The sequence below is a fragment of the Pongo pygmaeus genome, chromosome 5, assembly GCF_028885625.2.
Source record: "Pongo pygmaeus isolate AG05252 chromosome 5, NHGRI_mPonPyg2-v2.0_pri, whole genome shotgun sequence".
Taxonomy (NCBI): domain Eukaryota; kingdom Metazoa; phylum Chordata; class Mammalia; order Primates; family Hominidae; genus Pongo; species Pongo pygmaeus.
Window position 1 is genome coordinate 50,149,651 of NC_072378.2, and position 72,089 is coordinate 50,221,739.

General features: G+C 36.2%; 2 protein-coding genes across 4 annotated transcripts; both read right to left on the bottom strand.

The window, feature by feature from the left end:
- Positions 1–6,218: 6,218 nt before the first annotated feature.
- Positions 6,219–23,712, bottom strand: CRISP3 (cysteine rich secretory protein 3). 3 transcript variants are annotated; one of them, XM_054490922.2, is made up of 8 exons: positions 23,655–23,712; positions 16,183–16,286; positions 15,258–15,374; positions 14,370–14,457; positions 12,549–12,694; positions 12,041–12,138; positions 10,005–10,093; positions 6,219–7,706 (listed from the first exon to the last, which is right to left on the bottom strand). In XM_054490922.2, the coding sequence occupies exons 1-8, from the start codon at positions 23,689–23,691 to the stop codon at positions 7,579–7,581; spliced, it is 807 nt and encodes a 268-aa protein (XP_054346897.2). In that variant the 5' UTR covers positions 23,692–23,712; the 3' UTR covers positions 6,219–7,578. The 3 variants fall into 3 exon arrangements, with proteins under 3 accessions (XP_054346897.2, XP_054346898.2, XP_054346899.2); XM_054490923.2 differs by having other exon boundaries at positions 6,252–7,706; positions 16,183–16,270; positions 23,655–23,694; XM_054490924.2 differs by lacking the exon at positions 16,183–16,286 and having other exon boundaries at positions 6,252–7,706; positions 23,655–23,678.
- A 44,112-nt stretch (positions 23,713–67,824) lies between these two features.
- On the bottom strand, positions 67,825–69,492 carry PGK2 (phosphoglycerate kinase 2). Its single transcript, XM_054490921.2, has one exon. It carries the CDS (start codon positions 69,353–69,355, stop codon positions 68,102–68,104), a length of 1,254 nt encoding a protein of 417 aa, XP_054346896.2. The 5' UTR covers positions 69,356–69,492; the 3' UTR covers positions 67,825–68,101.
- Positions 69,493–72,089: the final 2,597 nt, after the last annotated feature.

Here is a 72,089-nt window from a genome sequence, read left to right on the forward strand (position 1 = left end):
AAGTACTGCCACAAGGTTGCAAGGTGACACTCCCAAGGACATACAAGACAAGACAGAAACCTCATCCAGGTTTTTGTTTTTTTTTTCAGGGACTTGCAGCAAAGTTTGTAACTGACCAGTTTGCTGGGTCATCTTGAACAGTGGGCTTATGGGAGTACTAAGCCCACATTCTATCCTAAGGTACCACTCTTTTATGACAGAACAATACAAAAAGACACACAAAGCACACCGTATTTATTATAGTTTAAGACTAGTCTCACAAATCCTTTTTCCCATTAATCAAAACTTTAAAGAGAAAATAAACACTGATTTTTACCATTCATTCAACAGGTTTGCACAGAGAGAGAAAGTAAGGGGAAGGGAGAAAAGCATTGCTTACAGCAGAATGGGGAAGTGAGGTGCTCAGAGAGGCCAGAGAAAGACCCACCCATTGCAGCTGGCACTGAATCAAAAGTTCAGGTGGCTGCTTGTCAGTCAAGAAGGGATCTTTTCCAGTACTCCCTTTGGCAATCAAGTTTCACCTTTTATGGAGGAAAAATTTCCCCATGTCCCATGATCCTTTACATGCCTAATTCTGTCACCCACAGCTGTCACCAAAGAGTGCAAGGCAGATTAATACAAAGAGAATAGTGGTTAACATTCCATAGTGCCAAACCTGTTTTTAGCCAAAAGGGATTTTACCGACAGTGGCCTCTAACCCCTTACATCTTAGGAAGGACTCTAACCTTCCTAAGTTGGGCCTTGAACCCAAGTTCAGTCAAGCATCCTTACTTTTATTAAGAGGAGCCTTTTAACCTACTCTGTCTTAGGAGAGACTCTAACTCCCCTAAGTGGGCCTCTAACCCTATCCCATTCTTTACTCAGGTATATGTGCCCCACTTACCTAAAGTCAGCCAATCAGTGCTGCAGTCTATTTCCTTTGGGTTGGGAGTCTCCTCAGTATTATCTCTTCATGGTTACTGGAAAGATGTTACAGGAAAGGGGTCCTGATCCAGACCACAAGAGAGGGTTCTTGGATCTCAGAGAAGAAAGAATTCAGGGTGAGTCTATAGAGTAAGTGAAAGCAAGTTTATTAGGAAAGTAAAGGAATAAAGAATGGCTACTCCACAGGCAGTGCAGCCATGAGGGCTGCTGGTTGCCTGTTCTATGGTCATTTCTTGATTATATGCTAACCAAAGGGTCAATTATTCATGCCTCCTCTTTTTAGACCATATAGGGTAACTTCCTGATGTTGCCATGGCATTTGTAAACTGTCATGGTGCTGGTGGGAGTGTAGCAGTGAGGACAACCAGAGGTCACTCTTGTCACCGTCTTGGTTTTGGTGGCTTTTAGCTGACTTCTTTACTGCAACCTGTTTTATGAGCAAGATCTTTATGATCTGTATCTTGTGCCAACCTCCTATCACATCCTGTGACTTAGAATGCCTTAACTATCTGGGAATGCAGCCTGGTAAATCTCAGCCTCATTTTACATAGCCCCTATTTAAGATGGAGTTGCTCTGGTTCACACACCTCTGACAAAACCATGCACTTGATCTCTCAAGTTGCCTGCTTGGCCTTCTTCCAAGTGTACTTTAATTCCTTTCATTCCTGCTTTAAAGATTTTGAGTAAACTTTCATTCCTGCTCTAAAACTTGCCTTGGTCTCTCTGCCTTATGCTCCATTGGTCAAATTATTTCTTCTGAGGAGGCAAGAATTGAGGTTGCTGCAGACCTGTATGGATTCACTGCTAGAACAATACCAGATATATTTTATGCATGTGGAAAGATATATACTCTTATTTTGATGAATATTGTTTCCTGTGCATTGAAAGCTATTTGGATCAGAAGGCTCTTACTGAGATAATGCCCACGTATGTAGCACAAGGCTTCTTTGAAATCATTATTTTCTCATGTTTAGTTTCAGCTGTACAATACCATCGTTGTAGAACTTATCAACAAAAGTGATGAGTGAAGTTTGGCTCTTGATATAGAATAAGAGAGTTAAAGACACAGAGTCCTGTCATGTTCTGTGTCACAAATCTCTAAATCAGTTCCGATCTGTATTTGTTGCCACCTCCCCTGGCATACAGCAGTAAAAACTGTGATCCTCTTTATCATTATCTTGGTTTTTTCTTTTGCTTGCATGGCTTGCATGGTTTCTAATGAGAATTCCACTGTAATTATTATTCTGTTCCTCTATCAGTAAGATACCCTCCCTCCTTTTAATCATGTGACCTTGCTAAACTTACTAGTTCTAGTAGCTTTTTTGTTGATTTCTTCAGATTTTCTACAAGATCATTTTAATTTTCAAATCAAGGCAGTTTCTGCCTTTTAAATCTCTATACCTTTAATTTTTTTCCTTTACTTATTGCATTGGCTATAATTTAAATAGTGAACTGTAAACCAGTAGTAAAATTCAAAGGTTCCCCATAATCATCTGAATCACTCTTTCCTTGGCTAGGGCACCCTGAAGTTTTACCTGAATGACTGTATCAGGCCATGGTGGGAAGTGGGGGTCGGACATGCCTCATTGTACCTCTCTAGCATTAACATCAACACAGGCCTCAAGCCTGATAAGAAACATTTACAGTCTATTCTCTCCAAAGCCTGCTACTTGGAGGCTTCATCTGCATGATAAGCCTAGGTCCCCACAATGCCCTAATGTAACCCAGACATTGCTTTCTACTGATAATAAGTCTTTCAACTAATTGCCAATCAAAATATGTTAAAATCTACATATGACCTGGAAGCCCTCCTGCTTCGAGTTGTCCTGCCCTTCCAGATTGAACCAATGTAAATCTTACATATGCTGATTGATGTATTATATCTCCCTACAATGTATAAAAGCAAGCTGTAGCCCTACCACCTTGGGCATATGTCGTCAGGACCTCCTGAGGCTGTGTCACAGGCGCATCCTTAACCTTGGTAAAATAAACTTTCTAAATTGATTGACACTTGTTTCAGATACTTTTTGGTTTACAGAACAAAAATGGTACAAACTAACATATTTGCCTTATTCCTGATTACAGATTCCAGATAAAAAATGATGCAATCATCTTTTCAATGATAAGTAATAAAAAGAAAAAAACATTAAAGACTTAAACGTTAGACCTAAAACCATAAAAACCCTAGAAGAAAACCTAGGCAATACCATTCAGGACATAGGCATGGGCAAGGACTTCATGTCTAAAACACCAAAAGCAATGGCAACAAAAGCCAAAATTGACAAATGGGATCTAATTAAACTAAAGAGCTTCTGCACAGCAAAAGAAACTACCATCAGAGTGAACAGGCAACCTACAGAATGGGAGAAAATTTTTGGAATCTACTCATCTGACAAAGGGCTAATATCCAGAATCTACAATGAACTCAAATTTACAAGAAAAAAACAAACAACCCCATCAAAAAGTGGGCAAAGGATATGAACAGACACTTCTCAAAAGAAGACATTTATGCAGCCAAAAGACACATGAAAAAATGTTCATCATCACTGGCCATCAGAGAAATCCAAATCAAAACCACAATGAGATACCATCTCACACCAGTTAGAATGGCGATCATTAAAAAGTCAGGAAACAACAGGTGCTGGAGAGGATGTGGAGAAATAGGAACACTTTTACACTGTTGGTGGGACTGTAAACTAGTTCAACCATTGTGGACGTCGGTGTGGCGATTCCTCAGGGATCTAGGACTAGAATTACCATTTGACCCAGCCATCCCATTACTGGGTATATACCCAAAGGATTATAAATCATACTGCTATAAAGACACATGCACACGTATGTTTATCGTGGCACTATGCACAATAGCAAAGACTTGGAACCAATCCAAATGTCCAACAATGATAGACTGGATTAAGAAAATGTGGCATATATACACCATGGAATACTATGCAGCCATAAAAAAGGATGAGTTCATGTCCTTTGTAGGGACATGGATGAAGCTGGAAACCATCATTCTCAGCAAACTATCGCAAGGACAAAAAACCAAACACCGCATGTTCTCACTCATAGGTGAGAATTGAACAATGGGAACACATGGACACAGGATGGGGAACATCACACACCAGGGCCTGTCGTGGGGTGGGGGGAGTGGGGAGGGATAGCATTAGGAGATATACCTAATGCTAAATGACGAGTTAATGGGTGCAGCACACCAACATGGCACATGTATACATATGTAACAAACCTGCACATTGTGCACATCTACCCTAAAATTTAAAATATAATCAAAAAAAAAGAAAAAAAAGAAAAAACATTCGGTCATTCACTATTAAGTATAAGGTTAGCTCAGGGATTGATTTTGCAGATGCTCTGTATTAGAATAAGAAAGTTACTTTCTATTCATAGTTTTCTGAAAATTGTTTTCATTAAATGCTGTTAAATCTTGTTAAGTGCATTGATTTGCATTTTTTCAGATGATCATATTATGTCTTTATTTTATTAGTATGGTATATAATATATATATATATACACATACACACATATATTTATAATTTAGTACAATTTAAGTTAATTTCTTTTTTAGGGAATAGTTTCTTTTTTTTTTTTTTCTTTTTTTCTTTCTTTTTTTTTTTGAGACAGAGTCTTGCTCTGTAGCCCAGGCTGGAGTGCAGTGGCGCCATCTAAGCTCACTGCAAGCTCTGCCTCCCAGGTTCACACCATTCTCCTGCCTCAGCCTCCCGAGTAGCTGGGACTACTCCAGACCTCCCGACCTCGTGATCCGCCCGCCTGGGCTTCTCAAAGTGCTGGGATAACAGGCGTAAGCCACCGCGCCCGGCTGGTAATAGCTTCTTAACTGATGTCTTGCTTCCATTCTTGTCCTCTCACAATATTAGATCTAATAATATCACTCTTCAATATACTCTGATGATTTGCCACCTTAATTATAATAATATCCCAATTCTTTACCTACCCTAGAGGGCACCATATAACGAGATTCCTGCCTAAGTTTCTTACCTCTTTTTAATATTTTCTTTACCATGCTCCCTCTACTCCAGCTATTATGGACTTCTTGCCTTTAATCAAATATGCCAAGTTTATTCCTACCTCAGTAACATTTTACTCACTATTCTTGCCTGAAAGTCTTCTCCATCAAATTATCTATTGGTGGTTCTCTCACTTGTATTGTGTTCTTGTTCCATAAAACACAATTCAGATTTTGTGACTCTTCTGTTTAAAATCTTACAATTGGTTGTTCATTACTAAAAGGATAAATTCAAAGCTCCAAATAGCACTTTAGAGATGATTTACATGATAATCTTATTTAAATTAACATTTCTCCCTCTCAGCCTATCCTCATTATGCTCTATCCTCTTCCCAAGTTTAGTTCATAGCGTTTGTCATTTCCTGACATTGTATTAAGTATTTATTTGCAAGGTAGTTTTCTTGCTCTTTCCTCTGCTACAGTGTGAACTTCATGAAATTTGGAATTTGGTCTGTCTTGCTAATTGTTCTATTTCAAAGTGCCTAATTGAATACTCGACCCACAAGTGTCTTTAATAAATATTTGTTAAGCACAGGAATGAATTATTACACACTGTGATGATTACTATAAGAAGAAATATAGGGAGCTCTGAGAGAAAATGGGGGGAGCTTCCCTAGATTATGTGCTCAAAAGAATCTGTTGATGAAATAATGTTTAATGTGAAGTAGCAATTCTAGCAAATAATACAGTGATCACTGTTCCAAACAGAGCAATAGCAAACACAAACACCATAAGGTAAAAATAATCTTGAGGAATTTGAGATAATTTAACGGGCTCATCCTACTGGAGCAAAGGAAATGAGGGAGGGGGGAATGAAGTGATACTGGAGAGGGAAATATAAAAAAGATTATTCAGCTTCTTGCAGATCAGTTTAAGATCGTGAATATTATACTAGTTACTTCTGAAGCCTATTGAAAGGTTTTGAATGGAGACTAATTAGGAAATTTATTGCTTAAGAGATTAAGAGATGCATCCAAAAATAGCATCTAGGACCTGCATTGGCGGTCTTGCACCTTCCTGTTTTCCTTTGCCTCATGATTACTTAGATCCTTGAAATTTTTACTGAAGTTTGATACTGGATAAGCATGTCTATCTGATATGACAACCCGATCATTGATATTACCTGAAAGGACAAAATCAAACATATAGCAGTGGGATAAAGGAGCTGAAGGTTAAAAGTCTAGGAAAGAATAACTAGATAATCTGAAGAAAAGCTTTGATGTGACATGGAGTCAAGAAAAGAATTCTTGTATTTTTTTCAAGATACTTTTTATTTTGCATTGCTTTCTTAGACTTACTGAAAATTTGGTAAGATAATACAGAGAATTCCCAGATAGCCCTCACCCAGTTTCAGTTTCTCTAATGTTAACATCTTACATTACCCTGCTATATTTGTCAAGATTAAGAAATCAACACTACTGTTAAAAATACTCCAGATTCTATTCAGACTTCATCAGTTTTTTCATTACTGATCTTTTTCTGTTCCAGGATCTGATTCAAGAAGCACATTGCATTTGGCTCACACGTCTCCTTAGTTTCATGTGGTCTGTGATTGTTTCTCAGGATTTCCTTATTTTCCATGATTTTTACAGTTTTGAGGAATACTCTAAAATACCCCAGAGATATTCTGTAGAATGTCCTTCAACTTGAGTTTGCTGGATGTTTTAGCTCATAATTAGATTGGGATTATGAATTTTTGGAAAGATTACCTAGAACAAATCCACATGACTTATCACTGGTGACGTTAATGTTGATCACTTGGTGAAGACAGCATTTGTCGTTTTTCTCCCCTGTAAAGTTACTATGTTTCCCTTTCCATACTCCACTCTTTGGAAGTGAGTCACTGCTTTTAGTGAAGACTCACAAGGGAGGGGACTGAGTTCTACCTCCTTGAGTGGAGGGTATTTACCTATATTATCTTGGATTCTTTTTTAAGGAAGGTTTGTCAAAGAGAAGAGAGGTTTACAAATGAAGATGTGATCATATGATCATATTCTACTGTAAAATTTATGCAGATAAAAAAATCAAAGGATTGTATTGATTTTGGCAAAATAAAAGTCAGGGTTGTTTTAGGAGGAACAGCTTCAACTCAATTGTGAGGATGCCAGCGAGATGATTGGGAAGAAGGGTGAATGAGTGAGAGGAATTAAGACAGCATATGGGAGCACGTCTTTGAAGATGCTTAGCCTTAGAGTGGAGCTAGGAAAGGCAACTACAGCCAAGGGTTCATGTGAAAATTATATTGTTCTTTTTGTACATTTTGTTGTAGGAACATAATTCTCACTTTCAATCCAGGGTTTTAGTGAACTTAGTCATATGAGAATACAACTTTCAAAATTTTCACCCTAATTAAATTCAGTAAATTTAAGTCACAAAGTTTATATATAAAAATCCAAAGTTGTTGTTATAGATTTTGTTTCTTTTTAACCATTTGTATGAAAAAGATTTTTGTAAAATAAAAAGCAGATCAGAAGAAAAACATTTGAAATCAAATGTGTATCAAACATGCCTACAATTTCTCAGCTAGTATATGTTAAATCTAAGTAGATGCCAAATCTAAGTAGATAATCTGACTCCTCTCTACATAGCCCTACTCAGTGTGTAATGCGTATTTAATAAATGCTGTTTGAACAATTGCAGGAGGCCTTGCAACTGTCCCTGACCAACCGATGTTTACAGGTTAATGTGAGCTTCAAACTTTTACAGTTACTATAGAGATCTTCATACTTGCAACCATTGGCTGGAATAAAAACAAAGAAATTAGTCACTTCATTATCATTTTCTTTCATAACAGCAACACAAACAATACATTCTATATGAACGGAGAGTAAGGAAGTGAGTAAACAAGTTGAGATTATTACACTAAGATGGCCATTTTATATCCTGAGGGACACATAAGGTCACTTAGGTAAACACACTGATTCTTTTTTAAATTCGAGCTTTTGGAAATGTTTCTAAGATGAACTGATGTATTTTCCTCACTCAACAAGTGAGCAGAGTAAAATTAATTTAAATGAATTTCTCTAGAACTGCAATATCCAAAATGGTAGATATTTGTCATGTGGTTGTTTAAACTTAAATTAATTAAAATTAAATAAAATTAAAACTAAATAAAATTAAAATTTCAGGTCTTTCCTCAACAACACCAGTTATATCAAGTGCTCAGTAGCCATGTGTCTAAGGGCTGCTTTATAGGAATATTGAACATCTTCATCCCTGTAGAAAGTTACATTGGATACAGTTGTTCTAGACTCTAATGCCGCCAGTCTTTCTCTCAGGTCTAAGTAATTATTATAGGCAGATGTAAATGTATAATGTAAAAGGTGGAGAGAATGCCATTATGATTATTGGACATTTCTACTTGGATGTCCTTCAGTGGCCACAAACTCAATAAATCTCAAACTAAATTCATCATCCTATCTACAAGCTTGACATTTCCTTATTATTTCCCAACAACTGTTCACTTGGTTCACCCAGTTTCAGAGAAATGGCACTCCCAACTATTAAACAATTCAAAACAGGAGCCAGGAATCAACTGGAACTTGTTTCTATTTTTTTTTTTTTTTTGTAATCAATACTCAAAAATGCCAGGTAACAACTGACTATTCTACTTTATTCGTATTTTTCATACCTATTTTTTTCATTCATTTTGCCCTAATGCAGTAAAGATACCCATTTGTTTTTGAGTGGGGGTTTTTCCAACAGTCTCCTAGCTGACTTTCATCCAATTGCTTCTTCCTGCTACTGTCGGGAGCTCTTTAGAAAACACAGTTCAGATCTTATCATTTTTCTGCTTAAAATCTTTCAGTTGGCTGATTATTACTAATAAGATAAATTTCAAGCTTCTTAGAAAACAGCATTTGGCAGTGCTGGAAATATTTGGATTTTCCTTCTTTAGTTGATTTATAGCTTTGGTATTATCAGTATTCTGAATTATAGCTATACAATTCAGTCAGAAAAAAAATGTTACAATTCAGTCAGGTGAATGCATTTGAAAGGTAAAAATCTCAACGAATGGGTCAACTGCATTGTCAGTAATAATTTTAGTAACATATCCTAGTTAAACAAAAATATCAACTCTTTGTACTTTTATTTATAAAAGTACAAAATGAAATTGTATGAGATATATATTTATTTACTCCTTTTTGCTAAAATATTTTTGAGGCTTCTGCAAGCTAATACTACATACAGATTTGATTTTGACTTTAAAAATATATACAAAATTATTAGCAAGGAGAAGTGCAAGTGATTATTATATTAAACTTGATGACTGTAACTACACTATGGCAAAAATGAGGAAGTTAGTATGATAAATTCATTAGCATATGAGGAATTGAAGTATTTGGAGTCCCTGTCTGGACGGAGCCATATTCTGTGGTCTCATACTCTTAGATGTATATTTGTTTTCCTTTTTTAAAAAAATGCTGTATTTCGTATAATGATATAAACTTTGATGAGAATAAACTTCCTATTTAATTACAATATGTTATTTCCACAGACACATTTTCGTATATGCCAATATATAACATGGATGGTAAGTGTTTCAACAGGTTACTTATGATAACAGGCCAAATTTTAGATTGCAAATAATACATAGATACTGAACAGTGTAAAATTTTCACTTAAAAACACTCTGTAAGGCTGGGTGTGATGGCTCACACCTGTAATCCCAGCACTTAGGGTGGCTGAGGTGGGCAGATCGCTTGATGGCCAGAAGTTCGAGACCAGTGTGGCCAACATGGCAAAATCCTGTCTTTACAAAAAGTACAAAAATTAATCAGGTATGGTGGCATGTGCCTGTAGTCCCAGCTACTCAGGAGGCTGAGGCACGAGAATCACTTGATCCCTGCAAGCGGAGGTTGCAGTGAGCCGAGATGGCACCACTGCACTCCAGCCTAGGCGACAGAGCCACACAGACTTTTTTTTTTGTCCTTTGCATAATGGCATTGCTTAAGTTGGTTGTCTTCAGATTTCCCAATTCTTAGAAGAAATGTCAGATCATTTTATTTTATTATCAAGTTAATCACTTCAAACTTACTGCATAGTCCATCGTCACAGTTATCTGGGCAACTGGCACAAGGTGCTCCTTGTTCATAAGGGACATATAGTCTATTAGCCCAATTACCACTGAAATTTGAAATAAAAATGTCAAATATTTTTCATTTTTATGTTTAGTTTATGTTCCAAGGTTAGTATCAGTCACCAAATATACATGAGTATTTATTAAATGTTTTTAATTATGTCAAATAATTAAAAATATAATCTCAGAGTATATTCAGACAATAATGCAAATTAAGAGAATAATTCACATATTCATTCACTTTCCTGATCACAATCTTGCAACCTGAGAAACTGAAATAGGATAATTAAAGTCTAAAGTTTTTAGAGTATATTTCAATGTGGCAACACACTTCATCTCCCAAGAGACTTCGTCAAATTGCTAAGATGATGTACCACAAGGTGCTGGCAAGGGGTAAAACATATCCCCTAGAGAGATAAGAAAAGTTCCTGAAGCACAGAAGGTTACAATATGAAAAATAACATTTAATGTTAAATGTAACTTATAATTAAAAATAAAAAATACCATAATTTCTACAATATGAAGTAGGGTAAGTACAGTTTCAGCGTAAATTTTGGCTTTTAGGTGGGGTGGTGATTTTTACATGGTTTTTGCTGTATGTGTGTGAAAGGGTATTGGGCTTGGGAAGGTTTGGGAATGTCTAAAGCTGGTGTGTATCAGATGTTTATGTTTGCCAAGAATGGGAATGTTAGGGAAAAAAAGATTTAATTAATACTAATCTCCTCTGTGTGTTCATCTTACGGTGACTAGCCTGTACATCATTGATGATTATCTTCCTATCAGTAATTATCATCTGAAAATACAAGAAAGTCAAAGTCTTAATTGCACTAAGTAGGTTAACGGTCCAAGGCTATGTAGCTGAATCTCAGCCTTTCTTCACAGAATATAGCTGTAGGTGTGCGAGCACTTAAAAAAATGTGAAATAGATATCAAAGTGTTCTGGAAGTTCTCTTTTCCTTGCTTTCTCTCATTACTAATTCCAACTCTCACTTCAGATGCTGACTCCAGATGCTCTCCTCTCATGACCAGGCATTTGGAGGCAGTCTCCCAGGGTCTTTCAATTTTCTGTATTAACAATGATAATTCTTTGCTGAAAAATGACCTTACAGGTCATATTTCTCAAACTGGAATCCTAAATCACCTGGGATATCTACAGCCTCAAAATAAGTCATGCAGAAAGCTGAGTTTGGGGAAAACCCCTCCCACTAGTGATGAACAACTTCAAATATTAAAAAGAAATTAAAGCTAATAGGTATGTTGTGAATATATCTTCAATGTATCCACAGATTTTTTTTTTTCGTGAGTAGGTCAACTATATTGCTTGAGAAAAAAAAGTGGACTTTCTGTGGAAAACCCAAGATAATTAAGAAATTAGGATCTTAATGGATGGTTCCATGAATTTTTTTTTGTGGTAAATTCTAAGAAGCAAAAATTTAAGATATTATATTTTCTTGGCTATTTGAAATATATTGTGGATCTCTTAAAAGTCTTTGAGGTCCAAGATTTAATCATTTCTTAATGTATAATGTGAAATCTTCTGATAAGCATAAGTAAGAGCATCTGAGCAGAAAGGACTGATATTACTAAAATGGGTCGTTCCTCATTTGTTTGTTACCTTACTTTATCCCTGGACTAATTATCAAGCTTCCAGTTTCTCGTGTGTAAACTTAGCACGAACTGATAAAATTATATTTAGATAACCACACACTACATGTACTTATGAAGTAACCATGAGCATAGGAAAAGGCAATTGAGAGAGGAGACAAATTATTTTAGGCATGAGGAAAGACAGCTTCCTGTTCAATAATACTTGGAACTGGAACTGAAAACTATCTTTCTGAGAAGTTGGTTGAATGTGTCTTCAACTTTAGAAAACATTTCTAAAGATTAATCTCCTTCACCTTTACTGAAATATGCTTTTTAGTTTGTTTTTTTAATTAAATGTTAAATTGCATTTAGCATTATTGACAATAAACGCTAAAATATATACTTACGCAGGACAATATTGGCAAACATAGTAGTATTTTAGAACTTTTTGATTGGAACAGTAGGCACTTCCACATCCAACGAGGTATGAAGAGTACCAAACAACCTATAAACCAATAAGTGAAGATATGAGAGCACATTAGAGAAGAAGGAAATACCAAAAAACAAATAGTAGGAAATACAAAATGGAGAAGAATGTTACCGACATATTTTGTTTTCATATACCTTATGGCTATATTTAGTTAAATTATTGAATCAAACTAAAACACTTAAAAATATTACATTTCCATGTACATTCCTTTTTGAGACTGTTGGACAAAGATTATGCTTCCCTACCATGATCCTGCAGTCTATTGAAAAACGACAGCTCACAGCTGAAATACTCACCAAATGCCAGACTATTCTATATTCACTTGAAATTTCCCCCAAATTCAACTTGGAATCAGTCAAAATTTGAAGAATCCTTTTTTTTTAGGGCACTTATAAAGGAGATGGTTTTTCATTTCTTCTCCTTACCTGTGTATAATGTCCAACCACTGCACTGGGAGTCTTTGGCCCTACACCAAAGTCAAAATCATTGTGCTCATCAAACCAGCTTTGGATTGCTTGTGACCATGAACTGGGGGCACTTGACATGTAGAGATTCTCACCACATTTTAGACCTAAGAAGGAACAGACCACTCATGAGGAAAGCAATAAAGCATGCAATGGCAAAATACACACACACACACACCCCCCCCCCCCCACACACACACCACACACAGCAGAATCTCTGTTTTTTAATACTGTCCCCAGTACCCATCGTTAATGAATATTGACTAATACATAAGGAGGGTGCCTCAGATCCTTATCAGCTATAAGCTGAATAGAAGCCAGATTTGCCCAATACTTGAGGCTGGTCTCAACATGCAAAACTTTGAGTAGATGGAGAAGCCTTTTTTCTTTAATGTCTGCTCTCCCTGGATTCATTTATTTACACATTGAATTCTTCACATGTGTGTGCCTTATGAGTTTTCAGCTTTGTAATGTGACCTTGCTGAAGGCAGAGATCAACTTAGTAATTCCTCTCCTGCCCTAGCCCATACTCACCAGAGATTTTCATATATAGGAATCTGAATAAGTGGTTATAATTATTATTTTGTGTGAATTTTTTAAAAAGTCTTATGCTCAGTCTTTAAGAGCCCTAAACATGAAGCAAATGACACCATAAAAGGCAATATTTTCACAGGTTACAGGCCTCCTCTTAGCAAATCAGAACATCACAGGCCACACTCTGCTCAAAAAATAAGGAAAAAAGTGCCTTGCAGCCCAGAAATACTTCAACACTTTTTCAAGCCATGAAATTGATATTTATATTTGGATGGCTTAACAAGGAATGTCTACATGCTACTTAAAGAGAGTATAAACTACCTTTGTATAGCTCCTTTGAGAGGGAAAGAAAGAAGCTAAGATTTTAACAATAGATTGGGATTTTCAAGACCATTTCTTTCAATCTTCTCGTGACCATAGTTACCCCCTTTCATAAATTTATTATAGTTTTATATCAAAAATATAGATAACAGTGGCAGTCCTCTTTTCAAAACAAGCCAGTTATTTACCACTTGTAAATTTGGCTTGCCTTTACCTATGTTATTTTTGATAATTCAATAAGTATTTTATCTGATAGCTCATCCATATGATATTTTATCTAATTGTTTTTATATTTATTGATGTATAGGTTATGTCTTGCAGGTCATTTTTTTAGTCTAATACAGTATGCATTGTAAACATCCAGAAAATATAAAAGACATGGCTTACTGTCATCAAAAATTCAAAAGAAAATAATAAAAGTTAATGCTAATGTTAAATATGTTTTTCATAAAATTCAGGAACAGTTTGACAAAATTTAAAATATTTTATAGAAACAAAATTAAGTAGGTTTCAAAACACAAATAGGCTGCATATTGTCACTAAAAAGGGTACTGATTTAGAAGCCAGAAATTCTAATTCCAAATTTCCTATATATGACATTAATTGCCAATCATCATTTTCTTCCAGGCTGTTGGTTTTCTAACCTCTGCAATTGGGAAAGAGATGATCTGTAACTTGCTTTACTCCTGAGCTGATTGAGAGGTACAAACGTGATACTGTGTGAAACAGTTTTTGTAAAATTTATATAAAACGATAAGCACAGATGGTGCTTCTCAGAGTTATCTCTACATATAGATAGTCCATATTTAAAAAGGTAGCATTAGAAGCAATATTTATTTACAAACTTTTCTTAATGCAACACCATAACATGGTTTCTTATTATTTTACTTGTTGATTTATTCAACAAATATTTCCTAATTTACATACTGGTCTTTCGATCCTTTGGGTTACTGTGTCTGTAATTGCACTGGTTTGCCCACTTTTGGGCATTTGCTGCAGCCTCTTTGTTCCATTCCTGAAACAAGGACAGAAAAAAGATACCCACTTAATGTCTCAAACCTCAAAGGAGCATAAGCTTTATAATTAGGTTATAGGTTGATTTACATCATCATAAAATTTCTGTACAAGCATCTTCTGATTTTTATAGTAATCAAATATATATATTTTTGATGTGCCTTTATCTGCTCCACAAAGAAATATAGGTAATATGCCTACCCTAAGTAATCAAAAAATCTAGGTTTATGGTCCAATTATTTATGACAGGACAGCAGAAACACCTAAAGATTTTTAGTAATGGTCTTATTCTAAATATTGATAAACATGTGGAGGTGCTGAGATTACTTTTCCAATAATGAAGTAATTAGCTGGCTTACTTCATTTCCAGTTCTTTTTTTCTTTTTTTCCCACTCACTGAATATGTTTGGGAGACGTGTGGCCTTTGGTACAGGGCCCAGAAAAGTAGATTGTTATTTACCCTAAATGGCATTTATCTTAAAGGGAAAAGGTCTTTCTGATCTTAGATTAGGACAGATAAGGTAAGGAGCAGAAAAACATAATGGCTTTTCACTGTATGTCCAAAGATTAGGTTTTAATTCTGCCTCCATAATTTAAATAGCCCTATGAATTTGATGTTATGCAACCATTATAAAGAGAAGTTAAGAAATTCAGCTCTGCCCATTACACAGCTCAAATGAAATAAAAAAAATACAGACAGAACTTTGTAAACTTCAAAGTTATTAAGAGATTTTAGTTGCCAGCCGCCTGCTCCTTCCACAGCTTGTTCACACCCCTCTCCTTTGCAATATCACCTCTTACCATCTTCAGCATGTTTCTGGCAGGTGGAGAGACTGCTCTCCTCAGTTCATTGTGTTTATTCACAATCTCCCTTTGCACTTGTGTTTGGGTGGTTAACAAAGCAGTAAAAGTGGGATCCTAAGGGAAAATAAAATTACAATTATTTTTAACGTTAGAAATTGCACATAATAGTAACTGTGTTAGTTCAAGGGAACAAAGACCATTTTTAAAAAGTGTTGCCAATACTAGGTAAACATTGTCAATGACTGCCAAAGCTATGACTTTTTAATGAAAAAGTATTAGATGAAAGTTTTCAGAATGGGGATATAATTCATGGCATGACAAACTAAAATCTCCTCTGATGCCACAAATACCAATTTCTGGGTTAAGAGAGGTCTTAATGTGATTTTTCTAGATATATGAGTGATAACATCTTATAGTGACAAGGGTACATGATAGGAATTATTAAGACATTCACACTCAGGCAGCAGCAAAGAAGTTGTAAGGATTGGGGCATATGATTTACCCTAAGACTCTAGGGGGAATTTCTGCCTGAAATGGTGTCTGGTATTTAGAAAAAATGCTTAGGCTCAGCCTAAGTGCATGTGTAACATGCAATACTCTAGTAAAAGAGTTTTATGTATTACATAGCAAATTTTATGGGATCACTCAAAAGATTTACCACATTAAAAAAAATCTCCAAGGCAATTTGCAGGGTGGAGCAAAGTCATTTATTTAATGAACTTCAATACCCTTATGTGTCTACGGGCTACCATATTGATCACCACAGCTTCAAACATAATTATGTTAACTACCTTGAGCTATAATGAGTACTTTATGATGTACCAGACACTCTAGACCTTTTCACTTCTGAAGATTGATCTAGTAGCTTGCTATCCCTCATGGTTGCCTAAATTTTTCTGAAGATTTTTTACTTCAACCATACCTTATCTTCATTTGCTGGAAAAGATGGAAGCAGCCCAGCAACCAGGAACAACAGCACTGGGAATAATGTCATTGCTGGGAAAACAAAGCTGGTGGAACAGGGATCTGCATTAAAATGATTAGTACATGCTGTTGAGTAACATGGGGGTGGGAGAAACGTAATGACCTCCATTATCCCAAATTCATTATTAATGTAACAGGAGAAGACTTGTCACATGGAGCTAGCAGAATGACAGTGGATTCAGCTTTCAAAGTATGCTTTCAACTGGGACTATAAAGAACAAACCAAAATTCCCGACTGAAGACCTTGAAGCATGCCTATAAATGCTAAGGACTTTCTACCTCCTTCTTCCGCAGCTCTGCAGTCTTCTCTGTGTAACTACTATCTTTAGGTTCTTGGAGTGGATTCTTCACAATGACAATTCACTAGCTTCCAACTGTGATTATTACTAGGATACTACTGCATTAGCCCTTGCCGATTTCCTTAAGTGCTGTCTACACTTTTATAAATATAACCTTATTAACATCTCTTCAAATTAGATGTTAGCATGTGCCAGTTCTTTTCCATCAGGGATCTGGCTCATATACTTGCCATTCTTCAAATCCTAGAAAGTCCTCTAAGTATATGCTTTTCTTTTCTTTTTTTTTTATTTTATTATTATTATACTTTAAGTTTTAGGGTACATGTGCACAATGTGCAGGTTTGTTACATATGTATATATGTGCCATGCCGGTGTGCTGCACCCATTAACTCGTCATTTAACATTAGGTATATCTCCTAATGCTATCCCTCCCCCCGCCCCCTACCCCACAACAGTCCCCAGAGTGTGATATTCCCTTTCCTGTGTCCATGTGTTCTCATTGTTCAATTCCCATCTATGAGTGAGAACACGCGGTGTTTGGTTTTTTGTCCTTGCGATACTTTACTGAGAATGATGATTTCCACTTTCATCCATGTCCCTACAAAGGACATGAACTCATCATTTTTTATGGCTGCATAGTATTCCATGGTGTATATGTGCCACATTTTCTTAATCCAGTCTATCATTGTTGGACATTTGGGTTGGTTCCAAGTCTTTGCTATTGTGAATAGTGCCGAAATAAACATATGCATGCATGTGTCTTTATAGCGGCATGATTTATGGTATAAGTATATGCTTTTCATGCATACTTTTAAACTACTCTCTTCAAGTTTACCCATGCAGCCAGCATCCTAACTCCTTTCCTCTCAAAACTTTCTTTAATACCATGCCTCAAATTTAAAAAGGCAACATTTTTTTTCCCTCTGGATCTTAAAATAAAAGGGTAGTAATTTGATTCTCATGTTTAAGGGATTACTAACCCTATCTGTATTAATATCCTTAATATGTTCACATTCTTTATCTCACTAATTCAACTTCTTGGAATTCTACTGAAATTATAAACTATACTAAAAATATTTTAAGCATAAAATTTTCATCACATTGTCATTTATAAGGATTAAAACATTGTAAATTAATTACATGCCTAGCAATAGGGAGCTATAATGTCTAAGTAAATGAGAATACATCCTCTTATGGCAGTATGTTAGACATAAAAACCACTATACATTTATGGTTGTTTTGTAACCTCAGAGAAGAAGCTTATGTTTCATTATTAAGTTTAAAAACAAGAAAGCAGAACAAATAGTATATGGTAGATCCTTAGCCTTCTGTTTTGGACTGAATGCTAATAGAAGTAGTGACTCATCCTACAAAAGCTCTTCCTTCTTAGTTATTCACTGGTCCCTCCTGAACCTCAGCTCTTGGGGGCTGGGACTGGGTCTCCTTTAGACTATGAACTTAGCTAACACCAAATCCCCACAGAACTCTCAAAGGAAGAGCTTTCCACCCCAGACTGGTTCCCAGCACTAAATTCAGCTTTCCCTTCTCCTAACCAGCACCTCCGCACCCCACCACCCCACCCATTGTGAATCTAAGTATTGGGATGCAGCCTGATATACACTTGCAAAACCCATTTTCATGCTATTAAAGTCAATGTCACAAACCATCTCGTCCCAGCATCGCCCCCCAATCACCCCACAAATATGGGACTTTGCTGGTATCCATTTGTATCACATTTTCAAAGATATTTCCAATGGAAGAACAAGAAAATGGGAGCAGGGGAGATATACTTTTGATAACAAGTGTGGATTTATTTTGTCCAATGCATTAATAAATACACTTGAAACCTAAAAAAAAAAAAAAAAAAAAGAATCCAAGAAAAATGATGTTGCCAGAATGCAGATCTGGAACTCCAGAAGATTTCAAACTACTGTGTTATAGACCTTGAAACTCACTCAAAAATAACTTAACCTGGCCCTGCTTCCACTTCTAAATTAATATGTTGATGCCCTAACTCCTAGTGTGCTGTATTTAGAGATGCGCCCTCTAGTGGGTCTCCTGCAGAATTTGAGAGCAAAAGAGGAAAAACAGATTCTTATTTTCATTTGTAAGTCAAAGACAATTAGGTATTCTTCTTTCCTTTAGGAGACATTTATCAAGTTTTGTACACTCTATTCAGGATAACATGTTGTAATATTGCTGCACATGATCAAGTGAACAAGACTTGGTTCTTGCCCTCAGAGTCCTAGTATATAATTACAGGAGCTCATCATTCAAGTTCCCAGAGTGGGAGCTGGTTAAATTTTCTCATGTGTGCAAAAGAGAGTAAAATTTTATTTCCTTTTACAGTGATCCATTCCAATGCTTTATGGAGAGAGATGGGGAAGAATCTAGCACAATTCAGGGCTCAGGGAGTAAACAACTTGAATGAGATAAATATGATAAAGACATAACATCAGCTTTAAGACCAATAATGGTGACAGAGGGTCACTGTAATATTTCACTCCATCCCCACCTCTCCTCCCAAGGGACTACTGTAAATAGCAGGTGCAAGGGGAAAATGATTTGTTTGCAATTCCATTTAGTAGTAGCGTCACATAGAAGGTACTAGAAAGAATGAAAAAAAAAATAGCCTCTCCTGTCATTCACTTCCATGAAGCAATTTCTAAGTGTATTAGTTATACATTATTTTCTGCTATTTCCTGGAAATAAACAGTAGATTTCTCTTAATTCATTTCCCTTGAAAGAGTTATTTGGCTATGTGTAAGTCACTGAGTCCTACCTTTTATATGTTTTTCTGTTCTGTTCTGGTTTTCCTTTTTCAAAGAAATTAATAATTTATCTCAAGTGTGATTAGAGAAAAACCAAATCCCTGGATTTCAAAGATATATGATTTCAAATAGTGATGGTTTGCTACTAATTCCAGATCTACAGCAGAGCAAATTGTGTCTTTCTGAAGCATAAATGTATATAATACAATTAAACTGTAACATACAGTGCCTCCTTCACACTGATGTTAGGACCACTGGTATGTTTGAAACACTCCCTTGGAAAAGGAAATCATTTTCTCAAATGACCTGATATCACTGCATATTGACTGACAACATATATCTACAAAAAATTCTATAGGCATATCTGGCCTTAACAGTCCATTTTGTGGAAATAAGGATTTGCAAATTAGGAAGTAGGACAAATTCGATTAGTGCTAAGAGAAGAATTAATCAAATGGTCCATTTATAAAGCAAGCCTTTGGCTTTTATTCCAGGCAGAATATCAAAATAGGCAAGCTTCTTGCTGCTACCCCAAAATTAACTCTGAAAAAGTTATAGAAGCAAGAGGGAAACAGGGATTCCAAGAAAATACTGAAAAGATAGTGAGAAAATCTGAGGAGAATAAAGTCTCTCATGACTTCTAGAATGTGTATATGGATGTGTGTGTGTGTGTGTTGTGTATAGTGAATCTGAAGGAGAGGGGAGTGCTGCATCCAACAACAGTGGTTGGTCTAAAGTAATGCCCGTTAGTTCCTACTCTTGCCTCAAAACAATCATTGATTCCTCTTTATTTGCAAAATTCTGCAACAACAGAAAAACACTTGCTGTAGTGCTATGTGTCAGCAAAGTAGCATCAAGGAACTGTAAGAACCATCCTGTGTGGGGCTGGGTGTGGTGGCTAATGCCTGTAATCCCAGGACGTTGAGAGGCCAAGGTAAACAGATCACGAGGTCAAGAGATCGAGACCATCCTGGCTAGCATGGTGAAACCCCATCTCTACTAAAAATACAAAAAAATTAGCCGGGCGTGGTGGCGAGAGCCTGTAGTCCCAGCTACTCGGGAGGCTGAGGTAGGAGAATGGCGTGAACCCGGGAGGCAGAGCTTGCAGTGAGCCGAGATCGCGCCACTGCCCTCCAACCTGGGCGACAGAGCGAGACTCCGTCTTAAAAAAAAAAAAAAAAAAAAACCAAAAAAAAAAAACGAAAGTACCATCCTGTGTGAAGAACCAATGACAATAAGGTCATGTGTGATAGCACTCTCCAGTGCTCTTATAGTCACACCTTCTTACTCCCTAGTGTTGTATGGTTCAAATTAGCTTGACTACTTCCTCCCAATGCTGTTTTTTCCTGAAATGTAATCTGAGGAGTGGATATAATTCCGGGATTGACTCATAAAAGACATAAGAATAATAGTAAATAATACATAAGCCCACTTCATAAATGAATTGCAAGAATCCTAACAAAATATTAACTCATCAATTTCAAAAATATATTAAAAATATCATGACCAAGTAAAATATGAGGACTGCAAGAATAATTCAAAATTAGAAAATTCATTGGTAAAATTCATCACATTAACAGACTAAAGCAAAGTAATATGACAAACAATACGTCATTAAATTCAACCCCTGTATGTAGTTTTTTTTTTTTTTAAAAGAAAAAATAGAAGAGATCATTACTTTGGTAGGAAGCATACACTGCAAATCTATACACAATGTAATGGTTATTGGAGAAATTCTAGGTGCATTTCATTTAATATTGGGAACAAGAAAAGAACGACTAATACTTTTATTTAACACAGTACTGGAGAGATCCTAATCAAAGCCGTAAGAAAAGAAAATATATACATATACATATATATGTATATAATATATACAAGTAAAGCAACGTATACATTATATGTTATATATAATAATATAAAATACATATATAAAATATTTGTAACTTTTGTAAGAGAAGAGGTAAAATTGTTATTGTTTTCAAATGATAAGATCATCTATCTGGAGAACACACCAAAATTAACAATTTTGCTAGATGCACTATCAACTTACAAAAATACCATTTCTATTACTGAAAACACTCAACTAAAATATAAGATTTAAGAAACACTTATAACAGTTAAAAAACTACACAGTATCTGGGAAGCAACAAAACAAATTTAAAAATCCTTTTTGGAGAAAATCTTAAAACTTTAATAAAGAACATAGCAGAAGTTCTGAATAAATTGAGAGTTTTGTAATGCTTTTAAATGGTACATGTTAGCATAAAGATATCAATCCTAAACTAACCTGATAATTGTTTACTTTAATTCCAATACAAAATTTTAAATGGCTTATGAATAACTAAGTAAACTTTTAAAAGAAGAATTGCTTGGGCTCAGTGGCTCATGCCTGTAATCCTAGCACTTTGGGAGGCCGAAGAGGGTGGGTTGCCTGAGCTCAGGAGTTCGAGACCACCCTGCGCAACATGGTGAAACCCCATCTCTACTAAAACTACAAAAGTTAGCCGGGCGTGGTGGTGCATGCCTGTAATCCCAGCTACTGGGGAGGCTGAGGCAGGAGAATTGCTTGAAACTGGGAGGTGGAGGTTGCAGTGAGCCGAGAGTGTGCCACTGCACTCCAGCCTGGGCGACAGAGCAAGACTCCGTCTCAAAAAAAAAAAAAGAAGAAAAGAAAAAGAAAAAAAAAGAAAGAAGAATTAATTGGATTATCTTTTCACATTAGTTATTAAGATAGACTTCAAACATTTGTTGACAAAAATGTGATATTATCGTAGGAACAGATAAATCAACCAATGGAGGAAAATACAAAACTTAAGAGACAGACCAAACATTGTAACATTAAAAAGCAAAGGAGGGAGAACAGAATATAGAAACATTTTAAAGGATTATGTGGATTAGAAAAGATGTCAAAAGCATTAACACATGTGAGTATAATGTGTGCACTATAGGTATAGACACATTTATAAACTAGTCACAGCACAGAAAAGTATTTGATGCAATATTTTGTTACTTAAAATTTAATGGTTAATCTTTATTCTGATCACTTTCTTTCATCTTATTATGTATCTGTGATACAGAAAGCAGCCTATGCCAATATGCAAAGTTTGCAAAACTGCTAGACTTCATCAAGTAAGAAATTCGTAAAGATATCCAAATAAGAATAGCTGTCTTGCATTTCTTGAGAAGCACTTTTTTTTTCAAGGACGAGTTCCCTCCCTTTTACTTGAATTCAATAAATAACGTAACTGAAATTCATAGCAATTATCAGATTTACATTACTTGAGAATTATGACACTCTTCCTCCCAATTCATCCCTGCCTCTTACAAATCAGAAGCCCCAATTTACCTCACAACTCATCAGTGTAGGGTAACTCCCAGGCTTGAAACTTGTCATCAATTTAATTTCTTTTGATCCACTTTCAGAGGTCTTAGTCATACAGGCAGACATTCTAGATTTGGTTTTAACTAGCAGAAGAGGCAACACCGGATCTTCTATGGCTATTGTAAATACTCCCAGAGTTTCCTGGATAGCATTTAGCCACAGGGAAGAAAAGCATTTTACTTTAAAATCTTCTGTCTAGTGGTAAATAACCCCTTTCATGTTGTCACTAGGTAGTTCTGTGGTCTCCTACTATCTGATTCTTCAGAATCACTTCTAATATGCTACAGAAGATAAAGCTCTATGTGGAAATTGCTTCCTTAGATGAAATATGCACAATAGATATTATATTCAAATTACCTACATAAACATGACTGAGTAGACTGACTTTTGACTGAAAAACTTCTAAAAGTCTTTTTTTTGTTTTTGATCTGAGTGCATTTCATGAGGTAAATTGCATTTTATGTTGATGGTCTTTAATAAAATACTTTTTAATCTTGAGATCAGTGCTATAATTTTGTTTTGACTAATTTAAAAATTTTGCTATGGCATCCCATATAGCTGTATGTTTTAATATTAGTAAAAGTTACTGATGTAAAAGTATGCACACACATATATTCATAGTTTTTCATTTTTCTATTAAAATATTTCTAGTACAATTGTTTCCAAAAGTCACAGACGTGGGAATTAATTATATTACTTTAGAATGAAAGGTAAAAATTTATTTAAATTTCAAACTGGATAAAAGTGCTTTTGGAATAATAAAGCTGTCTATATATTAGCTTCTCAGCTTAAAATGAATATATTAAGATAATTACTCTCATTAAAAGTTATCAATAAACTTTGGAAAATCGTAGATAAAATATACTGAATATATCACTTTATCATTGATAAGGTATAAATGTGTTGTTCACCTTGAAATAAATAATGTTCACCTTGAAATAAAGGAGTTATCACTTACCAGTGGTTTCCAGAGCAGGATGAAGTGTTTGTTTCATCTATCGACAGAAGGAAGGTGCAGAGAGAGAAGGTTAGAGCCGTATATATGAAACACCTATTTCCTGTTTTGGCAAATTCTGGTTGTGCAAGTAACTCTAGATCAACAAGGCCTGAAACAGGATTTGTCATACCAGTAGTCTCAAATTTCATTGCTGGTTTTCTAATCATGATTTTGAAATTATTTGGTGATTCCTCAAATGGCTTTTAAAAATAAATTGCTATATCAAGTTTTGTAATTGTGCATTTATTCTTTGAAGCTCATATATTACAATTTAGCCATATTTTTGCCAGTCAATAGTTTGAAAATTCTTAGCCGAATTATTATCATCACAACATTAGAGTTTTCAGAATTACTTCTGTTGGATTGAAATTAAGCTCATAATTTTCACGAACTATAGAGAACACAGTGCTTTTTACAGCTATCTAAAATGTTTATTAATAATCTATTGGACATTACTGTTTTGGATAATAATTTTATCTTTAACGTTTGTAAATACAAGGCCACAGTGACCTTCAGAACTCAATGGCCAAACACACCATAACTCATTGATATTTCTATGTTCAAAGATGTGCTACATTTACTTTTATTTTCTGGTTGTATAAAATTAAACATAATATTGATCTCCATGCTAAAGTATCATTATTTGGTTCTGTTCATCTATGGAAGATGTCAATCATTCCAGGCTTGTTTCCATAGCACAATAATGAAGTGGGGTGGACTAAAAATTTCAGATTTCCTCTACTTCTAAAATAGAATAATCTTAAATATTGAGTTTATATAAATGAAGTATAAATTAATAAATCACAAGTAGCATACACATAGCACGCAGAAATTTCTGCATGTTCATGTTGGCATACAGATTGCACCTTGTGGTGCATAATTCAATAGTTTCTGTTCATTTTCATTTTTATATTTAGCTTTATTGATCACTGTGACAAAATGTATAATCACAGATCAATGTCTACACAATAGGCACATTTTAAAATTATAGTTAATTCTGAGTTCAAGAATTAGATACTTCTAAATGTCTATTATAAGAGAGTTGAGAACTCAGAAAATCAGGTTGGATTTTACCATTAAAAAATGGTTAAACATTTATTAAATAAGGAATCCTTTCCCCATTGCTTGTTTTTCTCAGGTTTGTCAAAGATCAGATAGTTGTAGATATGCGGCATTATTTCTGAGGGCTCTGTTCTGTTCCATTGATCTATATCTCTGTTTTGGTACCAGTACCATGCTGTTTTGGTTACTGTAGCCTTGTAGTATAGTTTGAAGTCAGGTAGTGTGATGCCTCCAGCTTTGTTCTTTTGGCTTAGGATTGACTTGGGGATGCGGGCTCTTTTTTGGTTCCATGTGAACTTTAAAGTAGTTTTTTCCAATTCTGTGAAGAAAGTCATTGGTAGCTTGATGGGGATGGCATTGAATCTGTAAATTACCTTGGGCAGTATGGCCATTTTCATGATATTGATTCTTCCTACCCATGAACATGGAATGCTCTTCCATTTGTTTGTATCCTCTTTTATTTCCTTGAGCAGTGGTTTGTAGCTCTCCTTGAAGAGGTCCTTTACGTCCCTTGTAAGTTGGATTCCTAAGTATTTTATTCTCTTTGAAGCAATTGTGAATGGGAGTTCACTCATGATTTGGCTCTCTGTTTGTCTGTTATTGGTGTATAAGAATGCTTGTGATTCCCTATTTAATAAATGGTGCTGGGAAAACTGGCTAGCCATATGTAGAAAGCTGAAACTGGATCCCTTCCTTACACCTTATACAAAAATCAATTCAAGATGGATTGAAGACTTAAACGTTAGACCTAAAACCATAAAAACCCTAGAAGAAAACCTAGGCATTACCATTCAGGACATAGGCATGGGCAAGGGCTTCATGCCACCAAAAGCAATGGCAACAAAAGCCAAAATTGACAAATGGGATCTAATTAAACTAAAGAGCTTCTGCACAGCAAAAGAAACTACCATCAGAGTGAACAGGCAACCTACAAAATGGGAGAAAATTTTTGCAACCTACTCATCTGATAAAGGGCTAATATCCAGAATCTACAATGAACTCAAACAAATTTACAAGAAAAAAACAAACAACCTCATCAAAAAGTGAGTGAGGGACATGAACAGACACTTCTCAAAAGAAGACATTTATGCAGCCAAAAAACACATGAAAAAATGCTCACCATCATTGGCCATCAGAGAAATGCAAATCAAAACCACAATGAGATACCATCTCACACCAGTTAGAATGGCAATCATTAAAAAGTCAGGAAACAACAGGTGCTGGAGAGGATGTGGAGAAATAGGAACACTTTTACACTGTTGGTGGGACTGTAAACTAATTCAACCATTGTGGAAGTCAGTGTGGCGATTCCTCAGGGATCTAGAACTAGAAATACCATTTGACCCAGCCATCCCATTACTGGGTATATACCCAAAGGACTATAAATCATGCTGCTATAAAGACACATGCACACGTATGTTGATTGCAGCATTATTCACAATAGCAAAGACTTGGAACCAACCCAAATGTCCAACAATGATAGACTGGATTAAGAAAGTGTGGCACATATACACCATGGAATACTATGCAGCCATAAAAAATGATGAGTTCATGTCCTTTGTAGGGACATGGATAAAATTGGAAATCATCATTCTCAGTAAACTATCGCAAGAACAAAAAACCAAACACTGCATATTCTCACTCATAGGTGGGAATTGAACAATGAGAACACATGGACACAGGAAGGGGAACATCACACTCTGGGGAGTGTTGTGGGGTGGGGGGAGGGGGGAGGCATAGCATTGGGAGATATACCTAATGCTAGATGACGAGTTAGTGGGTGCAGCGCACCAGCATGGCACATGTATACATATGTAACTAACCTGCACATTGTGCACATGTACCCTAAAACTTAAAGTATCATAATAATAAATAAATAAATAAGTCAGTAGGAACAAAGAAAAAAAAATAAAATAGTTTTTTGGAAAACAAAACAAAAAAAAATGGTTAACCATTTGCTGCCATGTCTCCAAGTAACTCCTAGAATCTGTTTACTTTATGAACATGTGAAGTGGAAGCTCTCAATAAACCAAATCAGCTATGTGGAAAAAATCACCTTGGAACAACCTTCTACACAATCCTCTTTCTGTGGCGAAATGTATTTTGTGGGAAAGACCAGACTCAGAAGCATCCATAGCCCATTCTCTTCTCTACTTAGTGGTGTAGAATGTTGTTAAAAGCTTGATATTTCTGTTTTAATGGAAATGGGCTAAATTTCTGTACCAATGTGTATTGGGAAATTTTTATATTTTATTATTTTATTTTATATCATATTTTATTTTATTTGAAGCAGGATCTCACTCTGTCATCCAGGCTAGAGTGCAGTGGTTAGATCAGAACTCATTGTAGCCTTGAATTTCTGGGCTCAAGGGATCTCCTATTTCAGCCTCCCAAAGAGCTGAGACCATGGTGTGCACTACTATACGCAGCTAATTTTTTAAATTTTTTTGTAGAGACAGAGTCTTGCTATGCTGCCCAGGCTAGTGTCGAATTTCTGGCCTCAAGCAATCCTCCTGTCTTGGCCTCCCAAAGTTCTGGAATTATGGGCATGAGCCACTGTACCTACTTTATTAGGAAATTATTATTCTGATGATACATTTTCATATTTATCTGTAAATGGGAATAATATTAATTTTATTTAATTGTGATACATAATATATGTAAGCTGCCTGCCATGTAGTAAGAATTTCCAGTGTTAATTCTCTCCCACTTTATGCACTTTTCTTCTGTATCTAGACAAACCTACCACTAATATTTGTAAGTTGTGGGATTGCACTTGAGTTTTATGACATGGTTTGACTGACTAAGCTATAGGCAGTTCTGTGAGAAATTACCATAAGTAGACACAAAACAGTATAAAAAGGAAAAATATTTTTGCCTCATTATTCAAACTTGATAGTTTTTCTCTAACTTTTTACTGAGTTATGACTAAATAACCACTAGATGCACCATGATGTAGAAGGCATTTTGCTTGTCGAATATTGGTACGTTTATTATAAAGCTAAATAAGTGTATGTGGTCTTTTTGGGTCACAAAATACCATACACACGTTGGACTGACAGACTGACTTCAATCTGATCTTAAGCCTCCAAAATGGCTGTTTCTAGTCACCTTTGTTCTCTCATTTCCCATGATTAGGTTGTCTTTTCTGTATTTACGTGTCCCAAGGTCATTGCTGGCCCTTCATGATCCGTGTCTCCCAATTTTAGCAGCGAGTGTCTTCCAGCTCTTATTTGGATATTTAAGTTCCATCTTAAAAGAGCAAATAGTTTGTTCCTGTATATACATTTTAATCTATTCCCACTATTCTACTGAAACTTATTAATGAGTCTCTTAGTGACTGTTGCTATTAATCATTACATTTTTTTTAAGGAATGCTCCTTTTCTTACTCTTTACAATTATTCTTCTATTCCTACACTTTGACTAGTACAGTGTAACCAGACTGGCTATAACATGAATAAATAAAGCACAGCTTCCATCTCTTCCTAGTCAGCCCTTCTCTCATCTTAGATACAACAACATCTGAATGCTGCCTTCCTGAGATTTCTATGCAGACCGCCCAAAACTGATTAGTTATTACAAGGGCAACTAGGATCCCTGCCTTACAGCTGAACTCTTGACCCAGCTTTTTATGACTTTTACTTCCCCATTATTACCAACTACCTATAGTTTACTGATTACAGTCTTTGGAAATTGCCAGGTCTGAGAAATCCTTTCTGAGCTTCAGTTTTCTCTTCTCTGAAATGTGAATTTTCATATCATACGTTGGTTTTAATGACTGAAAGGCATAATTTGTGTATAAAAATGTACTGAGTACATAATTAAACTATTAGTGCGATGCTTGGCATGTGACACTCAATAAATGGAATTATTAACATTTTTATTATTATCCCTTCCAAAGCCTGGTATTTCCTGAGTACATAAAATGCTTCCACGAATGCATTTTGTTTGATTGAACTGCCAATTCAGGAGTCTTTATAAGAAGTCTTTCTTGTTTTAGGTATTTAGGAAACAATCATAATTTAACCAGAAATTCAAGTGTTTAAGGTGCAGTTCTATCAAAGCCTGTCAGGGTGACTTTAACAAAATGATTGAGCATCTCTCATTTTCTGTATCCTCACCAATAAATTAAGGAGCACAGACTCAGGTGCATTTTAGAATTAGAATTAATTTTACTCTGCTCTCATTAATAAATAGTAGATTTATAAATCAGTTGTTGTTTTGTTGAATTATCCTTTAATATAATGGTTTAATTTAGTGACATTAATTTCCAAGAAAGGTATAGTCTGTGTCAATTTATTTGCATTGTTCTCTTGCTTCCTCAGTCCCTTTGGTTAATATCCTGATTCCTTTTTGTTACTCATATGCCTAATTATATGAGTGAAATACCAGAATTGTAAATTATTTATGTGTTTCACCATTCGTGTATTATCTATTACACACGCACAAACACACATGCACACACCCATATAAGATCACATGATCTTAGGTCAGGTTTCCAAGAAACACTCTGAGACACAAATTACATTGGCTCTGATTTATTGAGGAAGTACATTGCAGCAGAAAGAGGAGTGAAGCGGGTCAGGGAAGGACAAAGAGCTAAAGAAGAATGTGTTCTCAGGTAAAATCTAGTCTTCCCTGATTAATAGAGGCAGTGCTGCAGACAGCCTTTTTAAACCTATGATCAGTCAGTCATTAGTAACAGTGGGGAGATGACAAGGTGGTTCTCCTCTGCCAAAGGCAATTCTCTTGAGAGGGGGCAGATGTGGGCACAGTAGCTAATTCTCACAGCATCTGGGGGACAGAGGCATTGCCTCTGGGATGGGATCTCTGTGTAATACCTAAACAGCATCCACCATAATATGGGATAATATTTGCATTATTACAATAGTTGCATATTATAAAGATGATGTAAAAAATAGTGAAGGTGCTTATCATGATCACATGATTCATTTATCTCATTTTAAAAGTGAAGGAGCAGACAAAATAACTTAAAAACTCCTTCCATATTTAAAATTATGTATGTCTCTGTTTAAGGAAAAGGGAAAACAAGGCTCTGTCTTGCTTCTCTCACTAATTGGATGTATTTGTTTGCTAAGTCCTTGACTCTTGCTAGTCTTGGTTTTAATCCAATTCTGTTTTCTTGCCTGTAAAATAGAGACAAAAATAATACCTAGTGTTGTGAGGATCAGAATGTTGGTGTGTAGAAAACATTTTTTGACTGTACTAACCTGAGTGCTAAGAGAACTGAAAAATTCTGTCCCTGAGTTACTGAAGCAGTAAGACTAGCATGTGAAAAAAAAACTGTAGAACAACATATGGATCCACATGATCGGTGATAGTATCTGTACTGCCCATTGTAATGGCTGTAAGAATTCAAGTAGAGGAATACACTTTATGGGTAAATAAAAGATGTCCATATACCAAAAATTGGAGATGAATTGGTATTGATGAACAAACTTTGGGCCCGAATGAAGTTAACAAATCCAACTTTGATTTTTTTCAAATGTACTTATTTATTTTTAAAATTGACATACAAAATCGTATGTATTTATCATGAACAACATGTGTTGTAGTACAGTAAGTCCTCATACAACATCACAAATAGGTCCTGGAAAATGATGTATAAAAATAGCATTTTTTCCTCATTGACATTACAATGAAATGATGTTGAACAAAACGATGTTATTAAAAGATGTGCTGTATGTTGTTTCACTTAAAGTCGCAGTTTCCAAAAATGTATTGACTGTGTTAAATGAGGACTTACTGTATAAATATATTGTGGAATGGTTAAATCTAGATAACTAACAAATGTATTACTTTTCTTAGTTTTTATTTTTGTGGTGAGAACACTTAACATCCACTCTTCTAGCATCTTTTCAAGAATATAATATATTGCCATTAACTGTAATTGCTATGCTGTAAAATAGATCTCTTGAACTTACTCCCCTCCAAACTGTAAATGTGTGTTCTTTAACCAACATCTCAACATGCCTTCTTACGTCCCACCCATAAGCTCTAGTGCCCAGCATTCTACTGTTTTCTTGACATGAAGTTTTTTAGATTCCACATATGAGTTAGATCATACAGCATTTGTCCTTTGTGTCTAGCTTATTTCACTTAACGTAGTATCCTCCAGATTCACTCATGTTGTCACAAATGGCAGGATTTTCTTATTTTTATGATCAAATACTATTCCATTGTGTGTGTATGTGTGTGTGTGTATATATATGTGTGTGTCTGTATGTGACATATATATCACACATAAAATATGATATATATATATCACACATAAAATGTGATATATATATATCCCACTTTCTTTATCCATATCCATAAGGTTGCTTCCTTATCATGGTTATTGTGAATAGTGCTTCAATAAACATGGGAGTACAGATATCTCTTCAACATACTAATTTCACTTCCTTTGGATATAGATCCAATACGGGCATTGTCAGATAATATGGTAGTTCTATTTTTAATTTTTATAGGAATCTCCATAATGTTTTTCATAATAGCTGTACTAATTTAAATTCCTACCAACCAACCCAACTTGGTTGGTAGTAATAGATTCCTAGGGAGGAGTCTATTATTAACAGAAAGGTTACTCTTTGTTTTCAGTTTCTTTACAGTTGTACTTGGAAGAGAGGTGGTCTCTGGTACATGGAGGCTTATATTAGATATTTGCTAATTATAAGTCAGTTAAGATGAAAAAATGTGACACTGCATATATAATTAATTCCAATGTATCTTAAGCTAGTAGAGACATCACATCTCTTGGCGTATACTCTATTTTAAATAATTCTGTTTATATGTTTATTTGATATAATCAACCAGTCTGTGACAATTTTCCTCTTCAATAAAATGATTTTTAAACTTTTATTTTAGGTTCAGGGGTACAGGGGCTTTTGGTGTCTTCATCACGAAATCTCTACCAGTTTCTATGTCCAGAGTGGTATTGCCTAGGTTATCTTTCAGGGTTTTTGTAGATTTGGGTTTTACATTTAAGTCTTCTTTAATCTGTCTTGAATTGATTTTTTGTATATGGTGTAAGGAAGGGGTCTGGTTTCAATCATCTGTCTATGGCTAAACGGTTATCCCAGCACCATTTATTAAATAAGGAATCCTTTTCCCATTGCTTGTTTGGTCAGCTTTGTTGAACATCATATGGTGGTAGGTGTGGCCTTGCTTATGGATTCTCTATTCTGTTCCATTGATCTACGTATCTATTTTTGTACCAGTGTCATGGTGTTTTGGTTACTGTAGCCCCGTAGTATGGTTTAAAATGGGGTAGTGTGATGCTTCTAGCTTTGTTCTTTTTGCTTAGGATTACCTTGGCTATTTGGACTGTCTTTTGGTTCTGTATAAATTTTAAAATAGTTTTTTCTAGTTCTGTGAAGAATGTCATTGGTAGTTTGACAGGAATAGCATTGAACCTGTAAATTGTTTTGGGCAGTATGGCTATTTTTATTATATTGATTCTTCCCACCCATGAGCATAGAATGTTTATCCATTTGTTTGTGTCATCTCTGATTTCTTTGAACAATGTTTTGTAATTCTCCTTGTAGAGATCTTTCATCTTCCTGGTAAGCTGTAATCCTAAATATTTTATTCTTTTTATGGCAATTGTGAATAGGGTTGCATTTCTGATTTGGTTCTCAGCTTGACTATCGTTTGTGTATAGTAATGCTAGTGATTTTTGTACATTGATTTTTGTATCCTGAAACTTTCCTGAACTTGCTTATCAGCAGAAAGAGCACTTGGGCCAAGACTATGGGGTTCTCTAGATATAGAATCATATCATCTGCAAAGAGGGATAGTTTGACTTTCTCTCTTCCTATTAGGATGCGCTTTATTTCTTTCTCTTGCCTGATTGCTCTGGCCAAGATTTCCTATACTATGTCAAATAAAAGTGTTGAGAGAGGGTATCGTTGTCTTATTCTGGTTTCCAAGGGGAATGCTTCCAGATGTGGCCCATTCAGTGTAATGCTGGTTGTGGATTTATTATAGATGGGCTCTTTTTATTTTTAGGTATTTTCATTCAATACCTAGTTTATTGAGAGTTTTTAATATGAAGAGATATTGAATTTTATCAAAAACCTTTCCTGCATCTATTGAGATAATCATGTTTTCTGTCTTTAGTTCTGTTTATGTGATGAATCACATTTATTGATTTGCATATGTTGAGCCCATCTTGCATCCCAGTGATAAAGCATACTTGATTATAATGGATTAGCTTTTTGACATGCCACTGGATTCAGTTTGCAAGTATTTATTTATTTTTTATTTATTTATTTTTATTTTTTTGAGTGTCTCACTCTGTCACCCAGGCTGGAATGCAATGATGTGATCTCAGCTCACTGCAACCTCCACCTTCCAGGTTCAAGCAATTCTCCTGCCTCAGCCTCCTGAGTAGCTGGGATTACAGGTGTGTACCACCACGCCCAGCTAATTTTTGTACTTTTAGTAGACATGGGGTTTCACCATGTTGCTCAGACTGGTCTCAAACTCCTGACCTTGTGATCTGCCTGCCTTGGCCTTCCAAAGTGCTGGGATTACAGGCATGAGCCACCGTGCCTGGCCACAAGTATTTCACTGAGGATTTTTGCATCAATATTGATCATAGATTGAATACTTTTCTTTATTGGGTCTCCGCCAGGTTTTGATATCAGGATGATGCTGGCCTCATATAATGAGTTGAAGAGGTGTCTCTTCTCTTCAACTCATTGTAATAGTTTCAGCAGTAAAAATACCCGTTCGTCTTTGTAAATCTGGTAGAAATTAGCTATGAATCTGTCTGGTCCTGGCTTTTTTATCATTGGTAGGCTATTTATAACTGATTCAATTTCAGAGCTCATTACTGGTCTGTTCAGGGAATCAATTTCTTCCTGGATCAGTCTTGGGAGGGTGTATTTGTCTAGGAATTTATCCATCCCTTTTAGATTTTAGATCCCTTTTAGATTTCCTGGTGTGTGCATAGGGATGTTCATATTAGTCTCTGATGGTTATTTGTATTTCTGTGGGGTCAGTGTTAACATACGTTTTGTCATCTCTAATGGTGCTTATTTGGATCTTCCTTCTTTTTTCTTTGTTAGTCTAACTAGAAGCCTGTCTATTTTATTAATTTTTTCAAAAACCCAACTTCTGGATTTGTTGATCTTTTGAATAGTTTTCTGTGTCTCAGTCTCATTCAGTCCAGCTCTGATTTTGGTTATTTCTTGTCTTCTACTAGCTTGGGGTTTGGTTTGCTCTTGATTCTGTGGTTCTTTTGGTTGTCATGCTAGGTTGTTAAATTGAGAGCTTTCTAACTTTTTGATGTGGACATTTAGTGTTATAAATATCCCTCCTAGTACTTCCTTGGGGTGTGTCCCAGAGATTCTAGTAGGCTGTATCTTTGTTCTCATTATTTTCAAAGAACTTCTTGATTTGTGTCTTAATTTCATTATTCATCCAAGAGTAATTCAAGAGCAGGTTGTTTAATTTCCATGTAATTGCATCTTGTTGGGTGATTTTTCTTAGTCTTGATTTCTATTTTTATTGTACTGTGGTCTAAGAGTCTTTGGTATAATTTTGATTGTTTTGTATTTGCTGAGGATTGTTTCATGTATTATTGTGTGGTGAATTTTAGAGTATGTGCATTATGGTGATGAGAAAAATGTATATTCTGTTGTTTTTGGGTGGAGTGTTTTGTAAAGGTTCAGCAGATTCATTTGGTCCAATGTTGAGTTCAGGTCCTGAATGTTGTCATTAATTTTCTGCCTCAATTATCTGTCTAATACTGTCTGTGGGGTGTTGACATCTCCCACCATTATTGTGTGGAAGTCTAAGTTTCTTTTTAAGTCTTCAGAAACTTACTTTATGAATTTGGGTCCTCCTGTGTTGATGCATATACATTTTGGATAGTTAGCTCTTCTTGTTCAATTGAACACTTTACCATCATATAATGCATTTTTTGTCTCTTTAAATATTTGTTGGTTTAAAGTATGTATTGCCTGAAATTAGGATTGCAACTCTTGCTTTTTTTCTGATTTTCATTTGCTTGGTAGATTCTCCTCCATCCCTTTATTTTGAGATGATTGTCATTGCATGTGAGAGGGGTCTCTTGAAGACAGCATATCACTGGGTCCTGCTTTTTTTTTATCCAATTTCCACTCTGTGCCTTTTAAATGGGAACACTTAGCCTGTTTCCATTCCATGTTAGTATTGATATGTGTACATTTGATCTTGTCATTGTGTTGTTAGCTCATTATTATGCCAGCTTGTTTGTGTGGCTGCTTTATAGTGTCACTGATCTATGTACTTAAGTGTGTTTTTGTTTTGACTAGTAACCATATTTCCTTTCCTTATTTAGTGCTTTTTTCAAGATATAGTGTAAGGCAGGTCTGGTGGCAACAAACTCCCTCAGTGTTTGCTTATCTGAAAAGGATCGTTTCTCCTTTGTTTAGGAAGCATAATTTGGCTGGATATAAAATTCTTGGTTGAAATTTTTTTCTTTAAGAATGTTGAGGCCAGGCATGGCGGCTCATGCCTGTAATCCCAGCACTTTGGGAGGCTGAGGTGGGCGGATCACGAGGGCAAGAAATCAAGACTATTCTGGCCAACATGGTGAAACCCTGTCTCTACTAAAAATACAAAAAATATCTGGGTGTGGTGGTGTGCACCTGTAGTCCCAGCTACCTGGGTTGCTGAGGCAACCTGATTCACTTGAATCAGGGAGGTGGAGGTTGCAGTGAGCCGAGATTGTACCACTGCACTCCAGCCTTGCAACAGAGTGAGACTCCATAAAAAGAAAAAAATGTTGAATATATGCCCCTAATCTCTTCTGGATTATGAGGTTTCTACTGAGAGGATTATAGGGTTTCTACTGAGAGGATTATAGGGTTTCTACCGAGAGGTCTGCTGTTAGCCTGGTTGGGCTTCCTTTGTATGTGACCTGCCCTTTCTCTCTAGCTGCCTTTAATATCCCTTCTTTCATTTTGACTTTGGAGACTCTGATGATTATGTGTCTTGGGGATAATCTTCTCATGTAGAATCTTGCAGGAGTCCTCTGTATTTCCTGAATTTGACTGTTGCCCTCTCTATTGGGGTTGGGGAAGTTATCAAAGACGAGGTCCTGAAATACATTTTACAAGTTGTTTGCTTTCTCCCCGTTGCTTTCGGGGATGCCAGTGATTCATATATTTTGCCTTTTTACATAATATTATATTCTCAGAGGTTTTGTTTATTCCTTTTCATTTTTTTCTTTATTTTTATCTTACTGTCATATTTCAAAGAGCCTGTCTTCATGTTTGATGATTCTTTCCTCAGCTTGGTCTATTCAGCTGTTAATATTTTGAGTGCATTGTGAAATTCTTCTAGTGTGTTTTTCACATGCCAGGCTGGTCTCAAACTCCTGACCTCAGGTGATCCACCTGCCTCAACCTCCCAAAGTGCTGGGATTACTGGCATAAACCACCACGCCCAGCCCTTGGTTTGCTTTTATTGGATTTTGCTGTTCTCCTGAGTTTTGGTGATCTTCACTTCCATCCATATTTTAAATTTTATTTCTGTCCTTTCAGCCAACTCAGTCTGGTTAAGAACCCTTGTTGGAGAACTAGTGTGATAGTTTGGAGGACACAACATACTCTGGCCTGGCTGGGAGCAGTGGCTCATGCCTGTAATCCTAGCACTTTGGGAGGCCGAGGCGGGTGGATCACCTGAGGTTGGGAGTTCGAGACCAGCCTGACCAACATGGTGAAACCCCGTCTCTACTAAAAATACAAAAATTAGCCAGATGCACTGACACATGCCTGTAGTCCTAGCTACTTGGGAGGCTGAGACAGGAGAATTGCTTGAACCCAGAAGGCAGAGGTTGCAGTGAGCCAAGATTATGCCACTGCACTCCAGCCTGGATGATGGGGGGAGACTCCATCTCAAAATAATAAATAAATATTCATTTATTTATTATTATATATAAATAATTATTTATTTTTATAAAAATATTTATTTTTTGTAATAATAAAAAATTATTTTTTATAATAATAAAAAAATAAAAAAATTATTTATTTTATTTATAAAAAATAATTTGAGATATAAAAATCTCAAAATAAATAAATAAATAAAGAAAATAATTATTTTTGGGTTAAATAACTAAGATTATCCCCAAGACACATAATCATCAGAGTATATATATATATGTGTGTGTGTGCGTGTGTGTGTGTGTGTGTGTGTGTGTGTATACTTTTGAGTTGCCAGAATTCTTGCATTGGTTCTTTCTCATATCTGTGTGTGGGTGTTCCTTTAATTGTGGTGTAGATTGAGTACAGTCCATAGACTCCTTTGCTGGATGTTTTCACAGGGCTAAGGCTTTGGGCAGGGTCTTTCATAATTTGCAGCTGACTTATTTCTTGTCTTTGGTTTCACAAGGGGTTATGTTAGCAAGGTATTTTTGGTGTCAAAGCTTTGGGATGTGATCCAGTAGGTGGCTCTTAAGCATTTTGGTCAGTAGGCAGGCTCTTGCTCAGCCATGTGGCTGTCTTATATTTTCTCACAATTGCAGCTCCCTCTCAGTACTCAATACTCTGAAAGTGTGGACTCTTCTTTCACTTGAGTGTTGGTTGTAGATCATAGCTTGGCACTCCCAGACTGCCCACCACAGCTATGGGGAGATCTCAGGGTTTATGTTTCCTCCCTAACCTGAAGGCAGCAGAGGAAGTGACCTACCTTAGCAGTGGTTGAAGACGAGGTCTCTTACTTGTCTCCTGGGGGCTCTGCCCCAGAGAGATGCAGATCATCAATTGATCAGTGTAATCAGCTCAGGATGGGGGTCAGTGTGGTAGGCTCAAGCCAGGAGTTCTGTGCCTGATGACAAGCACTGTCGGTGGGTGAATGGGACCTGGTCTTCTTTCCTCTGGGTTGACTGCTGCTTGTTGGAGCTGTGGATAAGGCACTTAGGTTCTTTTCTCCTTCCTTAGTATGGGAAGTACCACTGCTACTCTCTCTGCAGTGGCAGAGAGGCTTTCGGTTGCCCCTGGGGGCTTCACCTCTGAGAAACATGAAGCCACTGTTGCTGGAAGTTTCAGCCAGGGCAGTTGGGTGGATGCCTTGCTGGCATGAACTTGAGGCTCTACTTGTTGGGGAGCAGGGGGTTGATGGCTCACCAGGAGGAGAGACTGGTCTCCTCTCCATATGGTGACTGTGGCATGCTGTAAGCTTGGGTGTAGCCCTCAGGTCTTTGTTTCTTCCCCAGAACAAGGGCAGCAGGGATAGAACCACTGCTGTGGCAGTGGCAGAGGTGCTGTCAGATGCTTCTGGGAGCCTCTCCCCAGGGAAACTCTGGGCCACTACCAGTAGTTTATGCTCAGCTGTGGGTGGGGTGACTGTTCTTTGGTCATGAACTGGGAGCTCTGCCTGGTAAAGAGTGGGGGTTGGGAGTTCCCAGCAAAGAATAGCTAGGCACCTCTCTGTATGGTGGCCTTGATGTGCTGGAGGTGCCAATGTAGTGACTAGGCCCTTTGTTCTTTTCCCAGCCCAAGGGTTATTAGGATGGTGCCACTGCAACTACAGTGGTGCAGGGGTTGCAAGCTGACTGTGGGATTTCATCCTCAAACAAATGCTGGGCTGCCTCTGATTGAAGTGGTCAGGTGGGGATAGGGTGTTTGTACTGGAGTCCCAGGTCGGTTGGCCCTGCCCAGGAAGAAGCGAGGACTGGGACCTGCATGGAGAATAGTCCGGTCACCTTTCCATGAGGTAGGTGCTCTGTACTGAGGGTCCAGAACAGACCCTGGTCTTCACAGACTCTCCAGAGCCTGGAGATAGCACTGGTGAGGGCTATGAGACAGCAAAGATGTCAACCCACCCCTCCCACTGGGAGCTCTGTCCCATGGAGTTGCAGAGCTGATACTGACTTGATAGCCCCAGTGGGGAGTGGGTGAAGACCCGGGCTGTGTGGACCCATCCAGTGAGGAGATATGGGATCAGGGACCCATGTAAAAAACAGTCTGGCTACTTTTCCATAGGGCTGCTATAGTATGCAGGGGATCCAGTCCAGTCCCTAGTCACCTTGAATTTTCCAGTACTTGAAGGTAGCAACAGTGAAGTCTGCGAAACAGCAAAGATGGAAGCCTGCCCTCCCTCTGGGAGCTCCATCCCAGGAAGGTTTGGAACTGCTGCCAGCTGGAAAACACTGGCAGGGGTGGTTGTAGACCTCAGCTGAGAGATTCTGCCCAGTGAAGAGAAATAGGATCCGGGACCCACATGGAAAAGCAGTCTGGTTACCTCTCTGTGTAGCTGCTGCACTTTACCAGGGTAACTGCTCCAGTCCCTAGTTGTCTTGGATTCCTCAGAGCTCAAAGGTATTAATAGTTAAGGCTGTGAAAGAGCATAGATGGTGGCCCAAGACACCCCTTGGGAGCTTGGTCTCAGGGAGGTATAATACTGCTACCCATAGCTGAGTGAAGTTCTAAGCCATGGGTCTTATCCAGTGAGGTGCCATGGAAGCAAGGTCTGCAGACTGTGGCTGCTCAGGCCCCTGTATTCAGCCCCTTTCCTAGAGGTGTGTATGGAGGTCTAACCTCCCATTTTGCCAGAGTTGCAGCCACTTTTATTGAGAAGCTCACTTGGGGCTCCGTGTGTGTCTGAGCAGCTGCTCTTCTAATACTTTGTGTAGTTCTGTGTGTCTAACTGAAGGCCCTGGTGGAATAGGTTCATGAAGGGGTCTCCTGACTCAAGAGTTGCAAAGATCCATGGGAGAAGCATCAGTACCTGGGAGTGCTCACTCACTTACCACTTCCTTGGGCTGGGGAGACTCCCCTGGCTCCACGTTGCTCCTGGGTGGGAGATATCCTGCCATTCTTTTCTCCATTCTTTGTGGGTTGAATTGTTTTTCTGATGAACCCTAATGAGTGTATCTGGATGTTTCCATTGAAGGTGCTGTATTTACTCACCCCTCTATTTCTCTACATGGGAGTGGCACACACTACCTGCTTCTAGTCTGCCGTCTGTTAAAGACTAACTTGCTGTAGCTTGTTTTGTATAGAGTCATATGTGACACTATCATTTCATAAATTTCCATAATTAGGGTTGTGTTTTTGCTCAACACTTTAGATCAAAGTTTTAAAATCTAAGCACTGAACCATTTCTGGAAATAATAAGGTCTTGGGAATGAAGCATCTGAAAGACAATCCAAAACTGAAGTCCTGATTTCTGACAAATAAGAATCAATTTTCTCTTTTTTTCTGTAAACTTTGACGTATGTGACAGGACTGTGTCTATAATCTGAGTATGGATATAAGCATCACTGAATTAATTGTTCAACAAATAGTTAGATATACAGAAATTAATAGCATCCACTGTATTATCTTCAGATACCTAGGACAATTGTATGTGTGTGTGTGTGTGCGTGCAATTGACAGAGATTATATCTTTATTGTTGCTGACAAACTAGAAAGAAGGAAGGTATATTTTGCTATTTGAGGAGGAAGTTTGAGAATCCTGTGGGCAGTGGCATAATTTATCCTGTGAGTGGCATAATTTCTATTGATGACATATTTTGCTCTTGGGAAATAAACAGAGCAGTGTTTACACACGAATACAACATTAAAAAATCAGAAATTAATGGTGAATGATTTGCAAGTAATCTTTTTGGTGGTGTTTTCTTAACTTTGGCAATATTTTTCTATGAAGAGGACTGTAAATGGATAGCCAACTTGTACAGGTATTGTATTATTGCTATTCTCTCTAAGGCCAGGTTTAAAATTATGAACGTAGTCTTTGATTAATGTTTCCTAACAAGAAGTGCTCAGTATCCTTGACCACAAAAAAGCATTGTATCTTCCAAATGATAACAACTCTCACTTCAGTGATGAGAATTAAATAATGTTTGCTTTCTGTTCTAATTCTTCTTTGCTTCCTTATTTAACATTTTAAGAAAAAGACATTTATCATAAAAATAAATTACCATTTTCAACTTTTGTATTTGTAGCATACATTTAACTTCTGTCTAGTTGATTTATATAAACTGAAATTGTTGTAATTATCAGTAGTATCTTTTATGTATCCAATGAGAGTTATACCTGTAAATTAAAATACTTGATAAAAAGCACTTGGGTATATGTCATCTGTCATTTCACACATCCTAATTGCTCATGACTAGTTCCTAAAAAATTCAAATGTCAAATTAAAGGAGTTATTATACTGAAAATGTTGAGAACCTTTTGAGCAATGACATACTGTTGCATTTTTTAAAACCAATCAAATTACAAGTCTCTAAATATTAGTGATGGCATTGTAAATAGGAATAGATAATTTGTTTTAGACAGTCAACCTTGGTGACATAAGCTTATGTTTCTTTATTGAGAGCAATTGTAAAAAGCCAAATTGTTTCCAAAGATGAAAGATAAACACATCTCAGGCAAGACTATATTTTCTTTATAGCTCATTTAATTCCTTTAAATTTTTTATCTCCACAATTTCTTTCTGATCCCTAAGCCACAAATTATACTCTGCCTCTTGGTTGCTCAGGTGTATTTCGTTTACTTTACCTCTCTAATGTTTTCATCTTAAAATTTTATTGGGATCAATATGAAGATGATTGATGCTGAAAAAGAACTTTGGTTACATCTTCACGTACGAATACACAAATATAAATGTTAGCAGAACATTTGTTTCTCCAAATAGTATCATTTTCTTTTTTTTTTTTTTTTCAAAATATGTCATCAAAGTAGGCCTCAGTAGAAATGTAGTGATGTAATTATTGCTATTAATTTGCTCACTCGAAGGCACATAATTTCTCAAGCTCTAGCTAGGAAACTGCTCTTGATATCTATCTCATAAACAAAGACTAGAAACCAGGTAAGGTATTTCTTTGTTTTCTGTGTGTTTTAAAGAAATACAAATTAGGTATTTTGCTATGCACCTTTAGTTTGGGCTGAGGTCAGTAGCGATGGCTTCTCTCTGCTCTATATGGGTATCCCTTGGCAGCTTGACTAGGGCTGGAGGATCTACTTCCAACATGGTGCACCACATGGCTGACTGGCTAATGCCAGCCTATATCATAAGACCTGGGCCTGGAAATCACAGCAGCATCACTTCTATAATATTCTGTTGGTCAAGCAGTCACAGACCCCAGATTCAAGGAAAGAAGACATAGACCTCACCTCTCAATTGGTAGAGTGTCAAAGAATTCTGAGGTTGTATTTTAAAACCTTCAAATTACCTTCAAAAGTTTTATTTATTTATTTATTTATTTATTTTACCAACTCACTTCCTGCCTCTGGCGTAAGTGGCCCATACAATTCGCTCCTCTCTGGCTTCTTTCTAGAAACTCTAGAAACATTCTCACTTTATAATATAGAGCACTTCACCTCCCTCCAGCATTGTATTGAAACGCTTTGGGCTAACTTAGCCACTCCAGATCCCAATAACTGGGCCAATGCATAGGCCAGAGAGAAGCTTGGAAGCATTTGGCTTTCCCTTCCCCTTCCGCCACAATGCCTGAGAAGGGAAGAGTAAAACAAAGTATTTTACTTCTGTCCAATATGAACTATGTTATTTATCTAGAAGCAACTTTGGTCATTTTTGGTCATATAGACTTTTCACCTTATTTCCTTTGCACAAGTACATGGTTCCCTGTCTTCTGTGGACTCATTGTAGCTGGCCTCCTGCTCCTCCTCCCTGGGCTTTGCCTTCCCCTTGGCCTCATGACTTGACTCTGTAAATCCTTTTCCTCAATCTCCTACTACCACATTCCCATGAGAGTTGAGAGTCATGAGACTGTAGAATTAAAAATAAGTTATTTACTTTCAGAATGTAATGGTTGTATAGGCACTGGGTAAACATTCTCACTCTAAAAGGGAGAAATCAGCCAAAAGAAAGGATTTCTTGGAAGTTCAAAACCAAGCAGGGCAGACATTAAGTCTGAAAGCTCCAAAATAATCTCTTTTGACTTTTTGTTCTTCATCCTGGGCACACAGGTGAGCTCCCAAAGTCTTGCTTAGCCCCATCTCATGGCTTTTCTGGCATGCAGCCCATGTGGCTGCCCTCACAAGTTGAAGTTGAATTCATGTGGCTTTTTCAGGCTGAAGTGGCATACTGTCAGTTGCTCCACCATTTTGGGGTCCAGACAGTGGCTCCACTTCTGCAGCCTCACTAGGCATTGCCCAGAAGGGAACACTTTGTGGTGGTTATGGTCCTATGTCTGATGTCTGCTTGAGTACCCAGGCTTTCCTATACATCCTCTGAAAACTTTGCTTCTTAGAAATTTCTTCTGCCAGATAGCCTAGGTCATTACTCTTAAGTTTGGCATTACACAAAGCCACAGAGCATGGACGCCATGCAGCCAAGTTCTTTGCTATGATGTAATAAGGGTGACTTTTGCTCCACTTCCCAGGAAATTTCTCATTTCCATCTGAGACCTCCTTAGAATGGTCGTTACTGTTTAGGTTTCTGTCATCATTTTGTTCACAGTCACAACCAATTTTTAAGATGTTCCAAACTTTCTCTCTTTTTTTTTTTCTGAGCCTTCTAACTCTTCCAACTTCTGCTCATTGCCCAGTTCCAAAGCTACTTCCACATTTTCAGCTATCTTTGTACCAACAACTCACTTCTTGGTACCAATTCTCCTAGTTCACATTATGTGATTATTACAAAATATCTGAGGCTGGGCAATTTATGAAGAATAAAAGGATTATTTGGCTCACAATGGTGATGACTGGAAAGTTTAAGATTAGGCATCTGCACCTGGTGAGGGTTCCAGGCTGCTTTCACTCATGGCAGAAGGTGAAGGGGAGCTGGCACGTGTAGAGATTACACAGCAAGAGAACAAGGCGGTAGGAAGTGCTGGGCTCTTCTTAACAAACTCTCTCAGGAACTAATAGAATGGTAACTCACTTCCAAAAGAGTGATTTAATCTGTGGGTGAAGGATCCACTCTCATAACCCAAACATCTCCCAGTAGGCCCCACTTACAATATTGAGGCTCAAATTTCAACATGAAGTTCGGTGGGAACAAACATCCAAACCACTGCATATGCCCAGCCTATCTAACAGGATAGTTTAGCCTGGCCTACGTTAAAGATGCCCAGAACACTTACATTAGCCTACAGTTGGGCAAAATCATCTAACACAAAGCCTATTTTATAATAAAATGTTGATTAACTCATGTAGTTTATTGAATATGGTACTGAGAGTGAAAAACAGATTGGTTGTTTACTCCTGTGATTGCCTGGCTGACTGCGAGCTGCGGCTCACCTCCACTGTCCAGCATCACAAGAGAGTATCCTACCACATATCGCTAGCCTGAGAAAATATCAAAACTCAAAATTTGAAGAATGGTTTCTATTGAATGTCTATCACTTTTTCACCATCCTAGAAAAACCCAGGTTGAATCATCATAAGTTGAGGATCATCTGCATAAGCCACATAGTATTTGCTGAGAACTTGGTATGTATAATTTATTCTGACTTCTGTGGAAAGAAGAGAGAGTACGCAGTTCATTTGGATATATTAATGCACTGCTCCTAAAAGCAAATAAAAAACAGCAAGGTGCTCACCTTTTTTTTTTTTTTTTTAAAGCATGTCGATTTTTGTCTTGTTTTATGTTGTTTTGTTTTGTTTTATCCTAAACCCACTGACTCAGAATCTCTGGAAGTGGAGTTTAGACTCTAGCATTTTCAGTAAGCTTCCCAAATGATTCTTATATTTGGGGAAATCTTTTGAAAGCCAAACATATGTTGAACTACTTGAAACTTTTTCAAAGCTGGTTAGAATGACCATCTAATCTGTGGTAATTTAAAAGAGAAAGAATACACTATTAAAAAATTATTGCAGAACAACCTATGTGTGTATATATATATATATACACACACACACACACACAAAGAACTTCCCAGAAAATCAAGAAATACTTTCATTTTGGTGAGAATAGAATACTAGGATACATGTCTTAAACATAAAATCCAGGACAGACTAAACATTTTGGATGTATACTAGACTGTTAGCTCCAAATTATCCCCGTTCATTTTAAGTTAGAACTGCAACTTGTCCCTCCAAGTTATTGCCAGTATCAGCTCATCTTTTACATTGGAAGCACCACAGTCCTACATTGGGCCAGGCCGTCAGTTATTCTCCAGATTATACCCTTATCTTGTTCTTACTCTTTCCAGTTTTCGTCTTTCTTCCATTCTTTCTTCCTCCTGATGCCAGAGCAATGATGCATAAATGATCATTCTATTATGTTTAAAATTGATTGTTTCCCCTTGATTTCAACTCTAACAAGGAACAACAAAGACAACAAAAATATACACTATATAATATTAATATGAATAATAAAATATATAATGATAAAAATAACAGAGTTCTTATTTAACCAGTATATACCTGACACCATTTGGCAAATTACTGCTCTCCTTACCCCTTCAACTTCTCCTTACCCTACTCTGGAACCAGCCTGACTTCTGCTTTCAGAACCCAAATGAACTGTCCCACAATCTAGCAACCACTAAGTCTCAAATTGGCCCAGAAGTGTCCTGCTGGACCCTGCTTCAGTGCTATGACTTGAAAATGTTTTGCTAGATCAGTGTCTATGTTGTACTCATTATGGTTCATTTTTTAATATCCATTCTGAAAATATATAATCTGCTTTTCAGAGTATTACAAAATATGTCATAGTTTGGCTCCTTCATATCTCATCTGTTCTATGCTTCAACTCCTCCTACTCTATGCTTCATTGCTGCAGAAAATGACATCTTCCCTTCCTATGTCTCCATGCTTTTGCACCTGCTTTCCAGATCACTCTTTTTTCCTACTTTTCTTTCCCCTAAACTTTTACTTACTGCTTGTAACTCACCTTGATTAACATTTTTTTTTTCAGAATCATCTTCCCTAGCTCCTCTAGGCATATTTGAATGCTTCTCCTATACTCACATTTTATTCTGTACATATTTCTAACTCAGTTTTTAAAATATGGCTATTTATTTGTATGTTCATCTTCCTTCTCAACAGTGGTATTCTTGACCTCTGGGTTCATGTGTTTTTGTATGTATTTATCTCTAGTCCTTTGTACTTTTCCTGCATATATATTGACTAAGTGAATAGATAATGCTAACTTGAAAGAACACATAGTTTTTAAAATATTGGTTAAGATTAGTCAGACAGGGATTCATGAACGTGATACATTTTCAGCTGTACTTTGAAAGAAATAATGGACATGTTGGAATGGAGAGGAGGTTGATTTACACTGTCAACGACAGCAATATCAAAAACAAAAACACAGAAAAATAAATTAATACAATGGTATTTGGAGAATGTAATTTGGGTTAGTAACTGAATGAGAGAGAAGAAAGAGAATTATTCTTGCAGCATTTATTCTTTCATGCCAGTTTGAGGAATTTAGAGCTACACTATTGGAACAAGTAAATCCAAAGCTTTATTTCCACACAATAACCCTGGGTTTGTAACAATTGGAAAGTTTGTTCTTTCCTGGGCTTGGGTCCAACCCTATACAATATCACCATCTGTATCCCCAAAATGATTCAAATCCACGGTGAGCACTGCTATACTCCTGTGCATGTGCCTTCTTTGAGCTCATCTTGTTTTTCTCTCAAAGGTTAACTAATGGCTGCTTTGTCCTGCTCATTCATTGTCCCTTAAGCGTGTAATGTAGTTGTTTGCCAAATGTTAATTCCCTTTAAATTAAGGCTCAAGGAATAAAGAAATCCATTTAGTGATTTATCTGGGTGTTTCTCCAGTTGGCTCTGAGTTTTTGTTCTTTGATATGTGACCTTTTTATGTTTGCTTTAATACTTCACTGGTGTCCAAATTTTATGATTCAATCCTTGTGGCTGTAAAACTATTTCTTGTCCCTCATTGAAGAAAATACCTCATCTACCTTTAAAATGAAACTTGTAGATTAGCCAACGTTGTTTATTACTACCTTTTAAAGGCTATTATTATTTCTAGGATACTCACAAACTGAAAACAATCTAACCATCAGGTTAAATAACTTCCAGTGTGAGATTTTACTATTTCTTCCAAGTTACACAAAAATGAAAGTGACCCATGTCCATTTCAATGTAATCTTAAGCAAAAGGAAAAGATTTACAACCCGCCTCAGTTTACAAAACAAATTATAATTATAGATTTTTTGTATGTGGATAACAAGCACTCACCCTTTCATATGGTGTCTGATCAGGTTATTTACTCAAGTGATATTGGCCTTGGAAAGTCTCTTTCTTATACGGGTTAAATAAAATTTTCTTCGCCTGCTGGATAATTTTTTAGATTTAATTAGCATGTGCTGTTTTCCAGGTTTCAAAACATTTTTCTATCTTGGGTTGGGTCTCCAGATATTCTTGATCATTTAAATGCCTGTTTCTTCTACTGCTTGAAAGGTACCTCTTGGCCTAGGGAAACTCATGAAAAGGGAATACTGTATTTATGTGCATGGTTCTCAAGATTTGTTATGAGACAGCTTTCAACAGAACCATTGTTGCTCTTCATTTTATTGTTTAATTTGTTTTTCAGACTTTCCCTCTACCAACTCCACGCTCCAGAAGGGTTGCTTTCTACAAATTGCACTTTGTGTTTCTCAAGCAAATCACACTCCTCCTCCTTATTGATGTTGTAACCACACTGGATTTCCTAACATTTCTCAGTAAAAGCTCATTCCCCCTCCAGGGACTTTGTACTTTCTGGACTCTCTGCCTAGGTTTCTCTGTCCCTCACTCTCTCTCCTTGTAGCTTCACGGCTAGCTTCCTCATATCTAGTTTGGCTACCTCTAATTCCTTCAGATTTTAACTCAAATATTACTTCTACTCAGAAAAGCCTTTTCTGACTCCCTTAGATTGTGTTACACATATAAGACTTTAATACAAATTTACTGAATAAATGACTGGGTGGGTCGGATATTATACATGTCATATTTGAGGAAATGAAGAGATGCTGAAAGTCCTGGAAGTGTATAGATGAAATGAGAAGGCCGGAAATAGATTCTATTAACATTTGCCTAACACTTTACAGTTTACAAAGCACCTCTGCATATGTTATATCACTTGAATTTTTAATATCTGTTAGAGAAAACTCTTACTATCTCCATTCTACAGGCTTAGACAAGTGAAAAGACCTCAAGATCACATAGCTAATAAATAGAAGTTGGAACTATATTCTTATCTCCAAATTTAATATATTGTCCTCTATGGCATGCTGAAATTCCCTGACTTAAGTTTGAGGTTTACAAGAATAGATATTCCAGGCAAAATGTCAGAAACATGAAGTGTATGATAATCATCAGAAGTTAATTACTTTCATGGACATTCAAATTCCTTCTTTGCTGTAGGAACAAAGGAAAAACCTTATCCATAGTCCCATGTGTTATCTCTGGCTGAGCCTCTTCCTAATTATATTACCAATGGCTAACTGTCTGCTTTAATTTTCTCTGTTGTAAATGAGGATAATTATAGTATTAGGTTAGTGAAAATTAATTGTGGTTTTTGGCATTGAACGTAATGACAAAAAACACAATTACTTTCGCACCAACCTAATAGAGATTTTATAAAGGGATTGTGAGAATTAAATTAGTTTATTTAGTAAGACTTCACAAAATTGCCCATCACAGAATATTGCTTATACAGGAAAACTGCTATTATGATTACTGCCATTGTTATTATTAGTATTATTTAATGTGCTTACTAAAGACCTTCTCTCCTCTCAAGAAAACAGAAAAAAAAACCATAAAATATGTGACTATTTTATCTACAATTAACTTTTTAGGACTTCTACAGTTTATCGCATGGGAGGAGGAGTCTTCCTTTTAATCTTTAAACCTTTGGTTGAATGTGGCTTGAGCCTTGACACTTTTATTCTGAGGTTCCTGCTAGCCCTAAGCAGGAATTTCTGAGATGGATATGTCTCATTCATCTTGGATTTGATCTGCAACTGTAAGTTACAAAAGAGGGAGGTCTTACTGTGAAATACATCAGAATGTAAGTAGACTAATATTATTTCAATAATTGAAAGGACATTAAATATTATCTGTTTTCTAATCCATCCCTTAACATGGATACACAGTCCATGCCCGTTTTCAGTAACCATGGAGAGTTTAGAAATTTCCTGCTTTGAGATTATTTGACAGTGTATGTGTGTGTTTTAACTCTTGAAGACTTGTTTTAGTGGGGGTATGTTTACTCTCTTCACATTGTTCCAAAGTAGATCTTGCTCATAGATTTTACTTATATGCCAATCATGTTTTGGATATAGGGATCCCCTATCAGAAGATTAGAGTCCACTGGCAGATGCTAATGTTGTACCTAGTCAAGAAGAATTGGTAAATTTCCAGGATTTGGTTCCATTTGCAAGGGAGTTGCTAGGATTCTTGATATGAAGAGAAGAGCAATGCTTAAGTTCTCCATAGAGACTTTATGTTCAGAAACTTCCTTCCTATTCTATGACCTCTGCTGCAACCTTTGATAAGATCGCAGTAATAAGAAGTAATGTCTCACTATAATTAGTCTGATATAGTGGTTCTCAACCCTATCAGATCCAGTGCTTTCTTCTTATCATAAATTTTAAATACCACTCCCTGACAGACATTATTCTGGAAATAAATGCAGGGATAATATATCCTTGACTTCTAGAGTGTGCAAAGCCCTGAGAATATAGTTTTTGTGGTGCCTCTTTTTATTTAAACTACTTGACTTACCTAAAATCAGCAAGTAAGCATAGTCCTAGTGGCCCAATATTATTTAATCCTGATAAAACACACACGCATACACACACCCACACACACACACACACACACAGGCATTTGGGAGTGATCCACTCACAGGCAGCCTACTTGGAACTGAGGCCTTGCCACAGAGGCTGAGACAACCTATAGATTCAACCATGATGCCTTTGGGGGCAACTAGATCCCATGTATGGAGCAGAGACTTGGACAGCAGCTCAAAGGGGGAGAAATGGAGACTAAGAGCCACTCAAGTCCTAGACTTGGCTTGGAGCACACTTCTAGGACAGCACCACTGGCCCCAGCCTATCCCAGCCACAGAAGGGAGACTTAGATATTTTCAAGAAAGGTACTTTAAATAAAAGCAGTCCCTTGAGATTCAGATATAGGAGCAGCGGCCCTGCTTGCTAAACATTTTTTTTTAAGATTGATGTTAATAACATAATAAATAACATATGTTATATATTATGTAATATGTTATATTACATTACATGTGTTATATGTTATTAACTAATATAATACTAAGAACAGTACTGAATATTTTTTAAAAGAGTGATGTTAATAATATAATATATAATATATAATTTAACAGAGAAATTAAATGAAAGTAATTCATAATATGTTACATATACTTTAATTCAAAAATTTTGTTCTACAACTACACCAGAAAATGTAATGAAATTCTCAGATACTTACAGCCTCTTTTTATGAATAGATTTGTATTTAATAAAATAAGAACATCACAAGCCCTTCTTTACAGGAAGTATAGAAAATAAAAGAACAGAAGTATAGACAGACACCAGAAAAAATAGGATTAGTATACTTAGAGACCAGACATATTTGTATGTAAGAGAAAGGGGGAAATAACCTTAAATGAATTTGCGATTACATGACAAAGCAAATTAAATGTTGACAAATTGAAAAAATAAGGAAGTAAGAATTTCTTGTAAATGAGCTCAATGTTATCTATAAATGCACTGATAAAATAATTCCTTGGACTGTAATTTGGGTCCTGGGGGATTATTGTACTTTGGAATGGTTTGATTCCCTTGAAAATTTCTAAGTCCTATTCTTGTGGCTGAGACCAACTGGGTCTACAGTGACATGCAGAAAATGTTGCCCATGCCAAGATAGGTACCTACATGGGCTCCAGTACCCATTTCTCCTCTTTAGATTGCTCTTCAATACTGTATATATGGGGTGAAATTGGTGAAGATTCACAATAATTATATCTGCTATACTGAATTTCTAGCACATATTCAGGCATACTTTTAGTTACTCTCATTTAAAATAAACTTCGAGACCACGTTCTTCAAGAGGCAGTAGGGAATATAGGACAGATTTAAAAAACAGTGATTTGAGAGGTTGTAGAGGAATTATGTAATATGCTGTTGAGGAGAGTATTGAAAATGATTGAAGATTGAAAATGGTCCTTGACTCCAAAAAGACTACCTGTGTTGTGTGGTAAGAAAGCTGGAAGGGACTGATGACTTCAAAAAGGAGGTAGTATAGTGCGAAGTTAAAAATATCTCCCTGTTTCCTCATTTAATCTGTCTCTATGTGGGTGGCAGAATCAGAGATTCAGTAGAAGGGTGTCTGACAGTCTACTAAACCATTTTCACATTTTGCTTTCAAACTCTGTGCTTTCCCAGGAATTGTTTAATTAGTAGCATGCTGTTAATGTGTAGTATTCACTGCACATTTGAAAATAGTGTGGATTATATTTACAATCAGAAAAAAAGTGTTTTTGCTTACATAGTTTGTTTTTACCCAAATGAAAATATCTGAAGAACCAGAGGGACCACAAAAGAGAAATCAAATTTGTCTTCAGAATATAATTAATTTCATGACATTTATTACTCCACTTATTGAATAATTATAATTTCTAGTTATTAAAAATTCTGTGAGGAAATAAATTAAAAAATAGGTTAGTTTGTGCATGTCAATCATATATTTGCTGGCTTATTTTTTTTTCAGTTGAACAGGGTTCTAATCTTGTTTTCCCACTTGTTGATAACGTTCTTCAATCTGAAAGTCTCATGATTCTTTGGACCACAATCATAAATCATTATTATTATTATTTTTATTTTTATTTTATTATTTGTTTTAGGTTATGTTGATGTTGATTTGGCTTAATTTTTATTTTTATTTTATTTTATTTTTTATTATACTTTAAGTTTTAGAGTACATGTGCACAACATGCAGGTTTGTTACATATGTATACATGTGCCATGTTGGTGAGCTGCACCCATTAACTCGTCATTTAGCATTAGGTCTATCTCCTAATGCTATCCCTCTCCCCTCCCCCCACCCCACAACAGGCCCCAGTGTGTGATGTTCCCCTTCCTGTGTCCATCTGTTCTCATTGTTCAATTCCCACCTATGAGTGAGAACATGCAGTGTTTGGTTTATTGTCCTTGCAATAGTTCGCTGAGAATGATGCTTTCCAGCTTCATCCATGTCCCTACAAAGGACATGAACTCATCATTTTTTATGGCTGCATAGTATTCCATGGTGTGTATGTGCCACATTTGCTTAATCCAGTCTATCATTGTTGGACATTTGGGTTGGTTCCAAGTCTTTGCTATTGTGAATAGTGCTGCAATAAGCATATGTGTGCATAAATCATTATTATTTTTAAAGTTAGATTTACCTTTTCTATTTTAATTTTAATTTTTTAATTTTTAATTATTGTGGATGACAAATGCATAATAATTGTACATATTTATGGGGTACCTGTGATATTTCAATACAAATCATACAATGCATAATGATGAAATCAGGGTAATTGGAATATTCATTGTCTCAAGCATCAATCATTTCTTTGTGTTAGGAACATTTCAATTACAATCTTTTGGTTATTTCGAGTGTCATACTAAATGGAGAAAAACTAAACGCCTTTCTTTTAAAATCTTGAACAAGACAAGGATCCCCATTTTCATCACTTTTATTCAACATAGTACTGGAAGTCCTAGCCAGAGTAATTAGATAAGAGAAAGAAATAAAAGTCATCCAAATGGGAAAGAATGAAGTCAAATTATCCTCATTTATAGATGATGTGATCTTTTATATTTAGAAAAAGCTGAAGTCTCCACCAAAAATCTAATTGATAAACAACTTCAGTAAAGTTGCAGGATAAAAAATCAGCACACATAAATCAGTAGCATGCCTATATGCCAACAGCAAACAATCTGAAAAAAAACCAAGTAAGTAATCTTATTTACAGTAGCTGCAAATAAAGTAGAATACCTAGTAATAAACTTAAAGAAAGACGTAAAAGCTCTCTACAAGAAAACATTGTAACACATTGATGAGAGAAATTGAAGAGGACACACACAAAAGAAGGAAAGATATTTCAAGTTCATGAATTGGAAGAATTAATATTGTTAAAATGCCCATACTACTCAAAACAAACTACAGATTCAATGCAGTCCCTATCATGAATTATTGACCATGCACAACAGTTTGTCATATTCTTACACAAAATTCAATTTTATAAATCCTTCTGGCTCTTCCCATTGGTTAGTGCATCTGGAGGAATGTTACAGATGTTTTGGACTGATCAAGTTTTACATGCCCACTCTACATAATTATAGGATTTCTGTAGATTATTTTGTTTCTTTTGAGATAGCAACAAGGAGGGTTCAAATATCTATAACTGCAAGTATGCTGCATTTCTGCAGACAGAAATATTGGTTCAAACTATGGAATTGACATTATGCCATCTTGTTCTTTCCAGCCTTGCATATATAACACAAATTATACTGAAAGTGGAAAGGAGGTGTAAATGGCATTTCCTTGGTTAGTATAATCATATTTCTGGATTTGGGTAATATTGTGGTCCTGCAAAATCACTGGGCAAGTATTTATACAGTGTGGTTGATTCAGGAAGGAACACAATGTTTTCTTCAGTTAGTTCCACTTAGATTCTGCTTCTGAAATGTATCTTATTTCCACAAAGTCAGAAATAGGATGAAATAACAACAGTAATAATGACTTTATAACTATGTAGTACTGTCATTATACACAATAGATATGTATGTCTTCAAGAGTTTGCAATACAAGTGAGAAAGCAACTGCTTATATTATGGGCTCCCAAACACCACTGGTGCTTTCTAGACATTCATAACTCAAATATTAAATAGTTAGGAACAAATGCTCTGACTTCATTACTAGCCAAATCATTCAGATTTCCTATATATTTTGTATGTTGTTTCCATGGACACCTTTTCTCTATCTACAGTATCCCAGTATATCCAATGAAGTTTAGTTCAGCTGCTCAGCTTGACCATCCTCCCTCAGCAGAGTAAGGGGTGAGTATGGATTTTTGTTTGGAATATTTATGTAAAATAATAATTCTAGGTCATATTTCTTCAAGTTATTTCTGTCTTGTTATCAAGAATTTCTCCTAAAGAGAGAGAAATCTGTCTGAAACCTAAGTCTGTCCTTCAGAATTGAATTCTTAGTCCTCTTAAAGCTCCAATCAAGCCTGCATCAGAACTAGTGTTCTCTTCTACCTAGGTAACCTAAATCATGATAAAATTCCAAGATGACAGGAAAGCACTTATAGGAGAAAACTAATTATTTACATTGGGCATTTCAGAACTCTCCAAAAGTTTAAGTAGTAATAGTTTATGTCAATTTATAGGGAACAATCTAAATTTCTCATGATAACTTTATTTGTCATGTGAGAGGCCTTATGTTTTTGTTCTCGTTACTACATTTAGGCCAGTTCTACTAAAAGTACTTCCTCTAATCTTTTGATTTATTATAAGCATCAATTGAGGGAGAAATACAATATAATTCTTTATTTAGTTCTATTTGGATGTGCTTTACAAATTTTTAGTCTCTTTAGGCTAGCACTAATTCTATTCCATTCACTAAGTAGATCTTTTCTGTATCATCTCACAGTCATTTCTGCATCTAAATCCTTAAAGTTAAATAAGCGGTTTGTTAGCTCTTACTAATACATATACGAGCACTGTAAGAGTTAAAGAAAGGGAAGAAACACAAACTGCAACTCAACAGTAAAGACGGTTTTACTTTAGATAAAACCTGAGAGGGGCTTCTGGCTGATTTCAGTCAGGGCTGCTTTCTGTTACAGACTTAAGAGTATATTTTGGTTTGAGGGTGAGGGGGGATTATCAGAAGCTTGGAATGTTCCTGTTTGAGGCAGAAGTTTCATGGCAGGGTTGGAATGTCTCTGGGAGGAGGGGAGTTTATCTTGGGGCAGACATCTTTCTGGCCAGACAGGGGTTATCTCCAGGCTGGCATCTTCCTGGCCAGAGTGGGATTATCTCACGGCTAGCATGTCTCTGGTCAGGGAGGGGTTTGGAATGTTTCTGGTTGGAGGTGTTATTTGTGGTTTATGGTTGTGCTGACCTTAGCCATTAGGTTGATGCCCTTTGGATTTAGGTGGTTTTTTATTAAAGTGAACTTTAGAATGAGGGGCTTGTCCAAGATGGCAATGCTCCTGCTCGGTCACGCATAATCACATGTACAAAATAGAAATAGATTTATGTCATTTGCAGTGGTGTTTTTTTGAATTGAAGTGTCACTCAGGGCTACGTGAACAGTTTTGAGAAACATGTGGGCCCAGATAATTTTATGGGAATTCTTTAATTCCATGGCTGTATTCTCTCCTAAGATCATTCAGACAGACAATATGACCATAGGTTTTTGGTTTTTTTTTTTTTTTTTTTTGCAGATATTGTGTTGATTGAAACTTTGTGCTCATTTTAGTTTCTTATCACTTCCACTTAAGACTGTGTGCTTCCCGTTTTACAACAGAAAAGCACCATTCACACGTCTTGAATCACAAGTTGCCTCAAGATGCAAAAACCTCAATAAAGGGACAATCTGAATTATTAATATAAAAAGAAACTTCCTTTAATTAAAACACCAAAACCCTATGGTAAGTCCTTAAGTCTGACCTTGTCATAGACATATTCTGTCAGAGAAAATCATGGTATTAGAAACAGATATTTAGGCTGGGTTGCAATGTTCTAAATTTTTATATATTATGGAGTGAGGTAGTGGGAATAATGATAATTTTCAAATAATCTTGTGCAGCATCTATCCTCCAGCTATTGTCATCAAAGAATGTATTGTTATTGAAGGAGAGTCTTTTACAAACAATGTAAGAAAGTTTTACCATGAAATATTGAAACCAAGATGATAAAATATAGGAAGTCTCCTAATTTTTTCTACTCATCTATGTAATAATCTTCAGATTAAATATATAAGATTTATTTTGAAACACCTACTGTAAAATATTGATTTGTAATGAATTTGTCCCATTTTCACCTTTACCACTTTCAGGAGAGACAGCTTTGTGGCCACTCTCATTAATTGGTGTCTCCACTGCATACCTTGTGTGATTTCACTGAGGAAGAGGTGAAAAGTTCTATATTTCCATCTTTGGTTAAAAGAAACATATAAAGAGTAAGAGTTTTAGATTTTAAAAGATATTTATATTTAATTATGAAATACTATAATTCTACCTTTTTAAAAACTTGAGCAAAATTTCTTGCCCACAGTTATGTGGCTATGAAAAAATGTTAATAAAAAAAGAGGTCTAAACTGTTATTTTTAAAATGAGGAACACATTTTGCATAAAGCATGGTAGCCTCTATCCTTAAAAGTTATAATGTGTCAGCAGTCTCTAAGTGGTAGGGTTATTTTTCTTCAGAATAAAAAATAAAGCCAGTCTTTCATGGGTCTGTACAAACAAGAATGATCAATTATTACCAAAACTAATATCAAAGTATTGGAAAACCAAAGTGTGTATATATAAGCATACAGCTTCTTAATTTCCTTTCTCATAAAGTCTCAGAAATACTTTCAGAATCATTATCCTAGCATGCCCAAATTCAGAAAGCGTCCCATGAAACAGTGGTCCCTAGTAGTTGGAGCACAGGCTGTAAGGAGACTCCATTACTCAACCTTGGACCAGATGATCATTCTCTTTCTGCTTTAACATTTTATTTGTAAAATGAAATAATTAAGATTCCATTCCGAGATTTTATTTGCAAAATGGAATAATTCTACCTTATAGTGCAGTTGTAAGGATTACATAACATACCATTGGTAAAGTGCTTAGTCCTGGGATTAAAGTAAGTTCTCAAAAATGGAATCTATTATTAACTCATGTGAAAAAAAGAATGGTTTCAATTTGTCATTTAATTGATTCATTAATAAAAACTTGTCAAGCTCCTATAATGGATCAGACAATTTTTATGTGTTTTGAATGTCAAAATTAATAAGACATAGTTCTTCTCCAAAAGTATAGGGTGGAATATATGCATAGCCACATAAAAATAGAGCAAGTGCATTGCTTGACACCACTGAAGCAGCTATCTAGTGAACAAAAGTAGTCTTTATTCTTCCCATAGCTACAAAATAATGAAAGATGTAGTATTCCCTCAAATTAACATGTAAAAGAGAAATAAAAGAATGTGTTTGTCAAAATTTCAGTACTAATATGGTGACCTTTATCATCACTGAGAAAAAGGATGCATTAAAACTTTAATTGTCAAAGCAGGCTTTAAACACCAAGAAGAATGACTGGAGATCAAGGAGAGTATGTTTCACATACTGAAATATATCAGAACATAGCTCACCCAAACGCTCCAAGGACACTGAAAGACTGCAGCTGAACAAAGAACTTAACAGGTCTTTTAAATAAGACTGATCTGACAGTTTATGAAAATGGTTTCCTGTAAATACTTCTTTCCAAGGGAACTCTGGTCTTATGAAAATGTTTTTAATCCATTTAACCCTGAATAGTTGCACAGATTAAACCATTTTCTTATTATTAATAATATAAATGCATACCTATTTTCAACTTTCTTTCAAACACTGTGGTAAGCACTTTACAAATATTGTATCCATTGGTCTTGTTAAAAAAACACTTTTGACAAATTAAATTTAACAGAGTTCATTTGAGCCAAGGATAATTCATAAATCAGGCAACAGTCAGAATCAGAAGAGTCTCAGAGAGCTCCACCCAGCAGTGTGTGCAGTGCAATTTTACAGGATACCCACAGAAGCAGAGTTGAGAAATCACCTGATTGGCTACAGCTAGGCATCTGCTTTACTTGGGCATGTAGTGATCAGTTGGCTGCCTATAATTGTCTGAAACATGGCTGCTTGTGATTGGCTGAAACTAGACTCTTCCTTGTACTCCTAACTTAGGTTTGAGACTGTTTACATATTAATTTAAGTTGTAATTTGCTTTGTAGGGACTCAGGGTATGGAGACAGCCTCAGGCTAATGGCCTCCTGCTTATTTATCAGTCTTCACACACAAAGACGCATGCACGTGCACACAACTAATATATCTTAATATCATTTCCATTTTATAGATAAAAAACAAATAAGAATGCTTATGTCCCTCACTTTAAAAAAACTATGTTTGATCAACAGTATGTCTTTAAAATAAGGACATAACATCTCAAACTTAGTGAACTGGTTTTCCTCTTGGCTGATGATTGCAAAATAATATGCTCAGTCCTTCTACTGTTTGTTTAGAATTATTCTATTCAAAGGATTAATATTATCATGAATTAACTGAATAAACAATTTCACCATTAAGTAGTATATCTGCTTGCTTCAGAGCCAAAATAATCCTACTGGTTCTAGTTATTTGACAGACTGTGAGAAATTAAATATGATTGATTACTTGAATATTGATAATTTTAAATTGGCTTATTGGTAGAGTGGTTAAACTAATAAATATAAGAGTTTATGGAAAGGTAATAGTCATGCATTCTCACCTTTGCATCATTTTTATACAATGCGACAATATATAATGCTTTGAAGTATTCAGATAATTTGCATATTGTATGACTGAATTGGAGATGTCTCCATATTTTGCAACTTGCTAGGTTACAGCTGAGTGTTTGGAGTGCAACATTCTTTTAAAAGTCACGAAATAACTGTAATTTGCTCAGGGAAGTCTTACAGGCTAGACATTCTTTGCCCCTCCAGATCTACACTCAGTCTCTCTTTACCGTTTCCGCTTCTGGAGTCTGATTCCTCAGAAGTTCTCTTGTTTACTGGCTTTCTATTTGCCAGAAAACAAGATTCTGCCAGTGAGAGACATCATCAGGAAATCTAAATGTGGAGAAAAGAGGTTAGGCATTTAATTCCACCTTCCTCTCTAGCCCGCACCTCAAGCTGAAATTTGGCTCTGTACCTCCTATTCAACAGCTTCTGTCTCCAGCTACAGCTTTCACTAGTCTCTGATAACAGCTCCTTCTCCTTATAAATTTCTGGTCTAGGGCATCCCCAGTTGTGGGCCTTCAGGTGCTTCATCTTAATTCTTAACCCTACCCATACTTAAATAGTTCCTTCAGTAAACTGCTTTGAATTAAGTATTTCAGTGTGCCTCCTAGGGTGACCAACCATTCTGGTTTGCATGACACTCATGATTTTATTTTAGCACAAAAATCAGATGCCCTTGCTACACACGAGGACAGTTGGTTACCCTCAGCTTCCTGACAGAGACTTGTCTGATCTAGATGGCTAAGATAGTGAGGGTCTGGTAAAAATATAGGCTATGTGGTTGAAAGAGAGGGAGATATTTTATCTGGAAAGAGAGAATGTTAAGTTTTGCTTCAAGACAGTTGGCTTATTTTATAGTAAAGAGTGTAGAAAGTTTAGAGAGGGGTCAGAAGAAACCATGTGTAAGGTGAGGATATAGAGTGTCTAGCATTGTGGTAGGTGATTTTTATAATATTATATATGTCTCACCATGCCATAAATGTGTTTGAGTAAAGTAGGGTCTGTAAATAGTACAGCTTACCAGCTCAGTAGACAAGAAAATCGGCTGCAGTCATTACATAAACTTAATCAATCTAAAAATTAATCTACAATTACTTTAGAATATCTGTCAGAATTTTATATCTCTGAAATTAATTGAGAATTTCTAAATAAACAATGAATGGACATGAGCGTCAAATACCTTTATATCATTTACTTAGGCATAATTATATAAATAAAAATAACAGGTAGCAAGCAGAGTTTTGATATAAATTTCAATGTATTCTCTGCTTAGAAAATCATTAGTTTCTGCTGATGAGATAAACAATTCACTCTCAATATCTCATCACAGTCACAGTTTCCTCTCCCTTCATCACTCTTCCTGCTGGTACAGTATGCAGAACTAACTTTTTCTGTCTTTCATTAATGACTTCTCATTACTTGTATAGGAATTCAACTTTTTTTCTCTAATGATTGATTATCCTGTATCCTGGGTAGCTCACTTTCTTTACTGTAGCATGCTATAATAAGTGGAACATTCCGTTTCCTTTGACAAGAAAAAAAAAATTCTCGATTGTGAAAATGAGGTTCCTGTTATGTAGCAACATGGACATTGTTACATTTTTGCTCTCATTGTACAATTTGTATTTTCCACATATCTCCCAATATTACTTTCAATTTATAAAATAACAGCATCACCAACAATAATAAATTGATAGCTGCAAATCTACTATATGTCAAATACTGTGCTAGACCCTGAAGTAGAGAGTTGAATAAGATGTAGTCTCTGACCTTCAAAAATTGAGAGAGGGATATGTCAACAAAACATTCCAATAATATTAAAGAGTAAAACAACAGGTTTGCACAAAGAACAAAATAACCCAAAAGTGTGATTCATTCATCTGGAAGTGTGGATTGGGCAGGGAAAAGTTGAGTTAAGACATTTTGCAAATGTCATATCTGAGCTTATCCAGTTAAGTCCATTTCCTTCTCAATTGTAAATGACTTGTCCCTGATGAAAAGGTGATTAATGCGACAATTATACTGTATAAGAGTGTATACAATAAAAACTAAGCCTCGTTCTCACTCTACATTTTTTTCTATCTACGCAAGCAACCAAATCACAACTTTAAACAGCCAAACAAGAATAAGCAAATACAAAACCAAATACTTAAATGTGCAGGTATTGTATTAACTATCAATTTTCTCCTACAGAAACCAATTTCAGACACCTTGTGAATACCCACTTTTCCTTACCTGGGGAGTTCTTCACCTTCTTTTAATCTAAATAACTCTATTAAGACAAAGAGTAGTTGAATCCATTTCACTGTATTTATATTTCTTTAAGTTCTCAGACACTGTAGTTGGGGGGATGTAGCCTTCATATATAGAAAGTAAATTTCAAGTTGCAAAAGGAATTTATAGTTGGAGAGCCAAGGTTCTGATTTTTTTTTTTCTTCATCTACAATTTAGACCTCAATGTAAAATGTCCCTTAGCTTCCAGGTCATTCTTTTCTTTTTGTAAAGAGTCTTAGTAGATGAAAATTACAGCCAACAGTCTCAAGTATACCAACCAGAGTTCCAGAGCCATATAATTTAAAAACTAGAAGGAACCTCAGATAACATATAAATAAATATATTCTTTTTCAGCTAAAGAAGCCCAAAGAAGTGAAATGATTTGCTTCAGTTAAAACAAGTAGGTAGTGGCATGACTGTTACTAGAACTAATTCCTGTTTCCTTTTAAAGTGGTCTTTATCCTAATACAAAAACTGAAATAGAAACACTGGAGAGCTTATTACAGTACATGTTACTGGATCTCATCACCAGAGGTTGTAATTCGTTAGGGCTAATGGAGGCCCAGTAATCTGCATTTCTAACAAGTTTCTGGCTGCTGCTGCTGCCTTGGTAAGAATACATTGAGAAACCTGCTCTACAGCATGCATCTTGAGGCCTTACATAAGTATTTTTAAACCTAAGCCTGTAATAACTTAGTAGAAAGAAGTTCTGACTCTAAAGTGAGTATTTCCTTTTTCCTCCTAATAAGACACTTCATCTCTCTGTAGTACACTTAAAGGTTTGATCTAGGACCTGAAGATTTTCTCTCGGTAATTATGTATTTATTTAATTTAAAGCCAGTCAATGTATGCATGCTTCTTAAAATATGAAATAATATAATATTTTTATTGTATGACTTACAGTTTTTTCATTAATCGAAAGTACCTTCATCAGCATTCATGATTATTGATTTACATGTCCTGGATTTACCTATCCAATATTTACCCATCTTGTCAAATTAGTCAACAAGGACTGTAAATTATTCTGTCACAAACTTGCAATCCCCTGCTAACCCTTTACCTCTCTGCTTCCGTCTTCCTTTCCCTCCCCATTCACGACCTGAGCTCATGTGGTCATGTCAGAAGTATATCATTAACCTGCAATGATTATACTTTTACTTTTCTTTGCTCCACAGACACAAACTGACAAAAATCATTCTTCTTTCAAAGAAATCACAGTGTCTAAATAATTCCAAGATTTTATAAATATATTAAGAAAACAATTAAATGCATTGAGCAAATATAACTGCCTTATTAAAAGATATTTTTAACATCACTAGACTATTTCTGCTTTTTAAAAAATATAATTTTCTAATAGATCAGCTATACACATTTAATTTGCATGCTCATTGCTTTCTATCAAAGCGATTATGTATGTTTTCTGGAAAAAAAATCCTAACTTTGTATAGACAGAATTTAACTAGGGTTTTTGACAGAGATATTCTCAATCAACTACCTATTGCTCTCACTTTGGATAGTCATGAAGGCCGTCATAGAAAATGAATGTTTATAATGAGACACTACAGTACCCTACCATGGGGACAATGAATGGCATCATGTTCTCTTTAATCTCTCCTTTCTTCATTTTATTTTTTTTAGGGCAAGCATGGAACCATTATGAAAGCTAAAATTGATTTTTTTTCTTGAACATTTAAACATGCACACATATAGAGGGTGTATTTGGGTAGCAATTGTTTCCAGATGACATTCTTTTGGAGAAAGATGGGAGGTTGTATCTTTTGAAGAATTTTATGAGCCTTAATTTTTTGGAGAGTCTTAAGGCTTCTACATGACTCTAAAGAGTTAGAGAAACCTGTGGTAATCCAAAGAGTGAAACTAAAGACTCATGTTTATCACAGCTTTACTAACTAATGTTCCTTGAAATAAGCTATATCAATTTACAGATATTATTAAAAATGCACAGAAAGTAAATGAATACTAATATCCAAGTATGCAAATTAAATAACTCAAATTGCAACCTTGGCAATACCACAATCTTATGGTAACATTTTAAGGTTTTAAAAATTTGATATTAATACATAGCAAAGTATTTTTAATGTATACAATTATATGTAACTACAAAATTCTTATAACTATACAAAATATTATATTAAATATATACATATAACATATATGCACATATATGATAGATGCATGTATATGTATTTATATACAGTCATACATACATTGTTTAACAACTGGGATATGTGTACTTACACAAATCTAAATGGTATAGTCTACTACACACCTAAGCTGTATGGAGTAGCCTATTGCTCCTAGGTTACAAACTCATATGGCATGTTACTGTACTGAATACTGTAGGCAATTGTAACACAATGGTTAAGTATTTGTATATTTAAACATATATAAACATAGAAAAGGTACAGTAAAAATACTGTATAAAAGGCAAAAATGGTACACCTATGTAGGGCACTTATCATGAATGGAGCTTGTAGGACTGAGAATTACTCTGGGTGAGTGAGTAGAGGGTGAATATGAAGGCCTGGAACATTACTGTATACTACTGCAGGCTTCAGAAACACTGTACATGCAGGCCACACTAAATTTATTATAAATTCTTTTTCTTCAATAATAAATTGACGATCTTGCTGTAAGTTTTTACTTCATAAACTTCATTTTTAAAATTTTTGACTCCTACTTTTTGAAAACTTTTGTAACAAAACTTATCTTAAAACACAAAGACATTGTACAGCTGTACAAAAATTTTTATTTCTTTATATTCTTACTCTATAAGCCTTTTTCTATTTTTAAAATAATTTTTAACTTTTTAAACTTTTTTGTTAAAAACTAAGACATGTACACACACCTTAGCCTAGGCCTACAGAGGGTCAGGCTCATTGAGGCATCACTAGGTAATAGAAATTTTCCAACTCAGCTATGATCTTATTATGGGTCCACTGTTGTACACTCAGCCTGTTGTTGAGTGAAACGTTGTTACTGGGCACATGACTGTATATTGCTCCACAAACATCTTTTTCTAAGACTTCATTGTATCATGTTATTTTTTCAATATGCTAATTCGCTGATTTTTTTCCCGTGCACTTTCAAGTCTTTTATTTATTTCTACACCACTTAATATTTTGTACTGGCAGTACTTGAATTTGTCATGTATTTTTATAATTCTTGTCAGTTTATTTTCTATCTCGTGATTATCTTCTACATTCATTTTTCTTCTTTCATAATTTTTTAAATGAAGTGTGCTTGTTCTCTAAATAGTCTCCTTTCTCTTAGGGTAAATCATCTATGAAAGCATTTTCTCCATGGATCTACTAGGGTATTATGATATTGTCTTAACTTCATCCTTTGTTAGTCTTCATTTTAGTAACAGTTTTAATGGGGCCCATGATGACTCAGTTAAAGAACATTATTGTCCAGGTTCCCTTTCACTTAGATGTGATCATATTATGAAGTGCAGGCTGAGATGATGTAAACAAAATTGATATCTGTGACTTCCAGTGCTCCTCCTTAAGAAGAGGATGTTTTCTCTGAATTCCCCTTTCCCTGCACAGTAGGTTGGAAAATGTCAACAACTGAATTGATCCTCCTGCTCCTAGAGATGAAAATCAAGTACAGATAATGACAGAGACATTTTTGCTCTATTAGGTCCTTGGATGAGCTCAAGAAATGTCTGCTTATCCCTAACTACCTTGGAAAGTTACCTTAAGAAAGTAAAATTGCTATGTTGTTTGAGAAGCTATATTTTGAAGTATTTTTATTATAGTAGTTTCTAGAACAAGATTTCTCAACCTTAATACAATTGACATTTGAGGCTGAATATGTTTTTGTACTAAAAAGCTGTCCTGTGTATTTTACCGTGTTTTATAGCATCCTTAGCCACTACCACTAGACCCCTATGGCATTCTGGTCGTGACAAGCAAAAATGTCTCTGGACTTTGATAAATGTCCCCTGTGGAATAAATGTGTTTCTGTTTGAGAACCACTAGTCTGTAGACTAACGAATGTAGACATTGTTCCCTGTAGTAATGCTGCCCTAATAAAACTTATAAAATATTGCATTCGCTTAGGAGTCAGTGAGAAGAAGTGAAGAGGCATTGAAGGCTGGAAGGTGGTGATAATTCTGCTGCAGCATTGGATAAAACTGTTAACTGTGGAAAGTACTAGGCAGAACATATTCCTATGGAGATTAAAGCAGCTAGAGAAGTGCTTAGAAAGGCAGAATGTCAGTATATTTTGATTGTTACATGTAGTTTTTAGTAAAATATTATAACAAAAAATGAGCACAGCTAGGAAAAAATGAACAGTTGAAATTAGAAATAGAGGTGACAGAACTTTTTAGGGAGATAAACTAAAATTGGCTAATAAGCTAGAAAAGTGAGATCTCTCAGAATTGAAAAAACTAACTGCCTCAATACTTCAAACAATGGGAGAAAGAGTGTCACTCATGGCTTTTTTTAGAGACCCCCCCCCCATTTGGACTTTTCAGCCAAAAGTATGAAAAAGCCACATGCAAAGATTAGACTATAAATATTGCCTTCATACCCCTACCAACTTTTTCATATGACCACATTAGTCATCTCTAAAATAAAGAAAAGTGGGCCCAGGGCCAGGCTTATGCCTGTAATCCCAGCACTTTGGGAGGCCGAGGGTGTGGATAACCTGAGGTCAGGAGTTGGAAACCAGCCTAGCCAACATAGTGAAACCCTGTCTCTACTAAAAGTACAAAATTTAGCCAAGTATGGTGGCATGTGCCTATAGTTCCAGCTACTTGTGAGGCTGAGGCAGGGGAATCGCTTGAACCCGGGAGGTGGAGCTTGCAGTGAGTTGAGATGCCCCACTGCACTCCAGCCTGGGTAACAGAGCGAGACTCCGTCTCAAAAAAAAAAAAAAAAAAAAAAAGAGCCCAGCAAAGAAGTCAATTAATTAAAAACAAGAATCAGAGGGTTAAGAAGTGTAACTAGAAGACATTTTTGGTGAAGTTCTTCCAAATGAAACTAAATACACCAGAAACCTTAATTCTTGAGAAAGTTGAAAAACCATTAGCTCAGCATTAAAAGGCTTTTAATTGTGTGATACAAAAAGACATCCTTGGTTTATTAAACCGAAACCAGCAGCTGGGCATGGTGGCTCACACCTGTAATCCCAGTACTTTAGGAGGCTAAGGCAGGAAGTTCATTTGAGGCCAGGAGTTCAAGACCAGCCTGTTCAACATGGTGAAACCCGACCTCTACTAAAAATACAAAAATTAGCCAGATGTGGTGGTGCACGCCTGTAATCCCAGCTACCTGGGAGACTGAGTTGTGAGAGTCACTTGAACCTGGGAGGTGGAGGCTGCAGTGAGCCAAGATCGTGCCACCTCACCCCAGCCTGAGTGACAGAGAGAGATTCTGTCTTGGAAAAAAAAAAACAAATAAAACTATACCAGCAAAAAGAGGCTAGGAAATCTGTGCGGTGGCCTGATATGGCCTGATGAAGCATACCATCTGCTTGAGGATATGCCATGGAAGTTAAGGAAACAAAATGTCCCAACTGGTCAAACGACCGGCCAGAAAAGGACAATGGATAAGTTCCTCCCAGAGACCAGAACCAGCCTAAACAAAGAAATTGGGCTGCTGCCAGGTCAGGGAGTTCTTGAAATTGTAATCCAGAGTGATTTATTTCATAATTGTAATGAATCAGTGGCTTTTTCTAGGTGAGTATTTTTGTTGCAGTTGTCCTATTTCTTTTTCACTATTGTATATTGGCTATGTATGGAGTTGGGGGCTGGGAGGTATGAGAAAAATGACTGTGTTTTTGAGTTCATCGCTGTTCAGCCCCCACTGGATCACACAGAAAGAACTGTGCGTAATTCAGAGATACCCAGTTTTTAGTAGGATGCAGTAACTGGACAAGTCATTTGATTGTATCGTATCTCTTGGAGAACAGATGTTTTCTTTTTAGAAAGCAAAACAGAACAAAACAAAACATAAATACTTGTACATGGATACTTGGGAGGCCAGCATGGCAGTCTGTCAGAAACCATTAATTTTCTTCAGTGTTTTTCCCCTCCTTACTTCCTTTCAGCAATAGAATCTATTGACTTTTAGCTGGGCACAAGGTATGCAGCTAGAGAGAATACATCCCCAATCTTCCCTTGCAAAATAAGCCTTATCTCACAACTAATGCCAATAGGATACATGAAAACAAATCTCTAAACTTTTTGAATCATGTATTGAAAAGAAAACTAATTGCCTTTCAAGAACTTCCCCCTTCAGGTTGGCAATCAAGTAGCAAAAACTTGAACAGTGGCCTCATACCATACACAGACTGAACCCCCTCATGGCAGTAACAGATCTGTTTCACCAGTTTGGTTCCCTAGATGACTTCATAAAGGAAAGCCCATGTTATTTGCCCTGGATTCTCATGTGAGAGAGTGATATGTTTTAATCTTGTTTCAACTACTCAAGTTTTGGTTCCATTAATCCTAACTCCTACATCTTTCCTGGGATTATTATAATATTAACATTCTGCTTAAAATATGTTGAAGTTCCAGGTGTATTAAGATTCATATTTGAAGCTCAATTATTCAGGATATTGAATATCACAACTGATCTGGGGTTATGGGACATAAGATATTATAGCTGGGAAAGGTTAATCTGCATTTTTACTCTTAATTACTATTCTTGTTAATAGCATTGCCCTAAACTACCTCTTTGTCTACAGAATAAAGCAAAATATTTTCCAATAAGTGTTTTTGTTTTTTCTACATTTCTTATCATTTTATCTTCTGTTTTCTAATAGAGAATTTTAATCTCTATTTTCCCATTATTAAACTAGCTATGTATATATATTTTATTTATCTCAAAAACCAAGTTTTAGAACTTACCAGTTATATTATTTATTTATTAAATAATGCCTGCCTTAAAAATAAAACAATTACTTATTTACAACTTGGGTTTAACTTGTAGCTCTTTTTCTAGCTGGCATTTGTGTGTATTCTTGTGCATTGATATGCACACAAACATAATTCTTACCTTGAGTTTAATTTCTTTTCTTTTTAAAAATTCCTTGGGTTTAATAAGTATCTTTCATTTCTCTTTTTTTTTTTCCTATTTAGTATAACATATCCTCTTAGCAGAACTTTATTGGTACCCATGAATTTTTATATGTAATTATTTTTCTCAGTTTATTTGGGCATATTTATTGTTTGTTTGTCAGCTTTCATTCCACCCTTTCCCAACAACTTAAGTTTTGTCTTTTGGGTTTCAAATTATGAAACAATAGCAAAGTTGGACTAAAATAAAAAGATTCAGCTTCTTCAGCTCACTTTCTTTAATAGGCAACTTAAGAATATGTCCTCCCTAGAAAGCACAATGGTGAAGTTCAAATGAGAACTTGAATAGGCAAATGCATGACCAAACTAAAATTAATTGCTGTGCTGATATTAAGAGTTCCTGATGGCCCGTTGCTTGTCCATTACATAGGTCTTGATCTAGGAGTAGATTTTAACAAAAGTCACATCAAGATGTAAAAGCACTAAGCTGACTTAAAGGCCGTGGACAGAAAACAGAAGGAAGTAACACTATGTTAACTACACGTTGCTGAGGGCCTCTACTCCAGGAAGGATTTTACCTTCCAGAAGCTCTAGACTGGCACCACCTCCAGTGCTGACATGGCTGACTTTATCTTCAGTGTTCCATTTGGCACAGCAAGTAGCAGTGTCTCCACCCCCTATAATAGTGATGCAGCCCTTGGAAGTGGCTTTCACAATTTCATCCATGAGGGCTTTGGTTCCCTTAGCAAAGGCATCCCATTCAAATACTCCTAACGGCCCATTCCAAACAATTAACCTTGCTTGAGCCACAACTTGAGCATGATTCTTGTTGCTCTCAGGACCACAGTCCAAACCCATCCAGCCAGGAGATATGCCAGATGCTACAGTGGCTTTTCCAACCTGAGCGTTCTCATCAAACTTGTCACCAGTAACAAAGTCAACAGGAAAAGTAATCCTTACACCATTCTTTTGTGCTTTGGCCATGATATCTTTGATGATCTTGGCTCCCTCTTCATCAAACAGGGAAGCACCAATCTCCATGTTGTTGAGTACCTTAAGGAAGGTATAAGCCATTCCACCACCAATAATCATCTCATTGACTTTGTCCAGCATATTTTTGATAAGTTGGATCTTGTCTGCCACTTTGGCTCCACCAAGTATAGCCAGAAAGGGTCTCACTGGGTTTTCCAAGGCTTTAGCAAAGTAATCTAGTTCCTTCTTCATCAAGAATCCGGATGCTTTATGGGGCAGATTCACTCCCACCATGGAACTATGAGCGCGGTGCGCAGTGCCAAAAGCATCATTGACATAGACGTCCCCTAGCTTGGAAAGTGATGCTCGGAAGGCTTCTATTTTATCTGGCTCAGCTTTAATCTTCTTTCCAGAGGGATCTTGGCCCTTCCCTTCTTCCTCCACATGAAAGCGCAGGTTCTCCAGCAGGATGACTGAACCAGGAGCTGGGTTGGCACAGGCTTTCTCCACTTCTGTGCCTACACAGTCCTTCAGGAACAGAACATCCTTGCCCAGCAAGGATTTGAGTTCAACAGCAACAGGCGCTAAGGAATATTTGTCAGGCATGGGAACACCATCAGGCCGACCTAGATGACTCATAAGAACTACTGCCTTGGCTCCATTGTCCAGGCAGTACTTGATGCTTGGGATGGAAGCCTTGATCCTCTGGTTGTTTGTAATCTGGTTCTTCTTCATGGGAACATTGAAGTCTACTCTCATGATGACTCGCTTCCCTCTAACATCCAGTTTGTCTAAAGTCAACTTCTTAGAAAGAGACATTTTGACTATGTAAAGACATAGGCTGACACCTGGATCTTAATGCTGAAGAACCAACTTGCTGTTGGGAGGCTGGGTCGGTGGTGATTTCTAACGCCCTTGCCCTTGCCCCGCCCCTTTCTTCTCCACACCGTCTCCAGCACAACAGCCACTGTTAGACTGGAGAGGAAATCTAGCTTTGTGATTGGCTCATGCTCCTGTCAATCTCGATCTGAAATGTGTTGCTAGGTGAAGATTCCAACTTCCTGGGCAGAGGGCCGTGTAGTGGAGTAGAGGTACCTGGCTTCGAGGCGAGACTCGGGTAGGTGAAGAAACCCCAGAATAAGAATGGTTCTAAAAAAACAACAAGAATGGTCCTGAGGTCTGCGCTGCCTTCTGGCTCTTTTTGCCCCCACCCCACAGCTCGGTTAACAGTTGCTCTTATTATTAAAAACAAAACAAAAAGAAATCCACCCCCACCCCCACAAACCTGCATACACCTCATTCATGTTAAATCTTAACCATTTTGATATGTAAAAACCTCTGCAGTGCCAAATAAAAGGAATATTTGAAATAATGATTTTCATGTGAAACCTTGCTTATTCAAGTCAGGATAGTATAGTTCTGTTTTTTCCTTGTCTTGATAAATATTTCTGTTGAGGATGTGGCTTGTTGTTAGTCTTCATCTTTAGATATATTCTAGGACGGGGTGGGAATGCTGTCATATTTTCATTACTTTGCTTCTTCCATTTTCAGACTACCATGAAAGACTGTTTGGTCACTTCTGCAGGAGAATCCCATAAGATCATAGCAAAGAGAGTATCAGTAACAAGTGCTGAAAGTAATGGTGACATTTCTTTCAGACTACAATGTTATGATGAGGCTCCTTATTTTTTCTCTCCTCTCTATTTGCTTTCCTATCTGTACAACTTAGAAATTGAGCTGAAAAAAAATGCGTGGTTTTCATGAGGATGAAAACATATATTAGAATTGAAAGTGAGTAAGATATTCTATTTTTGGAGAAAGTAAATGTATGTGGCTAGTTGCTTTAGTAATGAAAATTGGCTTTACAATTTTTTTCATTAGACTCCGTAGGTTGAGTGAACTAAATATGTAAAATGAAGGCTTTGACAGAAATATATTTGAGGCATTACCTATTAAGATGGCTAAAACAAAAAATAAAAACAAGTGTTGAGAAAGACGTGGACAAATTGGAATCCTCATTTATTGCTGATAGGAATGTCTAATGGTGCGGTCACTTTAGAAAACAGTTTATCGGTTCCTCAATGTTGAACATCGAGTCAACAGCATTTAAAAGCAAACTTAAATGGTGTTAAAATATATAGTAACAGAAACTCTCATTTATTGCTCCCAGGAATGAAATATGCTACAGCCATTTTGGGAAACAGCTTGGCAGTTTCTTAGAAATATGCATAGACTTACCATACAAGTCATTAATCCTATTTCTAGATATTCATCCAAGGACATCAAAAACCTGTATTCTCTCAAAATTCTGTAAACAAATGTTTAGAGCAGTTTTATTAATAATTACCAAAATTGTATATTCTTCAAGTAATAAATAAATAAACTGTGATATATCCATGCAATGGAATATTATTAAAAAAAAAAAGAAAAGAAACAAGCTATTTATTACACAAAAGCCCTGGATAAAACTTAAATGTGTCTTACTAACTGAAAGAAGCCAGGCAAAAAAATTATGTAGCTATTGTATAATTCCATGTGTATGACATTTGAAAAAAGGCAATCGTTTTGGGATGGAAAACATATCAGTGGTTGCTACATGTTAGGAGAAGAGAGGGTGGTCAACTATAATGGGGATACACAGGAGGATTTTTAGTGTGGTAAACTGTTCTATGAGGTACTGGTGTGGTGGATACAACATTCTATGCACTTGTCGAAATTCATAGAATTGTACGTTGTAGAGAGTGAACTTTAATGAATGCAAATGAAAAAATATGATCCAGAGTGTTAGGGAATCCTATTATGTAATGTAGCCTCTGACAAATAAGCCTAAGTGTATTGTAATATATAGGAAATTTTACTACAGGTGATGTGGTCAAAAAAAGGAGATGACTTAAGTAACTTTGCGAAAGAGGTTTTCAGTTTGTAAAACTAAAGACGAAAACAACTGTCCAAAAATACAATACTCTAGTTGGTAAGTTTGAATATCACAAGCTTATAGATGAATAATTCTTAAACTATATGTGTTATTAGAGATAAGCAAATAATGGAAGATAATTAAAAGTTTTTCACTGTCAGGAAAATAAGTTACAAATAAGCAAGAGCAGAATGAACTCTGTGGTGCTGGATTAAGAGTCTGAGATATTAGTATGAACTCATATTAAGTTCAATATACACATAGGTTGATATGGAAAATAATTACAGATATGTGTATAAATATGTGTTAATTTTTTATTGCTACGGTAGCAACTTGTCACAAATTTAGCTACTTGAAATAACACAATTTTGTGTTCAAAAACAATTCTGTAGGTCAGAAATTCAGGTTGGCTCTGCTGGTTTCTTGCTCTGGATTTCATAAAGTTTTGTTGGCTGGGTTTTCATTACAAGGCTCTAGGAAGAATTTACCTCTAAGCTCATTTAGGCTTTTGGCAGGATTCAGTTCCTTGCAATTATAGGACTGAGCTACCTGCTTTTGGCTGGCTGTTAATAAACCCCTAAAGGCCCTCTCAGGTTTGTAGGTTCCTGTATCTGAGAGCCAGCAATGATGCATTGAATT

Bases quoted from the DNA above. Each gene is read 5' to 3' on its own strand.
- PGK2 (XM_054490921.2), bottom strand. From the start codon at position 69,355: ATGTCTCTTTCTAAGAAGTTGACTTTAGACAAACTGGATGTTAGAGGG.
- CRISP3 (XM_054490922.2), bottom strand. From the start codon at position 23,691: ATGAAACAAACACTTCATCCTGCTCTGGAAACCACTG. The intron at 16,287-23,654 runs GTAAGTGATAAC...ATTTTAATGCAG, and splicing joins TCCTGCTCTGGAAACCACTG to ATCCCTGTTCCACCAGCTTT. The intron at 7,707-10,004 runs GTAAGTTTGAAG...TTTTTATTCCAG, and splicing joins CTGTGACGATGGACTATGCA to CCAATGGTTGCAAGTATGAA.